Genomic DNA, 72089 nt, shown 5'->3' on the forward strand with positions numbered 1-72089 from the left:
TGATGCACCTATCATGTCCATGCATCATTTTCCCAGTTTTGTTTGATAGCATGTCCTGTCATAATAAATATTGTGTTTAATACCTGTCTCAAACTGTCATAAAACTTTGATATTTATCATGATGCCGGATTCAGTTTTCAAGAATTTTAATATCAATAAATGCGTGATTTATGACATAAACCACAAAGCTTGTCAATATGTTTCAACAATATCCCTTGATGATTTATTGACAATTACACGAAAATTATAGTTGACATGGATAATCTTGGCGTTACAGTGTTATCGAACAATGAACTAACGATTTCACGAGTTACCGCCAGCTTCTTGAACAATGCTAGCCAGTCGAAACACCACACAATAATAAATATTCGGAATATACTCATAAAACAAACAAAACTCGAAAATGCACATCCCACTGTGTTTTCACAAATAGCCATTGTTGTATGAAGTCCTTACATAGTGCCAGACAACAGATTATTACATCTGTTACCGAAATGTTTTGTAAGCTGTTTCGTGACCCTTTAAACATGGCTGGCCTTCCTTATAATGTCTCTCGTCTAATCTCTCCGGTTTTTTTTATAATATGTCATGTTTTATGCCACAAAAACAAATACATAGACTTTTTATTATCTATTCGTGGCTCTTATCGACACCTGTCCCATTTTTAAACGTGTTATATCACTTTTTTAAATTAGAAATACCAATAATCTTTTAGCAAAAAATATTTTGCAATCAATTAATTTTCCCTATTTCCTTCGTGAATACAATATTTAAAGTAGTAAATAGATGTATGCTGTATATTCGCCGAAATTACAAATATGAAATAATGTTCAGTATAGTGAACACATCCTACTGTGTATCAATGGTGTTTTACTACCGCCGATTAACTGAGCATATTATTCTATTTACTTAACACATCGTCCTTTTGTGCGCTGTGTCCTTGGGATAAATTGAACCTTTATCAAATCTATCGATGAAACTAATTAGACTTGAATTTGTGTAGAAAGACCGCTATCATTCCATCAGCTGTTCGCAGCAAGGACGATAAAGATGTCGGTAGCTGCCCTCAAACAGCGCAAACCAATCAGCACTCAGTCAGAGCCTGCATCGCCCAATTAACTTTAAGTAGGCGTGGCTTTAGCAGTGGGGCGGAAATGTCGTTTCTAAGCGATCCATGCTTGAAACAAACAAATGATTCCACAGCATTTATTTAAACATGTTCAAACGTGGATGATACGCGCAGAATCTTGATTTTAATTGATACCGAAATCTTATTGATAATCACAAAAGCGAAAATCAAAATGATTGAAAAGTAAATTTAAATTATTATATATTGAATTCGTTAAAAAAAAAAATCAAATAAGACTCTGTTCAAGCAATCATTTAAATTTCAAAGTAATTGGGAAAGTATTTAGAAAGGGGATGTCAATTACTTTTAAATCACGTCCTAACACTCCTGAAGCTAGCAGCAACCTGTCGAAGCATCGTTTGATAACCCTGCCAGGCAATTACCTGAGTTGATGGTACAATAATTGCACAGGTATAATTACGTCAGTCGGGTATATATACTCCCTTGGTTAGCCTGTCGATATCAGTCGGGAACACGGGCTCCTTGCGTTAACATGGATCTTGGGGTAAGTAATACGCTACACCATCGAGACGGGTGTTCCATCTAACAGTCTATACTGTTCATTCCATTCTCTTCATGATATGAATTGCAATGCATCCACACATGCAGTATTGGACTCAGTGGAAACCCATGTTGTACAGTTATGGAGACACCAGAAGCCTGTTTTTCAGACTGTTTTATGTTGTGTTGATACACTTAGCTATAACGTCAAACAAAAAATACCCTGTATTGTTGATGCCTATGTTTTGGCTGATCTAACGTTGTATACAAAATATACAATCTTGCTGCATGTTTCACATACATGACTAAGTGCTCTTATGTTTATACATGACAGGGTACAATGAACATGTAAACGATATCAAACATCAATTATATTTAGTTTTATTATATTTAGTGAATACATTATGATTCAAAATAGTTTCGGTGTTTACCAGTTAATGCGGTAAAACATTGCGTAATATTTAAAACTGAACAGACAAGTTACAGTATTTAACTAAAAGTACAATCTCATTAACGGGAAACCTATTAACCAAATTAGAACCTAAATATAGCTCATTAATTTGTTAACGATAGATTTCAATATACTTTTGTATTACTAGGCAAACTAAAATCTATGGTATCAGTTTTTGGTTGAATTTATATAACTCAATGACTGATTTGATAACAGTCTTAATTAAGTTTAATTTACTTATTTCAATACTATCAACTTTGATATTGTTAGTAAAAAAGTATTTTTATCGACCCCGAAAACTGTTTTCAGGGGAAAATTGTCTCCCTTTCCTTGTGTAACATGTGTATCCTTCTGATCAGGGTTGGGTGATTCTTCACGAAATTAGCTCAATCAGAACTTTAAAATAAACCTCAGCCGACCTTATAAGAAACACATTTCCCTTCTTCAAAGTTTTTATCAAGAGATCCTACCTCCTACGTGAGTGTCAAACCTTATCTCTCCAAGTGTCAAGGCTTACCAGCCAATTTCGTTATTCTCCACCAAATACAAATTACAAGTGCACTAAATGAGTGACTATGGCGGCCTAACGGAGAACACCACATGGGCGAGCGATTTACAGTGTTGGATGTCCCCTACCTCGCTAAGATGGTTCATATTTCATGTTTTCAATGGGAGTTTTGATACTGTGTAGTGATAGAGAAATAACGTCAGGACGGGGTTGTGAGTGGTGCTGCCTTGTGAGTAGGGCGGGGACGCTGTGGGGTGGCGGGTGAGATGGTGACTGGTGTTATCATTATGTAACGTTAGGTTGTATGTATTCGAGTAATGTTACAGGTTCATATTGCACGCTCGTAGCGTTGCCTACCCTCACTGTGTTGGTTATAGTATCACCGCGATGACATGCTTTATGGAGCTGCGCTGAAAACCCAAGTAGATTAGTTTTCTTTGATATTTTCCGAGGAATATGCTTGATGTCAAATCACAGGTTCTGACAGCGTTAAAGTCTCGGGGTAAGTTACCGGAAATCTTTTGATCCGTTTCATATACTAGCTCAGGTTGAATTGAGTCAAAACTACATATATTATTTATTCCAGAATCATTATGATGGAACACTGTCTGATTCTGATTGTTTTTCACAATCACATTTCATCTGTATATCTATATGAGTATATTTTCTGTTGAACCAAATAGTTTATTCAATTCTTTTGGACCCATCAAATGTTAGATGTCAACAAAATGTATTTCACCGTCAACATGAACCGTACAATATGCCCTGTTTATGTCGATTTAGATAAAATATAAACTTGGGAATAAGTGATATTCCCATCTGAAACAATGAGTTATTCAAGTAGTGTTTGCCTCGCTTGGGATACGCCCACACTGACTCGTATCAATGGCGCCTGCAAGATTGTCTGTTTGGGGCGCTTGCTATCGTCTTTACGGAGTTTGCCTGGATAAGTGGGAGATGGAAAGTTGTCTTTCAAACCAATGTAAAAGAGTTTTGACAAGCACACAAGACGCTATGAGCTATCAGCTATTCTTTGAATGCGCCACAAAATCTTCACTAAATTACCCCATGTAGTATTGAGAATTATATTCGCTTCGAATCGACCCTTGAATGCTTCGCCGGTGCCCCTCGGTTCAACACAAAGATTGAGATTTGAATTGCCACAAAAGACAGCTTGGGAACTTGTTGAATACTTGATGTCTTCTCTGCTTCGGCAATACCAATCTATACACCCCATAAAGACATGTTGATATATGCTCCAACAGGCGACGGCTAAATATAATGTATTAAAATTATGCATTGGTGCATCACGTAATTATTCGGCGCTAATGAAATTCTCATCTCTGATTGGTGGATTTATGTATCCCGATCCGGGGTATGGCAGAGCGACTATTTCCAAGCAACACTGAATCCATGGGCGCAAGTCTCCGCCACATTGTACTGAACCACTGGAATGTAAGCATTCGTTAGACATTTGCAATTATCTTTCAGTAATTTCCCACTAAGCGGTCAAAGCCGTACGTTTCTGTTAACAGAGTACTGGCTGTGCTCTTATGAAATTGACATAAATTATTCTATCTAAACGCGGTGTTACGTAAACGTATTGAGCTTTGTAGCAAGTAGGAATATACGTCAGTTCATTCAATTACACATTGTGCAGTTGTGTGGAGAATGCATGAAAGATCTGAACATATCTTAGAGAGTGTTATGTAAAATTCGACCAAACGATCATTCGTCTGTTAGCGTCATTTCCCGCGCAGTCACATATTCCACATATCTTCTTTTATATATGCAATCTATTCATGCACAGTTCACCTGTAATCAATGGCATTGTCGGTAAGATCAAAGGAGACAGGTGACAGGTTAAAGGTAAAGGTCATCAGAGGTCGATTCCACCCACATGAGCCATTTGTACAAAACGAACCCGCCTACAAGATGGTGTAAAGCTCCCTCACATATGCGGTGAGATGGATATTTTATCTCCCGCAATCCGGAGTTTATGTGCCGACGAGTGCTCGCTTTATACTTGTGGTAATTAATGAGCGACATAAAAGAGAGATCGCCGAGGACACAATACACCATTGCCTGGTAGTTGACACACGTGTGGCACAGTAGGTACAGTCTGTCTCAGTATCGCCTGAAGTCCCAGTTCTGTGTTCCCCGACACCACAGTACCCCAGCTCAGTCTTTAATGCTGTGTACCCACCCTTATACACATCGAATGGTGACTTCGGGGTGGGGAGGGGGTGAATCAGGGGGAACCTGGTGACCTTAGGACACGATACGGTGTCAAATGTCTTGTAGCTCCATTGTTATGGTGTGTTGAATCTTAGATCACGGTGTAAAGGATTTCTTGAACTAGTAATGTGTGTATGAATCGCAGTAATAAGGAGGTTATTGTGATATATCTTAGTCCAGGAGATAATGTGAGCTCAACTTGTCAGCTAGTTTCTGAAATGTCAAAACCTATTCATACATCGGGTATGTAATGGCTTGTGGCAGAATGCAGACATCAATATTTTGTTTATGGCCTGTTATAAGACCTTACCGTGCTGTGATTACAAGACTTCAACTCTCACATTACAAAATACATACAGTGCTGGCATCATGACTAAGCGTTAGGAGCTTGTTAAATAAACATATATTCTACGTTTATGTTTGGAAGTACAAGTAACCATTGCTTTTAATATGTGTATAAAATGTGTTCAAAACGCGTGTTACATTAAACGATCATTACATGGAATAGTGACATAAGCATCGAAGGTTGTATTTTGTCAAGAGATAATTATTGGTTCTTGTCCAGAGTACATGAAGGAAAAACAATGTTGTCTTCGGTGTATAGAGACGGGAGGGGTCGGGGAGATATGGCTCGAGGCTCGGGGGATTTAACAGTTGTTCACCAAAAGACATAATATCCCATCGGTGGATCGCCTGGGGCTAGTTGCGGTACAATTTGGACTAAAAGCTTTAGGAGGAGTATTGTCATAAATTAATAAAATAGTGCTCCAGTAAAAGAATGATGTAATTACAGAAGTATTAATAGCGAAGCTTCTGTCGTTGACAGTGGGTGTTCATGGCAATAACTGCTATTGTTAAAGTAGCTGGATCGGTTACGAAGGGGGATCGAGGAGCGGTTGAGAGTGGCTGGGAGTGGTCCTTCTTTCGTTACATACTGGTTGCATCAGATCTGTCACGCGTGTTAAGTACAGATGACACCTATGTGTTACGTGGAACCTGTGAACCACTACTTACACCGAGCTTAAATCTAGTGGTAATATGCAGTGGTTTGGTTACTGATAGTATAGTATTTTGTAAGCCAAACATATATATGCTTAAGTAATTGAGTGTGTGCATATAATTGTATGCGGCTTTACAAATAATTTAACAATATCAAGGAAAGAGACACCAAAATATTGTTTCTCATTTTGTATCCATGTATGGAATCGATCGAACGCTTAAATCGCAAGGTTACTCCACTTCCATGACTAAAATATGTAACAATTACTGAATAAATGTACTGCATACAAGAGACACCATATATAATGTTACCTGTTTATAATGGTTCTTCCTGGAAAGTAATAATGGGAATGTATTTCCTTCAGTTTAAAATTATTATTGGTTGAATGTATAAGCTGGAATGAGTAGCGATACAATATTTGAAAGTGCTTCCTCGTGATGTATGTGTTCCAGGATCACAATGTTACATGGCCTTCAGATGTTTCCACTGATGATCCTACTAACATATGCAGACTGCTAATTCACTTCCAATGCACTGTACATGCGCTAAACCCTTTTAAAGACCCAGAAGCTGGTATATAGGCCAGTGCTACGGCAATGGTTGAAACACGTTTGTTATGATAGGTTGGAGCCCCTGGATGCCTCATGGAGGATGTGAGATGTGTTAAAGCGCCCCAGGAATGTCTGCGTCTTTATCCTATGATCCCTAGCAAAGGTGCAGTCAGTGCCCCTTCCACTAAAGACAGTCTTAAATAATGACTGCCAGTTACCGTGGGGTGATGCTACAGAGAAGGACGAGATGGGGAAGCAACAACGCTGATCCCCCTTCTCCTCTCTCACGTGCACCACATCTGCACACACCCAGTTGACACATGCACATGCAATCTATGGTGCAGCATCGTGCACACAACTCCATTACTGTCAGAGCTATCAAAATACCGGAGTGTTCTTATGACTGAATTAATGCTCAATCTGTTCTCAAGTCTCCCGTCCAACTCGTCTCATGTCAGTTCAAAGCTGATGAGGGTCGAGGAACAGCAATGCCTTTGGACATTAAGACGGTGTAAATCATATTCTCATGGTCGCCAGTCTCTGTTATACTGCTTCAGATTGACCGTGTAAAGATGCTATCAGCTAATGCATCTGCTAGCATCATTTTCATATTGTAAATTTAATTTCAAACGTTAATTGGCATCGCAAAGTAACATAACTTCTGAATCGATGGTGTTACCACAGAGGTAATTATGATATTGGTGAAATATTAGTGGCTATTTGCCAAAATATTTAATTGATTGATGGCATGTGAAAATACTCCAAAATGTTAAGGGATAGAATTCGGCACTGGATATTATCTAATGAAGAATGTTATTTAAGACAATATTTTCTGATCATCTGTCAGCACAGTAGACAACTACACCCGCCTATAGAGGCAACCTGGCAACATCTGGGATCTGGAGTTCTCCATTTAGAACTATTTTATTAAGCTGCAACAGCTACAGTTGTAATTTTGTATGAACCTGACAGTTGACAACCGGCGTGAGGTAAAGCACAGCTGTGTGACCCTACCGGACATGTTTGCCTACCTTCACACTGCGCATGCCAATTTGTATGTCTGTTGCTTGCAGTCCCGCTGAGCAATTGAAACCGCGAGATTTGTACTTTATAACATGGCTTCCGCGAGGTCGTACGAGATTTCAAGTCGACCAAAACTCTCGATGTTATTTGTTGTACGCAGATTTGTAGCGACCTAAGTAGTTTATTAGCTGACAGACGGGGCTGTGCCGTGCATGGTTGTCATGTGGTAGGAGCTTCCGGAGATATGTACTGAACGAGAAGGTCGAACTTCCCATGGAAATAAAAGATTACCGTTCTATTGGTGCTTGCTTATTTGGTGCAAGTTAAGTCTGGTAACATCAGTGATTTTGACAGTTCTTCCTTGTTAATGGTATGCAATCAGACAAGAATTTTCCTGGATTGTAACTCTAAATGTGGTTTTGTAACTTGATACCTGGGCTGTAGCTCTGTACATACGCATATGCTTATTATATGGGCAATTTGCCACTCAATAAGTGTGAAAAAAACTGAGTTATTACGACGGATCGTAAACAGTTGTTTAGGAAAAGGGTTATCAAATAATCTTTCATTAATTTTACACGATATTAAAAGGTCATTTGGTAAGGCTAGTGTACGGCTCCTCTTTATTGGCCGTAATTCTAAACGATATCAGTTCGTACGAGGGTTATAAAGTTCACATGAAAAGCCCGTTATCCTGCGATATTGAATGCATAGCTGTTCGAGCACTGAAACATTCCTGCAAATTATCATAGACTTGGTGCATAACCTTACGCAGAAGGTTCAGCTGGTGATGTTTCACCTTCGGTAACTATCGACTTCCAGTACTTGCTATAGACGCGCACTGGACCTACGGCACTAAATATCTAGATATGCACAATTATATCAACACTGCCGTCATCTCCTTGAAGGGTGTGGATATTTATAATTACTCCTGGGGGTTAGAGAGCGCTCAAGTAAATGACCTTTAAATAGGGCATGAAAATTAATATTTAAAAAACATTTGGACTCCTTACGAAAACATGCAAGTTCTCAATGGGTGATTGTAAAATTCATGACTATATCGTTGAATGAAATGTTTGTGTTTTGGATAATGAACTATCATCGTTTCGTGTTATTTCGACCATGCATCCCTCAATGAAATCCAGTCGGAACAATGCTAGCATCGATGTTTCATCTTCTTTGTTCTTGAGTTAAACTACAACCACTGATATAATTGGCTCATATTGATAATGTTCTAAATTACCAGCCAATCAAACAGGTCGTAACAAAATGCTTGTGTCAGAAAATGACATTTGCTCCACGTGGTATTTGCCGAGCGAGTCAGTGTCACGAACTCTGTCTATGTCATAAGTCAATTCCCTCCTTCCTATGTCGGCTAGCCTTTTCACCTCCATCTATATATATCTCGTTAGTTGACAATCGGCCGTTCAAAACACTTTCAATGGTGGTTTTCTCGGGATTGTTCAGCCACATTGCTATGTGTCATATGAAAAGTGTCCATACAATGGTCGGGCAATATTGTCGAACAACCCTTGACACAATTCGCTTTCATCCAGTTCCTTGTCGAAAGGATTTGAATTACCTTCAGCTGTATTATTTTGGGACAGTGTCCAGATTAGTATCACTGATTGACAGTACTCGTGGGTATATATTATAGCAGTGATTGACAGTACTCGTGGGTATATATTGTAGCAGTAATTGACATACACGTGTCCAGACATTGATGGTAGCTGAGCACCCCAAACATTCCATGCTTGTAGATACACACTGCCGGAATAGGTGTATTAGTTTGTCCTTGTGCAACCAGGACAGGTTGTACAGATGTTATTAAGAAAACCACCGACCTTCAATCACTGTACAACATTGCTGCCATTCATGTACAGATTGTAGTGGCTGTCTAATTCTATAGGCCTTAAACATGCTTGTACGGCGTGAGGTTACCAAGTGTGCTTGTGGAACTGTCTGAGTGTTCACAATTGAATAAAACATACAGTCGAACACTGTTGTGTCGAACTCTGATAACTCGATATCTTGGTTTGTATTTGAATTGAGTGAACAAAGAAATCATAATAAGTAAGTATTCTTAGTTAAGACATTAAAAAATCATAGGTCGCCGTTCGGCGGTGTTTGATAAATTAAGAAACAAAATATTATAATATGAGTAGCTTTTCATAATTAGGTGCAATTTAGTGATTAGGGATCGTCTTTCGGGGATTTTTTGTGGATTAAGATACACGCATCCATTCTGTTCTTTACAGTAGCACTATTCCATGGTCCTTCTTAATTTGATCAGTGAAGTTCACAGGACTCCTTTTATAGAAGGTCCATAGAAAGTGGTGAATGAAATCGCCAGGTCGTGGTTCCGTCCGGTCATTCATCTGCTTGGGTAGGGGAGGAGGGGGGTTAGTGGGGCAAATCTTTTCCCTACAGCTCCTCAAAATATGTTTCATGTCTGCTGCTTCTATTACTGAGTATGTTCCCACATGTCCCCGACGCGGTAACGTATCCCAGCGGCTACAGAAGATGCCGTCTCCTGCCTCCTCCGTCCTGCTTGGAATACAGGGAGTGGTAGGAGATGAATCGGCAACGGTGTGATAGAGAGGATTATGTCATCATCATTACTAATACTTAGTCATTCATTGGGACAAGACAGGTCCCGAAATTAAAGGCCATGTTTTATATAAACAAGAACATAGTCAATGTACTTTCAGTATACTGAAATGCGATTATCACTTATTAGGGATGAGAACAGAATATCGACGTGCCAGTTTTTGTCAGTTTATTTTTTATCTATTTCCTGCTCAGATTTAGTTGAAGGATTGTACTCAGTGCAAGACGATCCACGTCCCTGTGAAGTCCCTTTACATTTCAACGCAAATGATGTGTTCACCCATGCGCCACCCTTGCCTTCGCCTACGTACATTTCCCATATGCTTTTGAAAACTCCGTTTTATTCATTTGCAAAAGCTGAGGCTTCCCCGTATTAGCGCTTGGCTATGGGATGTGTAGGGACGAGCGAACGGGTGCTACCCCGTGTGTAGGGTCGGGCCGCCTGGCCCAGGTCTGGGGGATCTATCAAGTGTGGATAGGAAGGCGATAGCTTTCATTTGCGTTAATTCATGAAACACGTGCGTGCAAGATCAACACCGCAACATATTAAGGCTCAGATTCAAACCGGGTTTCCTTTTTCTCATTGAAAATATGACTGCCGAGTCCATACCGTGACAATGAAAAGGACTATTAGAGTCGATGAAACTGTTGATCGTGAGATACTTGGACGATCTCTGGCGGGAATGTCATTTCACTCTACCCATCTTGAAGCAAGTTTGCCGCGCCCGTACTCTCGTCAAGCGTTGCTGACGGGAGAGAGTGAAGCGCTTGTCGATATGAAAGCTTGTTCACTCTTGCGTGGCTTGTGTTAATATTTAGGTCATCGGTCTTAGATGCGAATCGTCCGACATATTGGCAGGCGAAGAGCTGATTCGCTCCGTCAGTCCGCCGGCCTGAGAGCACCAGGCAGCATGGGAGACCGCACTAGAACACAGACGGAACTCGCCGGGACTGGACGTGCCCTGTCCACTTCTGGTCACCGTTAGGTACTGTACAGTCTTGGGATGGTGTTTAATTAACTTACCCGACAGAGCCGGCGCGTTTCGTCACCCGCTGGTATTGGATAGCATATCACGGCAGAAATAATTTGATCAAGCTGACTACGTATGGTAAGAGGCAGACGGCCGTCGATGTTGTATGCCGTGTTAGGGCTGTTGGTGTTGGTACAGACTGAGACGGTAGATAGGCTCTGTCTTGGTCAGTTCTGTCTTTCAGATACAGGTGAGGCATTTTATTAATTCTCTTCATTATTATTTCAGGTGGATGCTGGGCGGACAGGAAAATGAGATGGGGCGAGAACGAGACCAGGATGATGGACGTCAGCAATATCGTCAAGGCATGAGGTGCAATTCGTCCGGACATACCGACTGTCCTCCAGTTACCAAGGCAACTAACTCAACAAATCTAAATTTCTCATAAACTGGTGGGGCTTTTTTCTGTGTTGAGACTGTTAGAAGTGAGCGGAGAGGTGAACAGCGGGCGAGAACATTAAGTCCTGAGTCCATTGTCTCCTCCCAACTGGACAACATTGGTTGTGGGCCGGGATATCTCAACACACCACACATAATGCTGGACCTACTTGGATTATTGCTCGCGGTGTTTTTGTCCTCATGTGATTTCACCTGTGATGCGAAAACACTCGCCAGATAACACCCTGCATTTGGTCATAGTGGAGTTTACCGTGCTGCCCCCCGGAACATGGCCCAACCCTCAGGGACCTGCCTCCCACTCACGGGCACCTGCTTTATCACTTCGACGGATGTCCAGTTCCTGGAAACTGTGGTCAAGACGAAGGCTCTGTTTATGTCTTTGGTTATCTAGCTGTATGATTGTTGTTGAAATATCATAAAGCTAGGTTACCAAAGGCAAAAATGGTAGCCATATTCAGCAACAGATTACGGAGGAACAGGTGTGTTTATTTAAATCATTTTTCATTTCCATAGAATATTTAAAATATGTATATATTCGAGTGCTTTTCTAAATATTCTGAATTAATTCAAAACAATTTAGGCAAAAATATTTTATTTGGCTTTACTTAATTGATTCACAATTAATTTTATCGAAATTCAGAAAATGTAAGTTTTTTGTCCGTGTTTTTATACGAGAAGATTTAAGAAATGATAACGATAAATTACATTTTAAATTAGTTTTTGTTTTACATAAATTTTACGTATTTCTGTATTATCGTTTTGATAACAAATTATAATGAATAAATTTCTTATTGACTATATGTACACTTTCTTTGTCTTTCTCCCATCTCGGGAACGGATCTTACTGTTGGATATATAGGTTATAACACAGTATATACCTATGAATCTTGTTCATATGCAAATGAGTGAATTGCATTTTCAATACCGTGCTATTACCCTTTATGAATTATTTATGTCGAGCAAACATTTACATACCTAGTTTGAGAGGATTCATTTGAAATAAATTCGAACCGTTGTTGCGATATGTGTTGGCATTGTGTTCATAGAATACTCCACGCAACTACTTTGTTAAATGTTTTCTGTGCAGGACGTGTCGTCGTGAACCCATGTACTACAACAGGCTACTTGAACAGAATTATTGTTAGTTCGTGGATTATTCCGTCTATGTGTCGCTTTCAAATTCATTCGTTTGTTTTAACGATTCAAAATGAAAATGTATTTGAACCTTGTAGTTTTCTACAATCAGTGTGTGTACATTTTGTTCATCAAGTGTTTATCATTAATTATTACAAGAAATCCTTCTGATTCAAGCAGTTCTAATGTTTGTGGAATGTCAGAAAATGTACTTAAATTGACGGCTCCTTCAACCAATGTATAGAAAATTTCCACCGTCTGAAAATTGCAAAATGTTTTCTGTATAGATGGCTGTGCCTCTGAGTACAATCGAGTGTGGCTGTTTAGTGTTGAGGGTCTCTTCACGTACAGAAAACTCACCCCTGCTGAGAGGGGAGCTTGCGTCCCCTTCCCTCCCACAACACTACCCTCAACACTCTATCAAAACTTTGTCAATTTCATCTCATGCTGCTCCGGGCTGCTGAAACCGACTGAACATCTGTGCTGTGTCAAGTTATTGATATGTGTCTCAAGCTATTCAGCAACGATGAAAAAAATATATAAAATCTTCAAAGAGTGACTACGGTCCCACACTTTATAACTTCCTGTTCTGCGCATCTGAACCGCGCAGGAGCGGCAACATCAAAGGGAATTTGGATCATAAGCCACATGTTATGTATGATATAGCCCTGCCGTTGGCGTTCTCTTATTGGCTGAGAGGACGTCACGTGGTCATGTCGATTGCATCAAGCCCTTTTCATCCATCATAAGTGTATCTATATATAACATTTTCGACTGGCAATTAACCTCTCCTCTTCAGTACATAGCTAGTCTACTTTGACATTCACTTAGTGAGCAGATGACTCCGCTGTGAAATGGTGTGTTATGTTAACTAATCACACAGGGAATGTGCCACAATATTTGGGCTGTATCTGTTACGCTGTTTTGTATCAGAAAGCTAACATTTACAACTTTTTGCACTCCAACAAAACGAAAAGTATACAATTGTTAAATATTGTGAGACTTCTAAACGTTTTGGAATTTGAGAAAACGCAGCTTTGTCATGATGTTATCACAACTGATAAGAAGTGTTAAAATGATAGATTAGTAATATGATTGCAATAATGAAGTTGAAACTGATTATAAGGCAGGCAGGGCAAACTTTGCTTGTACCTTTAGGAATTCTGTTTTATTGAATTATCACAGAGGAGCATGGTGGAATTTTAAAGTTCCTTGCATTTTACATATCTTCAGTTTGTAGAACGTATGATATTTATATATTATTTATTTTTATTTTTTTATTATTTATTTATTTGTATTGAACAATTTTTTTAGATTTTCTAAATTGAAATTCACGACATGAACAATTTGTGCACAAACACTAAACACTTCTCAAAAGGTAGCCAATTTCGTGCATAGTCTAACTTAATAATGATTTACTCACAATACTTAACATGTGTACAATACTAAATACACGAAGTACACACTACTCCATTCCAAGGCAGTGTCACTGAGTGCATAACTATCTATTGATTCCCGTCTTTCATTCACCAATTTCAGTCTCAAAATACTTCATTGTTAAATTATTTCAAACCATTCACCATTAAATTTCTCTGTGTTTGAGAGACCCGCACGTGGCTCATCAGGCGGACCCCACCCTCCCCCACCCTACCTTACGGTTCACTCCCCCTTCTTCTATGTGATAATTCAATTTTACATCGAATTTAACATAATTGAGGCGGTTGAGGAGAAACTCATGCATTTAAATTGGGGGATATTTCTCGAGCTTTTGGGGGAGGCGGAGGACAGAGGGGTGATAGGGGCCTTCGGTGATATTTTACTGATTAAATTCGAGTCGACTTTGATGTCGTAATGGGTAGAAGTGAGTCAGTGAGATCGCTATTCACGGTCTCGATCTCCGTGTGTGTCGCTGTAACGAGCATCCACACTCCGTCTTCTCCCATAAAGAAACGTGTTGAGGGCTGCTGTTGCTTACAGTATTTTCCATTTGCAGAATTATCAATTGACGGAAAGGCGTGTATTACAAACACAAAGAAACATAAACCAGACTACAAACATAATCAGACTTGCATAATATGATAACGCGTCTTGTCAGAAATGACACATCATATATTCCTACATTTCGTTTAACTGTAAAATAGATGACCTGATTTGAGCCATTATTATGTATTTCCATATTTAAGTTTAAACATAACATATACGTAAATGTAGGTAAAATGTGATAAATCATGTTTTATGTTGAGCGTTACCGGTGGAACAAATGGAATACATTGTAAAGAGTCTGGAATTTGAAACATTTTCCTGACAGCAAAACACTTGCTGATAATTAAGATGATGATGTGGAAGCTAATGTAACTAATGAGCAACAGTAAAATTACACGCAGGACAGAGTGACATGGGCAGGGTTCGATAGCACCATTACATAGATGTACACTACAAACCAGTCACACGCTAGGCCAAAACCTCAAAATATAGATATTCACAATTTTATTAAGTAACAGCAATATTTATTTAACAATATGTTCAAACTCTTAAAATACCGAGAACGTATGATATTGATATCCACTAATTTATCAGATTGGTCAGACTTCATGCTCCTCCACGTGCCAGAGCGCTATACACTCCTATAGTTAATCATTATACACAGGTAACAATGTAAAACATATTTATGGATCCTAATATGGTTGAATATTATTTTCCCTGACAAATAACGGTATAAATCTCTTTTTATGCGATCCAAGGTAAAGAATGTATAACAGGAGGGTACTAATTAAACAACACATGTTTTATCTTTTTCACACCTGTATCCTTGTCATAGGCGGATCGAATTCAGTGAAGGAAGCGTGATATATATTTACTATATTTAGTTTCACAACATGAATTATCTTCTTTCTCCAAAACGACATGTTTTCAATCCATATTTGTTAAAAGACCCCCAGGTTTTAAAATATTTTTTATTTTATTTTCTGACCACTAGATTCAATATATGGTTTAATAATTCTTCTGAGTTTGTATGTTCACCACATACCGTGCACGATGACGTGTAGGTGAGTATGTACTGTGACGTACACTGAACCAGTCACATACCGTGCACGATGACGTGTAGGTGAATATGTACTGTGACGTACGCTGAACCACTCACATACATTCACGACTATTTTGCATTTTACGCATAGTGGAATAAGTTTCTGCAGGTAATCGAGACTTGGTATTCTCTTACTTCTACGTTTTATGCTACATACGATAATACCTCAATTGCATAAGATGTCAAAAAGTAGTTGGTTTTTATGGTGATGTGATGGCGCGATGCAATTCCGTCTACCCCTCCAGGATATAATTCAGAACATATGGAGATAATACACAATAGCTGATGTAAAGATAACATTGATAAACAGTTATAAGTAATGAGGTGCATGCTACAAACCTACCTCTGAGTCTGCTGGTGTAGTTGCTGTTATTGCTGTAACAGGCAAGGTTTGAGGGGTCGGACATTAGGGTCATAAACAAATATGTCCATGTTAGAAATATGTATGTGACTGGTCTTATCCAGAAAGTCAACCGGGCAATTACGATACATGCAATCCAACCTTGACATATACAACGGTATATAAATGACCATTCACAGACACATCCAAAGAATACATACCACGTGTTCGATGTGTTTTAGTTTTTGTGATTACAATTACCGTCAGCATCATAGCAGCACAAACAAGATGTTTTGGAATTCCCTCCACATATAAATTTTGTAGAATAAAATGGAAAATTTGGTACCATTTGGCGGTACCTTATTTATTTTGCTTATGGCTCATCAAGCTTAAACTAATGATAACGCGTTTCATTTATCATGCTATTTTAGGGGAATCCGTTATGTCTGGTGTAATAATATTTAGCCAATATCAATACGGATAATAAACTGAAAGTACATGTAATTTTAAGGGCATTATAATAAAATGGCTTGATGATACTTCAGAGCACCTGTGTGAAAGTGGCTAAAATGAAACGAACAAGAAAATGTTTTTGGATTGCGATGTATGAGAATGGTTGTCTCTGGACTCTTAAGTTTGCATTGTTTCTGGGACAGTTTTCATCCTAGCAACGTTTCCACAACGTTCATGATATTTTGGTCGAATCAAATTTTCAAGTGTATACTTTCATTTGCTGTTTGCAGTTTAAATTAGATTATATATTATTTATATAAAAATCATCCCAACATTGCTTTTGTGTTTGATGTGGAAGTAAATTCTTCAAGGGAAATAAATAGTATATAGATGTCAAGATGTTTCTCTCGAGATATATACTCACGTGCATAATATTTGTTGTTTCATTGGATATGCATTTTGGAAAAATATCAAAAGCCTACTTTAGGTAGTTTTAACATGAGTTGGATGGCGTGCTGTTTGGAAGCTGTACATCTAGGACTGGTTTACAGTGACTACATGTTAGATCCAGTATTAAGTAAAACACTACGACGTGTATTTTATACACACTGGTAATTTTAAACATAGAATCTGGGCTGAGAGGAAAACATTCATAAAATATACACGCCTATTTTTTTGTGAAGGAGCGGGATTCAGTGCAACATGTGTTAAGTGCATTTCACTAATAACACATAACATTAAAATACAAGCCAACATACTAAAAAAAACACATTTTGAATCCATAAAAGTAGCCTTGATATTCTCAAATAGAGGCAGTTCTAAATAATGTTCTCCAAGTGTTAAGCAATCTCTAAAAAAAATATTTTTCATATCCATTTTGTGTGTGCCCATTTATGTAAATATGAATTTAAATTTACCATGCATGTGTACAGTAAAGGGCTTTTATATATCCACCTGTTTGGGTACTCTGTAGCGGAGAGTATGGTGTTTATATTTGTGTCTACTCACGAATATGTAATGTTAATGTTTGTTTCAATCGTGTAACATTGCTTTCAGAATATTGTATTTCGTCATCATTTGTTATTTGGTACTTACACTTTGACAATAGTTACAGTTATCGTAAAATCCTGTTGAACTAGTGGCACACAAATTCAAATATACGTGCACATGGCACCTCGGCAGAGGGTAATTATTGCATCATACAGTCGTAGTTACGAGCACTCTCTTCAACAAATGGAACAATGAATAGCCATGTTCATTAGTGGTCGACAGTTATTGAAATCGCCCATGCGTAAAATTAATGCTAAAATGATCATTCATTGTGAATTTTCAAAACTAATGTTTTCCAAGGCTGTCGTCGTTTTTATTGATTAGCTCATTGTGAATAAAGCATAAGAGACTGCGCATGCGCGACGGGCTGAGGGAGGCGCAATGTGATTAAATGATCAATAAATCAGTTTCTATGGCAACTGGTTGTTACTGAACGCATTAACTTAAGGACTGTCAATCAGCGGCTATTTAAATGGAACTGGAAATTGCTTACTCATGCTACGGCGATCAAAGTGACAGTGAAGGGATTCCAAAAACTTTTATTTTAAAATTTCTTATGGCTGAGACATAGATACACTTACAAGGGGAAAGCGTTGATCGTATTGTGTGCAGTTAATACAATAGATCTCCCTTAAATCCTATATATGTATAGAAATTGAGCTACATATTATCAAATAAATTTAAATGACAAAACTTTTTAAATGTTACCATAAATTAATGTTTAATGAGAATATGTTTAATCAGTGGATTAGTTTACTTCATTATGATATAGAGTAAAGTATTTATAACAAGTACAGCGGATGTGATATAAGACAACATATTTGTAACATATAGCGGACAAGCGAGTAAAATAGCCATGACATGTACATTTAGCTGAAACGATATATAGTAAAATATCTCAAATAAGTAGCATATAAACATAAACAGAACTAGTTATAACTGTGGCATCAGGATTTAAAGCAAAATAGTTATAGCATAGAAATAACAGGCATGATGATATAATACAATAATTATAACATGTAGTTGATTTGACAGAGAGTAAGAATAGCCATGAAGCTGACGTTATATGGAAGAGAAATGTAACAGCGTATAATTGATACGTTTAACGATGTAGAATGGAATGTTTATAATATGAGGTATATTGACCGAAAGAAATTATTGATAACATATACTCATGCCAATAATGGTTGTCACCCCCTTCAAATTTTTTATTGGAGAGGGGTGTAGGGTGGGATGTGGTTGGGGTGGGGAGGGGGTGACAACCATTATTGGCATGAGGTATATATCTAACATGCATGATAAGAGAACAATATACTTTTAACATGTAGCCGTTTGGAGTAAAAAATAGTTGTAACTTGTTATAACTCACTTGGGTTGTGTAACATTGATTACACTTGTTGAAATTTAAATAATTTACATATATTTCACAGGTATGAAAATGTGATAAAGTAGATAAAACATGTGGATGACATAGTATAATGAAACATTAGTTATGATATATATCTGACATGATATAGAGTAAAATAGTTAAAACGGGTTATAACTCACTTGGGTTGTGTAACATTGATTACACTTGTTGAAATTTAAATAATTTACATATATTTCACAGGTATGAAAATGTGATAAAGTAGATATAACATGTGGATGACATAGTGTAATGAAACATTAGTTATGATATATATCTGACATGATATAGAGTAAAATAGTTATAACGCTTTATAACTCACTTGGGTTGTTTAACATTGATTACACTTGTTGAAATTTAAATAATTTACATATATTTCACAGGTATGAAAATGTGATAAAGTAGATAAAACATGTGGATGACATAGTGTAATGATACATTAGTTATGATATATATCTGACATTATATAGAGTAAAATAGTTATAACGTGTTATAACTCATTTGGGTTGTGTAACATTGATTATACTTGTTGATATTTAAATAATTTACATATATTTCACAGGTATGAAAATGTGATAAAGTAGATATAACATGTGGATGACATAGTGTAATGAAACATTAGTTATGATATATATCTGACATGATATAGAGTAAAATAGTTATAACATGTAACTGACTGGCGTCATAACAGAGTAGAATAGTTACAACGTGTAGTCGATATGGCATAGAGTGGGGTCTATTAGGTCCAGCAGATATGATACGGAATATAATATCTATAGTATGTACCTTCCGCGGAATAATCATGAAATAGCTAAGAGATATAATTCTCAAGTTGGAAAACCAAGTGCTATGGATAGTCAACTTCTTTATTGCAATGGGTGCGACGTTTCGGTGTAGGTACTAACACCGTTATCAAGCAAGTGATACATAGAGTTGTAACATGGAGAATATATACATAGCTGCATAGTGTGTAATGCCTGTCAAAGAAGAAATTCTCAAGTTGTTATGATTATAAAAAATATTCTACTACACCTAATATATAATCGTGTGTTGAAAGAGAATCACACAAAATACCGGCTGGTGATGGTAAATATTACCAGCTGATATGCTGCTAATTTCTACGGTATCAACATGCCTGTGTGTTGGCCATGTTACATGAAAGGTTCGGCGATCAACGTGGAACTAAAGAAGCATGTCTAGTCTACTGGTAGTAGCATCATACAGAGAACGACATGTCAGTCTGTAAAACCCTTCATAAAGAACTCGTGCCGCTGCTGTGTGTGGAGTAAGCTGCAGTATAATGTATAGCACAAGTGGAGCGGAACAAGGAAATGCAACTAATACCAGTTTATAGGCTGCACTGATCTGTACAGTTCTAGCTATCGTGTAATTAGGCAAGACAATGTCTGTATGGCGAAAGTATCGCAGATTTGTGGCGTCACTTGATGGCCCCAGTTGGATACATTGGATGATTCCCAACCGAGGGCTGGTACCATAGGCTTGGTTATATAGAGGAAAACTAAACAGCGGAGACTATGTTTGTCCTAATTAAGAGATGAACCCTTAAACGAATCTGACGACATGACGTCGTGACTGGCAGGGTTTTTAATACTGATCAATTTCGGGTTTGAGAAACGACAAATACTTAGTCCTAACGCACCTAAAATTCGTTGTTCAAAAAGCGTTTAAACACTATCAAAATGAGATCCAGGGCTTGGCAACAAGTCGTTCTTTCATTTAATGTCACACATACATATAAACCCTGCAGTGTTCCCCACTGTCTGCTGTTCTACCTGAGCAGACTCAAATGTTGATGAAATGTAAAGCTTTACAATAATATATATTTTCAGTTTGAATTACCTGGCAATATTATATATGCTTAAGTAAATATAATGCCTCGCACATAATTGTTATAAATTATCGTGTCAATTTTTAATTTAACGATTATCATACCTGTGCACAAACTACATAATATTTAATTGCATGTCTTATGCGTTCGTTGTATAACACTACATAAGCTTGAGCTATCCTAGTTTTATTTCAGTTCTTACATTGAAATATACATCGAATAATACTTAATACATTTATAATTTCAAATATGTTGAATGGGGTTAGCATGTTCCACACAACCTGTCCCACTCGTATATATGGTGAAGACATTAAGGCAATGTCATTCTCATCAATTAATTAACGAATATGTGTGAGTGCGTTATTGCAGAATTTGTATCAATAATATAAACAAACTGTACAATTTTATTTTATATACTCAGGTAGTTTTTAACAAATGCCAATATCAAAGCAAAAACAAAACGAAACACGCTCATTCATTGATGAAATACAGGCATACAATATATAGTATACCCGGTAAAGCGTCAAACCAGGTTCTGTCGGGTATTGCCGGGAAAGCGTCAAAGAACATAGTTGCAAAGAAAACATCAGATTGCCGTAAATGAGTTGAGCGTCCATGTGTTTGGTATGTTGATCAAACATGTGAATCAAACAAGTAAAGTAAAGATTTTAAAACAAATAGTTTGAATGTTGAGTTGTGTATGATTTGCATATGTTATGAATGTAAGTTGTGTGTCCTGCGTATGTTCTATGTGTTGTGTATGTATGTACTCTGTACTGAGTTTAAGATACAGTATTTTATAAATGTTTGTTTGCTTCTGTTTATTTGTCATCACAAATCATATCATATCATATCATATCATATCATATCATAAGGGTATCCCGGCACCACATCCCTGCAACATTCATCAATTCTAAACAAGGAAATACATGGTCATTTTATCAAATGTAAAGGAGCACTATGCGTTCTGATAGTCTACTTTAGAGGCTGCTTATCCAGTTATTTATCAATTGTAAACCATATGTAAACGAATTTTACCTAGTTATTTAGAACATTTTGAGGAATCATTTCCCTCTAGCAGAATACATGTATTTCTATTCTCCCATGGGAAGAAAAGGTTAAAGTTAAAATACAGAAATTATTAACAATTTCTTTGAAACCCTTTTTAAATGTCCACTTGCGTAATGTTCAACATTGTCTGAAAATATCATAACAGGTTAATGACCATGTTAATAGTATTTGTTCATTTGATTTACGACATCACAGTCCTCTCGAAACCCCATTGCAACTTCCTGGATCCCCTTATGGAATATATTGTACGTATTATGTGCAGACCTATATGTCGTATACTGGTGAGTATATGTGTACAATCAGTAGAGGTAGGTAAATCGGACGTGGTGATAATTTTCTACACTTGATTTTAGAAACAGATCTTTGTACATACTTCAGTCACGTACATATACGATGAAATCTGTACATAACATTGATCATATTCCATAGAAATGTTTAAAATTACTGCATCACATCAGGTACACATTCGTGGTTGCAAAAATAGTTTTCTATATTCAAGGTGCCTGATGTTCTGCTTTTATTCGAAAATTGTTCATAAAGACGTGTTCAGTATATAATTGAATTTATTATGAGTATTGAAATAGATCTGTCGCTTTGTTGGTCTGGTTTCTGAAAAGAAACACTAAAAGAGTGATTCGGTAAAGAGATTACCTTTTCAGACCCCTGATCAGATATTTCTTGTTTAAAACCGTGTCTAGGTTTATTTTGATGAATAGGGTTAATTTTCAGGCATACATATGAACATATAATATTTGTCTGACAATCAATCTAGAGAGAAACAATAGAGTCAGTTTGCGACTGAATCTGAATCAAGAAATTGTCTATCCATCATAATTAAACTTCGTAAATAAAAGCGACAACATGCTTTGTCTGTTCACAGGAAATCTCAGCTAAAAGCAGAGTCGAATGTAAGATTCCGCCCTATACCTTGGGCATGAACTTTTTATATGTATTTGTTTGAATTTATTCAAGTGTCTCACCTATATATGCTGTACTTCTACGTTAATTAATCTGTAACCAAATATCTTCATTATGAACAATTCCTTTACATTCACATATCATTATCACATGCAATTTCTGTAGACTCACATGTATCATTATTACATACAATTCCTTTACACTTACACATCATTCTTACATACAATTACTTTACACTCACACATCATTATTACATACAATCCCTTTACACTCACACATCATTATTACATACAATTCCTTTACACTTACACATCATTCTTACATACAATTACTTTAGACTCACACATCATTATTACATACAATCCCTTTACACTCACACGTCATTATTACATACAATTCCATTACACTCACACATCATTATTACATACAATCCCTTTACACTTACACATCATTATTACATTCAATTCCTTTACACTCACACATCATTATTACATAAAATCCCTTTACACTCATATCTCATTATTACATTCAATTCCTTTACACTCACATATTCTTATGACATCATATACTGACTGACTGACTGAGTTTGGTTTTACGCCGCTTTTAGCAATATTCCAGCAATATCACGGCGGGGGACACCAGAAATGGGCTTCACTCATTGTACCCATGTGGGGATTCGAACCCGGGTCTTCGGCGTGACGAGCCAACGCTTTAACCACTAGATTACCCCACCGCCCCTGACATCATATACAGTTCAACCCCACTAACACATATGTATTACTTACAATACATAACCGGAGGTTCTCAGTATAAGTCAAAGATTTTCGAATAAATGATAACAAGGAAACTAAAATTGGACTTCGTAAGTATAATGAGGGTAAGTTAGATGTCTATGGGAATCACAAACATTTTGCTTTCCCTGTGTAATTATGTGAACGTACAATATTCGATAACTACCCTTACTATATAATACAATAAACGTGTCATGGCTGTTTTGGGATGAATATGATTTTTCCTTTTTCTTTCTCAAAATCGTCAACGCCAGTCTCGGTTATTTGTCAAAACACAGGCACCAGGAAGCGTAAAAAGCGAAAAAGGCGATGAAACTATCCGATACATTGGACAAAGTGATGAAACCACCCGATGCATTGGAAAGTGTGATGAAACTATCATTTACACTGGAAAATGTGATGAAACTATCTAATACACTGGTAAATGTGATGAACCTATCCGATACAATAGAAAAACTGATGAAACTATCTGATTCACTGGAAAATGTGATGAAACTATCCGATGCACTGGTAAATGTGATGAACCTATCATATACACTAGAAAAACTTATGAAACTATCTGATTCACTGGAAAATGTGATGAAACTATCATATACACTGTAAAATGTGATGAAACTATCTAATACACTGGAAAATGTGATGAAACTATCTGATTCACTGATAGAAAAACTTGATGAAACTATCTGATACACTGGAAAAAGCTATTCTGCCTTTTACGCCCATGATAGAATGTGTTTCGGCAGATTATCCAGACAGGCTATTCTATGGTTTTGACGTTATATGTATACTCAGTGTGGGTGATAGATAGATGTGCTTGATTTTACTATAGTATATACTGTGTCTGTCATCAACATGTGTTAACCGAATTGACGAGGCTTCCTTGTATATGTATATTGTATATAAACCATGAACTCGATGACTTCCTAAACGCGAGAAACAATTATATTATGCTATATTGATTTCTAAATATATTTTAGCATCACATAATTAGATCATTCACGAGACAGAAAGCCGTTTAATGTTGGAATTTGAAAAATACCATTTATAATTGTAACTATACACATTTCTTATATGTCTTAGATTTATACATGATAGACATCTACACAATGAATGGGAAAATTTGCATTGGAGTTTATTTCAAAACATTTATACGAAAGTAATGTTACATGTGTTATGTATTTGTTTTGTAGATACATTTTTGACAGAATATTAAATTGTACCAAATTATTTTTTCACATGAAAGTGAACAAAATAATGATTATACTCAAGTAGTGATACGTACTTGTAAACATAGAAATTAGACTGAAATTAATAAATCCGTTTTCTAGATAATGTACATATTTAAACTTTGATTAATATAACATTGAAAATAATGTTTTTGTGCATCAAATGACTCCTTGAATTTTTGTGTTTTCGCAGCTGGTGATTTGTCAAAACTGGCAATGATCAAACTGTATTAAGCAATTATATTCATTCTTCAAATAGCTCATGGAAGTGGAGAAACGACTTTCATGCATGTGAACTTGCCTGTGTTGTATGACATCAAAGTGAGCTACTGTGATGTTTCATGGACCTTACCAAATGGTATAGTTCAATCGTGTTAATAAACCTGACATATCATTTAACAGTTGCTAAGTTAAACATATGTACTCATAATTAATATGTAAATGTGGATATGAAATGTATCATAATCTTTATAACTATGTATTAGAACTGAAATAATAATAATAATAAACATAAACTGTAACAATTATTGTTAATAAACATGAATAATCGATAACAATTAATTATATTATATAAATACAAATCATATGTCGTTGTTTTGAAAGATATAACCTACAATGCTAGTTGTTTTTACATTAAGACTAAAAATCCCATGTTTTGAATTTCAGCTTTGTAAATTAAATGCTATGTCCGATACTTTATGTTAGATTTTCATGTAGTGGTAATAGAAAAACTGTGCTATATGCTAGTTGAGGATGTTTTTCAGCCGTTTACAGCATTAATAAATTTGGAGCCTAATCTAACCAATGTATGATACTGTCTGGAATGCATGCTGGGTATCTGGCACATTACTTTGTACATGCAGCCAACTGGAACAGCCAGGATCTTCGGTAACCTGGGATCAATGTTATAGTGATTGTTCTCCTGTTATAATCATATCTATACTGCTATATCATAGTGGGTTTTATCACTTTGTCTTGATGAACTCTCTGCCCTCCCTTAATGGTTGTAGCAATGATAGTTGTACTTCGTTGTCATCACTGAAGTTGTCCACGCACTTGCTGCAGTCTCTGGTCACATGACTCCCTCGACTGTGACTATGGCGTAGGGGCAAAGAAGACAGACAGACAGACACACACACACACACAAAGCAGATGTTTGATGCAATTTTCAAATTAATCAGAACATATGCGTTACTTTTAAGTTAGCAATTAAGATGAATTGCTAACTCACCCTAAACTCTAGAATTGCCTTTTTCTTCGGAGATATGTGGGCTAAAAATTGTGTTTATGTGAGATATGTGGTCGATATTGGTTGGATGCGTTGTAACTGATCTGTACGGATTAGACAGCATCCTCGGCTCTCAGGTCAGTGCACTCTGAATAACCTTGACGGCTATCTATGTGTGTTAGATATATATACCTGAGATAAGTTGCCATGGTTACATTCACTGGAAGAATTAAAGAACAGGTGAATGCACCGACATTACCAAACCTTCATATTCAAGAAATGAAAGGATATCACTCAAGCACAACATGCTATGCTTCAACCTATCATGAAGACTAACAAGAAAGCTAGAACCTTCCCACACATAATACAGAACTCCATTAAGTGTGGCTCTTTGGCTTTATTCACTGATGCACTGAGTTGCCCTTGTCGCAGTCATCAATAAACAATGTACGGCAGCATGTTGTTGATGCCACCAAGTATACGCTGAAACTGTCACGGAATGTTAACACCGAGGACGCCCAGCATGTTGTACATCGTGCACATATTCAAACCATCGCCACAAATGGTAACGAGACAACAATTAATATCAAAACATTGAATAAAATGACCATTAAAATATTAACAAATGAATGATGAATAATGCATGCAATAATACAAGTAAATAAACGATACTTGTTTATAGATCGTTTATTTGTTAAACGTTTGTAAATATTCCAAGTTACAATTAAGAGCGAACTGAGTGGAAACACAACATCAACGCTTTTTATCGACCATCCATTACAAACTGATACACTTCCGTTAACATAATTTGGATGCACATGTCAACTGAGCTGGCGTTTTGCCAACTCAGCACCTTACTGCACACACGTGATGCAGAGCGGAATCGGTGTGCTTCAATGCAGCTATGTGACATTATGTATTGCCATTTATATACCAACACATGCAGTGGGGATGGTACATTAGGGGGCTGTGTATTGATAATGACGAGTAAAGTTTTGTGGGGATCAGAATCAGGTCGAGGAGGAATGTGTACACACATGAGAATGTCGGCCGGAATAACCAATGATTTTATAGAACTGCAAGGGACTTCAAAATATTATCAAGTCTTTCTCTTATGTTGACACCCCATTCCGTAATGTAAGTAAGAGAATGGAAACATGTATCACGGTGTGGCGTGGTCTCATGGAATCTGGGTCTGTTGGAATCTACCCAGCTTCATTTCACCATAGAAGACGTTACTTTGTCACATTTCACTGTCTGTTGGGATCTACCCAACTTCATTTCCCCATAGAAGACGTTACTTTGTCACATTTCACTGTCTGTTGGGATCTACCCAACTTCATTTCCCCATAGAAGACGTTACTTTGTCACATTTCACTGTCTGTTGGGATCTACCCAACTTCATTTCACCATAGAAGACGTTACTTTGTCACATTTCACTGTCTGTTGGGATCTACCCAACTTCATTTCCCCATAGAAGACGTTACTTTGTCACATTTCACTGTCTGTTAGGATCTACCCAACTTCATTTCCCCATAGAAGACGTTACTTTGTCACATTTCACTGTCTGTTAGGATCTACCCAACTTCATTTCCCCATAGAAGACGTTACTTTGTCACATTTCACTGTCTGTTAGGATCGACCCAACTTCATTTCCCCATAGAAGACGTTACTTTGTCACATTTCACTGTCTGTTAGGATCTACCCAACTTCACTGCATGTTTAGGGGGGAATCTAATCACGTATTTGAGTTTATCATGAAAGGAAGAACCTTGTTACAGACTCAGCCCTCTATACAGGGGCACTACCCAGACTCAGCCCTCTATACAGGGGCACTACCCAGACTCAGCCCTCTATACATGGGCACTACCCAGACTCAGCCCTCTATACATGGGCACTACCCTGACTCAGCCCTCTATACAGGGGCACTACCCTGAAACAGCCCTTTATACAGGGGCACTACCCTGAAACAGCCCTTTATACAGGGGCACTACCCTGAAACAGCCCTTTACACAGGGGCACTACCCTGTCTCAGCCCTCTATGCTTCACCTCAGAGTACTGGTTCATAATCTGATTTATATCAACATACAGGGACATGCCCCTGCCACCTCCTTGTCTCATCTTACTACACATGGTAACAACCTGCCCCATCCCACTAATCTGTCTCACCAAACAGCCTCACCTCCCCATACAAGCGTACTAGTTTCCTTCATTGCACTCTACAGTGACACTCCGATCCCTGTCAAATCCAATCCAACCATACAGGAGCACAACCTTTCTCATCTCACACGGCACAACCTTCTTCACCTTAACGGGCACAACCTGCTTCACCTCACTATACAGCGGAAAGCTCTCCGTCCCTGTTAACTATACTGTGGGATCTATATTCTGTCGTACAGACCCTGAAGCAAATATATCCAAGAAAGCCCACGCTTTAAAGTCTAGAAAATATGGCAAGTCTAGATTTCCACAGCTTCTGAAAATGAAGAAAGTCCCGGGCTGCTTTTTATATATTTACAATTTTAATTTAAAAACTTTTATTTTCTGTAAATTATGTTCATTTCAGAGACTAGCTGTTAGCCTAGGGAATCTGCGTCGAAGAAAGAGACGGGCATGGGTGAGTGCTGCGAGTGCTGGCGGATACAGTTTCTGTTGTGAAATTCGAACCTATAGTTTGGGGGTGTTTAGTCCGCACTTTTCATTATATAGCAATTTGTGCTCATTCGAGATTATCACTTGACACGGCGACACTGAGTGCAGTAACGAAGGCTAGGGTGCTGACGTGTGGTGTGTAGGGAATGCTGCTCTGGTAGATCTCGGGGTACACCGCACCTCTCAAACGGCCACAGCTATGAAGACTGACATCTGGATAAAGATGATCCTAGTTCATTCAAGCGTCGCCGTAATTAGGATTAAACTGTTTACATTAGTTCGTGTATTTGGAGCACGTCACAAAACACACACGCACGCACGAACGCACGCACGTACGCACTCACTGCCTTACAAACCTAATTGTTGATGGTTCATACCAAAATATTGGGAACAGTATGACACGTACGACTGACAATATTTGGGGACAGGTAGACAAATATGTGTAGTTCATTAAAAGATAATGGGGACAGGTAGACACATATGCATAGTTCATTAAAAGATAATGGGGACAGGTAGACACATATGTATAGTTCGTTAAAAGATAATTGAGAACAGGTAGAAACATATGCATAGTTCATACCAAGATAGTGGGAACAGGGTGACACATATGCATGATTGATAGCGAGAGCACTAGGTACGCATTATCATGTAGCGCGTATGGTTCATACCAAACTCAAAAGATACAGGCTGCCACAATAGATCGTGGTTCATACCAGCAGCAACACGCAGACACATACTTTGAATGGTTTAAACCAATACCATGTTATACTTGGCGCCAAATGCATGAGATGGTTCATATCTAGCACGAGGAACCCGGTACCACATACATTAAATGTTAGTGCCCAATGAGTGTATGATCCCCACGACGTTGAGATTGATAATACGATGTGCCGTTTGAGTTTGACATCCAATGATCGAGGGATAATCAAAGCGCCTTTGAGTAGCTGAGCTGGACATTGGCGCTATACAAATGTTAGTATAATAATGATATATATTAGGACAGGTTTATGACTATAAAGGAGGTGATTTTTATGGATGTCAACTTCTGTGATATGAGGAAGAGGACGTTTCCGAGTAATTTAATCAGCTAGTACAAGGAATTATGTACATATATGTCCGTCAGTATCTTTCTGAAAATGTCCGATACATAATGCGACATGTATGGCTAGAAAGACAGAATACTGCAAGCTAGATACAGTCTGGTGTTGGTGGGAGACAGACCGACAACCCTTACAGAAACCACTTCATCTCGTTGTGACATTCGAGATTAAGTAATTAAGTTCAGTTCTTTCAACCAGATTTCACAACCTCACATAAACATCTCACTGCCTCTTTAATCATCTCCTGAGATCTTAGGTGTGTGTGATTCAGAGAAGTTCCACCTCTAAAGCCATGGACAACAGGTAGAGACGAAAACGTCAGCTATACATTTTCTTTCTAAAGTGAATACCGGTATAGATATGGAGTATGACGGTATACGTGAAGTATTTGTCTGCGGGCCACGTGACTGTTGAGACACCGTCTCCCCCTGCCCGGGGCTCTCGGTATGGGGTGCAGTGGGGTGGAAGGGAGATGGCCCCTAGGGCTCAGGTGCGGCTTATTGTAAAGACGCGTCCTGGCCCGAAGACGTCACATTACCTTCATGACAGCAATAAAGCACTTCAAAGGCGCCGTCACAGTTAATACGGATATCACATACGTATTGAACTGTTCATGAAGTAAAGAGAATCACGAAGAATGTGGATTGTAATGATACTGATCGGTTAACGAACTGCTCTGTTCGTTATCCACAAAATATAAGTCCATCTACAATATGTAGTCCGAAGTCCATTACAACACGAACGTGATGTTGGATGTCCTGATTCTATTTCAGTGGTAGTAACACAGCAATACGTTTCATACATGTACCTGTTTTACAACATTATAAAACAGCATGATCTGATGTTCAGGGAATGACGCAAGAGTCAGCAGAACTGTGGCGATAACCTAGTTGAGTGTATGACATGCAGATTATCAAACATGGCTCGCACGGGTTGACTAATGACTGCTCTGGTCTACAAACAAACCACATCCTCTTGTAACAGGACGGATAGCACGGAAAGAAATAGAAACAATTGCCAGGAATATTTAATACGAGAGTGTTTCTTCAATGTAATCCACCTATAATTATCTGTAGATTAATGCACACATATAATACATAGTCCCTCTGGGGAAGGTTCTGAGTTGGTCTACAACGCCAACATAAACATGGCGGGAGTGTGTCGGAATCAACATAACACGTGTACTCGTGTCCATACATACTTTTATTGTGTCCATACACATTGGTATTTACAGCCACATTCATCATTCTGACAGGTAGAAATGTACAATTATTCGAAGATATACAATGCATGTAAACGTACTCCCGAAACCTGGCGTCGTTCCCGGCCTGTCTATTGCCACAGAGTCGGCATGTTTGATGCTTGTTACAACTCACCACCCCCTCACAGCTCTCTGACCTCCGGAGTCGCGCTGTGCGTCGCAGAGGGTGTGAACACTGCCACGTTAGCCTAGTTTATGACGATATTTATGCATAGTAGTTCATGCATGCGGAAACTACACCTAGACGTATCAATGGATGGGTGACAAAACCGCACTTAAGTCTATTGCTCGTCTCCTTTTATCCATTTCTCTGCTCAGAGTTGTAAAAATGTGTCATTGAAAAGGGATTCGTTAATTTGTCATTCAAACCTTTCAGTACTGATTTTATCACCCCTTTCAGCATTTAGATAATGTAATGTTCATACAGAGGGAAATCCTTTACTTACACTACAGAGACTGTAGATAGCATGGTGGATAAAGCGCTGGCTTGTCACTCCGAAAAGTTGGGTTCGATTCTTCACATGGGAATATCTAGTTCGTTAAAACGCTTCTGATATTTCTCCGCCACTGGAATTGTGCTATAGGCATAAAAACATTTCTTACATATTTAGAAACGGAAACGCTGACGATGCACGAAATAATGCAAATATATCCGTGATCAAGTTATTGTCAGAATGTAATGTGAAGTCAAATGAAGACCACTGGCCTATCTTACATTTCTATTGGCTCTCTGGTTCAGACAAACATAGTGTCCAGGGCATGTTCCTTGTAATATACCGTTATAAAATATGCCTATCTTAACTGATGATGTTGTGGGGTGGTCTAGTGGTTCCACCGTCACGTCGAAGACCGGGGTTCGAGTCTCCACCGTTTGCAGCCCATTCATCACTTCCATTAACGTATATGAAAAGTTGTAGCGGCATCAAACAATATTCAAGCAGTGACATCCGCAATGTAAGAAAGTATGTTACATCCCATGTCTGTGTTCTCAAGGTTAATCTATAAAACATCAGACGGCGCGACCCTGTAGGCTCTGAATGAAATGAAAATGTGAAATGTGAAAAGAATTCACCGTGAGGTGTCATTTGCTTCCCCATCTGTCGGAGTCAACAGTGGGGTGATTTATCAACTGATGATAACAAGCTGAATATTTTGCTTAATCTACAGAAATGTATTGTTTATTAAGGTTAGGAAGTTTGTTTTGTTATCTACAAACATCGACCTGTGAAGCGCGGCCATGACAATGTTTGTTTGGATGGGTGTACAATTCAGGTTCGTTGAAAAGAGATTCTTAACCCTGTTTAGTGTTTTGAATACCTGTTAAGGTAGAATTATTATTCATAATGTTTACATACACCTTCCTAGCACATTCAAAATGAAAAGAGTATCAAATGAGATTTTCAAATCTAAGCATATGCACTTGAATGATATCAATATACCCATGGTATATTTCAACCGAAGTATGTTTGGCAAGAAAATACATGAGGAATATGTCCTACCCGTATTCAAATAGCTATGCAATAACTGGCTCTGTCCCATTGGGGTTGCCATAAAGAGGAGTTCCCGCGGTCCCTCTTTCGTGAGCGCTTATGCAAGAGAAACGAAAAACGATTTGCTTCAGCAATATAGATATGAAAACTGCCACTCTTAACATACACTGATATAGTAAGGGGAATGAATAGAAAAAACTTGACACAGTTTGTGTCTAGTGGAGGTTGCATGATTCACCTTGAAACACATATTACATGAAACGTAAACATGTACCACGTGCATACATGTCCCCTCTCCACTGTAACACAGATCGGTAGTGTTAAATGTAGAACGTCTTGACTATACTCAGAAACATATTAGGTATACTATTATGAATGAATAACTGAAAATCAGTGACGACAACAGGTGTTCGCGATAAGAGTAGGCATGTCTTGTTATACAACACTTGCATGAATGTTCTTTTCTTCACCTTCATACATCTTACAAACAATATATCCAATCAACACGAGTGTGCATGCCCCCCCCCCCCACACACACACACACACATTAACACATATATTGTATACAACATATACTGAGGTATATGTGCAAGCATGCTTTCCTTCACCCATAAACACATAAAATCTTTGAAACATGAATAACATACAACGCATACATACAATATGTGCATGTATCTTTCCACCTCCACTTTAACTCATGTATTCAAAACGTATAGGAGTATTGTGTACATATCAAGGTCAATATTCGGCCCAGGTCATCTCATTAAATCTGTATAGATTCATTTTGGAATTAAGAGGCCCATGGGACCAGGTACTAGGGGCCGGCCGTACACCGTTCACGATACAGAGAACTCGGCCTCTCATCAAACTGGTCGGCGGTATCCCGATTGATTGAATATAAAGGCTGCCTGTAAACGTGCCATCATAAAACGTCTTCTATTTTCTACTTTATCCGGGCAACATTTATTTCAGCAATTTGGCAGTTATAAAACCACCGACTGGAACATGGCCTTCTGTAAAAGAGGAATTTGTTAGGCAGGGGAGAAACCAGGGTGGACTTAATAGATAACCTTGTCTCACTCCAGTGCGCTGTTTTACCTTCGTTGTCATTTGAATGATTCAAGGACTTCTCTTGTAGTAGTTTGAAATGAAAGGATAATTGTTAATAATTGTCTGTATTCAAACCTTACTGTCATCTGGTGCATCGTCAAAGCCATCTGTTTACTCAGGTTATTTAGACAAGTCGTACAGTTTGGGTGTAGATGTTTCAACATTCATTCGCATGCAGGTATACCCAGTGATGTAAAACATATACATTGTTCATCAACACACGATCAAGATAGCTTTCTTGATATTGATGTGTGGGTACAATGTGTGAAGCCCATTTCTGGTGTCCCCCGCCGTGATGTTGCTGGAATATTGCTAAAAGCGGCGTAAAACCAAACTCAGTCAGTCAGTCAGTGATATTGGTGTGAATTTACTTGCCCGATACGTAATGCCTCACTAACATCCGACGTTTAGGAAAGTTAGCAAGACATATTGCTAGTATAAGTACAATTTTGTCTCAACAAAGTCAACTGTAGTGGAAGAGGCTAGCACCACACATGATATGATGGAGGTGATATTACGTTTTTTCCAGTTATATGCCATAAAACACAGTTTGTATAATATCTCTGCAACTGACCTCAAGTATGCTGCCAACTAATAATGTCACTTAGTTTCAATAACCGTATCTATGCAAAACCAGACAAAACTTAAGATTCTCAGATCTCGTTGCAATATTGCATATAGCATTAAAAAACGTTTACGTCAGTCAGTGGTCAGAGTTGTCTTTTTTACCTCTTAACAACATGCGTTGTCTCATGACGGATCATCATATCTAGTAAAGACAAGATATCAAGGAAATATTAGAATCTGTAGTATCAATGGAGACAGAGTGAAAGATATAATTGTAAGAAAGAACGCATTTCTAGTGTAACGACTGAATTGAGGGTGAACACTATGCTCACTTTCCTTCATACACAGATGAAGAAATCTGTCTGTTACACAAAAGGTAATAATTTTAAGCGTGTTTAGTTTTACCCCGTGATTTTAAGATAACCTCCGAAAGTTTAACTGATAATAAAAGTGGTACAGTTTATTTTATATCGTCTTGCAACAGCTAAACCCTGCTTTTATTTGCTGCGAAATGAAATGTAAATTATGTACAATGTTGTATAATATAGAGAGGTCATGTTTCAATAATTAATAATGTTTCTTTGTGCCTCCCATGCATGTATTTTATTGACAACTGTCTCCCATAATTCCACGTGGAATAGCTTACTTGTAAGCTTATTTGTGTATGATTTATGTTTGTCGAGATATGACTCATAAATTGTATGTCTGTCTATGTGCTTCCGGTACTATATTCTTCACATGCATGTACATATGCTTATATTCCTTCAATAGGACGTGTATGTACATATGCTTGTATTCCTTCAATAGGACGTGTATGTACATATGCTTGTATTCCTTCAATAGGACGTGTATGTACATATGCTTGTATTCCTTCAATAGGACGTGTATGTACATATGCTTGTATTCCTTCAACAGGACGTGTATGAACAAATGCTTGTATTCCTTCAACAGGACGTGTATGTACATATGCTTGTATTCCTTCAAAGGACGTGTATATTACTTCAATAGGACGTGTATGTACATATGCTTATATTCCTTCAATAGGACGTGTATGTACATATGCTTGTATTCCTTCAATAGGACGTGTATGTACATATGCTTGTATTCCTTCAATAGGACGTGTATGTACATATGCTTGTATTCCTTCAATAGGACGTGTATGTACATATGCTTGTATTCCTTCAATAGGACGTGTATGTACATATGCTTGTATTCCTTCAATAGGACGTGTATGTACACATGCTTGTATTCTTCCAGTAGGACACCCGTGGCTTGGGTTAGAATGAACCTTCAGTAACATTGTCGTAAGAAGCGACTAACGGGATGCTCGTGCTGTTGACACATGTCATCGATGCTCGTGCTGTTGATCTCTTGATTGTCTGGTCCAGACTCGATTATTTACAGACGGCCGCCATATAGCTGGAATATTGCTGAGTGTGGCGTAAAACTAAACTCACTCACTCACTCACTCACTTCAGTAGGACGTGTATGCGCATATGCTTGTATTCCTCCAGTAGGACATGCATGTACATATGCTTGTATTCCTTCAATAGGACGTGTATGTACATATGCTTGTATTCCTTCAATAGGACGTATATGTACCTATGCTTGTATTCCTTCAATAGGACGTATATGCACATATGCTTGTATTCCTTCAATAGGACGTATATGCACATATGCTTGTATTCCTTCAATAGGACGCATATGTACATATGCTTGTATTCCTTTCATAGGGTGATAACGACGTCGCGGTGGATGCAGGTAGTTCTATCAAGCGATTAACAGTTACGGACAGGGAACTCGTTCAATTTATAAGGTAAACTTCTGTCGACAGTCAAAATTATGAACACATCGAAACCAATTCATTGTCTTTGCATCCGATGTCATATGTTTAAATGTCAACTATAAAACTACAGAAAGACAATTATAATCATAAAATCCTACATGCATATGATTTGGGAGGTACTTTCTACGCAAACAAGAAAGGTTTGCTGTTGTATTTTTATTATGGCTATAATAGGTGCTAAAGAGAGCTAATGTGCTGCTGCAATATTTGCAAAAGGCACGATTTGGTGCGATCAAAGCAATATTTCCGCACTGCTGAGTAAAGCTGTCATAGACCTGCGCGAGGAACAGATGACCATTATTTACAGCTCTCGTTAAGGGTTTGCATGGATAGAAGTACCAAGGGGCAGTTCACCGCTGGCACATTTATGGCTGACCAGGCAACGATGGCGGAATCCACGTAAATTGCTTTTACCTGGCAAATTAAGGCTGCGTCAGCACAACTAGATTAATTATTTATCGATAGAGTTAATAACGGACAGGTAGAAATCTTTGTCTACTTGTCATTGTCTTCAGCGTCTGTCAGTACCCCCTGCGCTACACGATGGGCAAGACAAATACCACACATTTGTCACGACAAATATTTGACTGTGCTTTCAATGCTGCACTGTGTTCGTTTGAAAGATATTGGCAAAACAAAAGATGAATGCCAAGGCAGGAAAAGAGGCTGAGATATTCATCTTTAATTTAATAGATTTTGAAATATTTCCCTGAAGATATGTTCTTGCCGTATTATCAGGTCTGTAACGTATAAACTCGTAATCTTACCAGGTTGTATTTTTGGTATGTTTTCTTGTAACAAAACAAAACGAAGCAGATCGTTTCCAGTTCAGTAAATTGTCATGGTGTGACTGGAAATATGCATGCAGTCTGGTCCACTGTAACCGGACGTAGGGTAATGTCCGAGTAACTCTCCATACCTTAAACATTATGGTGCCGAGTCCCAGTATCTTTAAGGAATGGAGAGTTACTCGGATATTACCCAACTTAAATTACATTCAAAGTATTGGTAATTTTAAAAGACAAATGTAATGCACAGAGTACGAACTATCAAAGTCTTACATTTGAAACCGGTACACATTGGTCCAATCCTGAAACATAATGCAGCGAGCAGACAATGGAATGACATCACAAATGTGATGGTAATGTCTGGTCAGGAGTTGGTATTGTATGACGAGGATTGCTCTGAGGTGACAACCATCACAGATAGACTTTTAAGCGCACATTGTATGCATCCGGTGTCATCACTGACTTTTACAGTCTTTTACTGACTTTTACTGACTTTTACTGACTTTTACTGACTTTTTGACTGTCAGTGATCCAGGATATACCTTTTACCACAATGTTACCTTTTACCACAATGTTGCCTTTTACCACAATGCTGCCTTTTGCCACAATGTTACCTTTTACCACAATGTTACCTTTTACCACAATGTTGCCTTTTGCCACAATGTTACCTTTTACCACAATGTTACCTTTTACCACAATGTTACCTTTTACCACAATGTTGCCTTTTGCCACAATGTTACCTTTTACCACAATGTTACCTTTAACCACAATGTTGCCTTTTACCACAATGTTACCTTTTACCACAATGTTGCCTTTTACCACAATGTTACCTTTTACCACAATGTTACCTTTTACCACAATGTTGCCTTTTGCCACAATGTTACCTTTTGCCACAATGTTACCTTTTACCACAATATTGCCTTTTACCATAATGTTGCCTTTTAACACAATGTTGCCTTTTAACACAATGTTGCCTTTTGCCCATTTCATGCCATTTTGGCAGATTATAGATTGATCATCATTCAACGTGGGCCTCTTATGTTCACAACTGTATACAAAAAGATTTGAATATAACAGTTTATAGCTCTAATGTCAGCAACCAAACCGAATTTCTTGACTGAATGGACAGAATCTACTCGGCTGCCAACTATCATATCTCAGTATTGAAGGTAGATTAGTATGTGTTGTAAAACCGCCCCAGGCACATTCAAGTCTATCTTTCCTTCGACATTACAACACCTCGGGCTCTGTAACAATCACCTAGGTCCGATTAACCGACGGCCACCTTCAATTGACGCCTGCCCTAGGTATACCTGCCTTGAAGGTGTTTGGGATTGATCCACACTAAGATTACCTGACCAGTGGCCACTTAATAGCCTACCTGTGTTCACCTGGGACTGACCGGGACGTAGGGTCAAGCCAGGTGCGCCCATTCATCTGGAACTTGTCATCAATTATCAAGTTGACCATTGAATGAGTCCGGCTCGTGGAAGGACACTCGGCAGTTTGAACACAAGCTTAATGAAAAGTAATGGTTTTATTGTGGAGAAAATCTGGATTATAAACTCATTAGTTTGCAATCGATTTTTGTTATCTTTTATCAAAAGAGGCTAATATATTAACAATTTGAAATATGCATTTAATCAGATATACGTGTATTAATGAAACGCGATTATCTTTCTACAGGCAAGCTGATTGTTCACAACATGTTAAAGATTTCAGAGATCTGCCAGTCTATCGTACATGACTATGAGACCCAGCGCGTGTGTACGGGTAGGTTAATAAGGAAAGAAAGGTGGTTTGTAGAGTGTGCCCGGTAATCCTTGATTTAATGTGTGAGCTTTTAAACTATATATGCTGATTGAAAGACTCCTCGTATTTGTGATTGCCTGTGATGAGGCTATGAGAAAACGTATTTGACATACGACAGGAGAATACACTGATTCAAAGAAGGCCATTGGAATTTGAATGAATATATGTAGCGGACGAAAAAAGTTACAAACGATGCTTTTATTGTTATTTTAACATTAAGAACTCTCGTTCACTCAAAGATAGAATAAATCGTTATCACGCCGCTTGTCATCTCTTGGAGGGTTGTGCTAGGTATACCAAGACCTTTATTTCCACGGCTATTGAATAACGGATACAGTGTGATCAATGCCCGACTTCAATCCATTCTATCTAACATTTCTTTGAACCGTACCTATGATTCGAATATTGACAATCGTGCAATTTGTTATTTTAGCTAAAAGGCTGCACTTGTTCTCCAGGGTACTCGACAGTACAGCATGGCTGGCACAATTTGATTGACAGTTAAACTAGTAACGCTTGAATTCCTTCGTAAGAGAAATGTTGTACATTGTTCTGGGCGGCCCCACCACCTGTACGAGACAGACCACACTGGAACTCGCATCATCAGCAGTATTCGTGTATTGAACAACATCCATTTCCAGGAACCTTCTCCTGAGATACATCTCCCGTTCCAACAGTCTCATCGACGGTGGTTGCTCGTGGACGTCTTTGACCGTCACGCGCATATGCACGCCGAACCCGCTCGTCGTTGCCAATGGTTACGCGTGTTGTTACCCAAGATAATTTCAGCACCGCATGCTATGTAAGCGACTGACCCTAGTACGATTTATTTTATTAATGGATACCGGTAGAAACGCAAGCCAATCAATAGATTTGGGCGTTCTGCTCTCACGCCAGTCGAAGTGGGTCTTGGCAGCCATGGGACGCCGAGATGGTGCTTTCCTGATATAACCACCACTCACGTTTTAGCAGTTTATGTCCGGAATTAGAACATCCCATTTCTTTTGTATCATTGTTATCCCCATTACCTAAATATACTGTCAATTCGACCTTCCATATAAAAAACATGAACTAAATAAAATACAGTATGTAATTAATGATTGACGTGCTTTCTGATGTGCAGGGCTCGCTCGCTAGTTCATGTTGTTAAGCAATGCTTCAGCCATAACAAAAACGGTATGTCATCAGCATACGAGTGGTTGATAGAGAGAGAGAGAGAGAGAGAGAGAGAGAGAGAGAGAGAGAGAGAGAGAGAGAGAGAGAGAGAGAGAGAGAGAGAGAGAGAGAGAGAGAGAGAGAGAGAGAGAGAGAGAGAGAGAGAGAGAGAAGCAGCAGACTGTACTTTAGGTTGGTTCTATGCTAGTAATGCAATGGTGATGGAAGGTATGATGTACGTCTTGCTGAACAAACCAATGGAGCACAATACTCTTCATGGTACAGGGATATACTCCTAATATTTTGTAATTGGCCATGGATTTGATTCCGCATTTATGATAGGATATTGTTGGCATGAGTGATGAGTGATGTTGGGGAGTGATGAATGACGAAATAGTTACGCTGTCACTTTTTGCATCTTGTACTTGGGTCATATTCTTTACCATTCCCAGGTGGTTCGTGATTATACCATATGACTATAGTACATGCATGTTCTGAATATGTGCTTGTCTTGGGTTTTTGGTTTAACGCCATACTCAGCAATGTTCCAGCTATATCACTGCGGTCTGTCAGTAGTTGAATCTTGACGAGACATCATGATTATCATCAACTCAACAGGGACACGATGACATGCATCAACCAAGTCATCGAGCCTGACCCTCCGATCCTCTCATTTTTCTTGACATACGAGGCTGAAGAGTAGGGTATTTCTGGAATAATCCTGATTGCCTGTATCATGGTGTTATATATTTAATTGTCATATTTTCTAACTGGCATTTATTTCTTGTGACTAAATAAACACATGAAATAACTTTCGTCTAATGTGATATACAATAAACAAGAAGTTGCCATCCATATACTCGTCTTATATATTCACCAACTTCTAAATGCCTGTCAAGAATCTCAAATAACTTATCGTTTGGATTTTATATACGTTTGTTGCATAATTCTTCCAGTTGAAGCTGTCGTAAGATGGGAATTAATTCACATTTTGTGTCGTATATTTGTCTATGAGTCCCGGTTTGCCTTTTGCCCATGATTCCCGTCTTCGTCAGTTGGACGAAAGACTGATTTGAAATATGTTGTTATACACCCGACACATAGGAGTCCGAGCAGCACAATGATCGCCATACTATACCACCAATGAAGACCATGTTTAGAAGTGATCTTCACTATCCCATGCTTGTAAGACGCGACTAACGGGATCGGGTGGGAATGCACTTGGTTGACACATGTCACCGTACACCAATTGCGTAGATCTATGCTCATGCTGTTGATCGCTGGGTTGTCTGTTTGAGACTCCCTTGTTTACAGACCGCCGTAATAGGGCTGTAATAGTTCTGATTGCGGTGTTACACATCAGACAAACAAAGTCATACGAGGATACTCCAGTCCCTTAACATTAGCGTGGGAGGGCTCTTCAACCATATTCACACTACTTTTATTTCTTTTTACACTGACTGACTGAGTTTGGTTTTACGCCGCTTTTAGCAATATTCCAGCAACATCACGGCGGGGGACACCTGAAATGGGCTTCACACATTGTGCCCATGTGGGGATTTGAACCCAGGTCTTCGGCGTGACGAGCCAACGCTTTAACCATTAGGCTACCCCCACCGCCCCACTTCTTTTTACACTGTTTGTCTATTGGATAATATCTATAACAAATGTTATGGGCGCTGGCATTCCTTGCCTCCTTGACACATGACCAAAATGTCTTTTAGACCGCAGCCTTTGAGACTTTAGTACGTAACCCTGTGAGCACGACACTATCCCGTCCTTAACATCATACAAATGTTTTGCAATTACCTATCAACAGATGCTTGTCGTAAGAGGCGACCAACGGGATCGGGTGGTCAGGATCGCTGGCTTGGCTGACACATGTTCCCAATTGCGTAGATCTATGCTCATGCTGTTGACCACTGGAGTGTCTGGTCCAGACTCGATTATTTACAGACCGCCGCCATATAACTGGAATATTGCTGAAAACGGCGTAAAACTAAACTCACTCGCTCACTCACCTTTCAACAGACCACGGATTAACCTTATCGTTCAGAACAAGTCTACTCTGCTTGTGACATTTCGCAATACCTTATTGGCTTAGATGGTTCAGTGTTACATTTGCTGATAAAGGCAACTTTCAGTTTGGGACAAACTGCACATCATAAATGTATATGACAGAAGGAAATACCTGTGCTGTTGACCTTTCACCGAGTACGCATGATATAGGTAATGTGTGGTAGTCATGTGAGTTCACAGGGCCAGCTGTTTACACACAACAGATGCTTTCAGCAATACTGAATAACCTTAACGTCCTTGCGCCAAACCGTAAAAAACAAAACAATTCAGGATCGAATCTGTATGACAACATATGCATATATGAACAGATACAATCCAGGTAACTTGAATGTGTTTCTCCATCAATCCAAACTACTAAATAAAAACATATTTCATTATGCTGTTAAAGTGAACGTCATATTCTCAAATTGCTTTCGTATCATATTATTTTCTTTTACTTTACGTCCACATACTAGAAAGCTCGAGTAACGTTCCATAATGATATGGTCCCATTCCATTGCTTTAAAGTGGGCATAAATGACTGGCTATGAATAGAACTTATTTTGGTAGTCTCCATTCCAGTAGGTGAAAGTTTTTACGTTAATGAAAAATTGTAAATGGCCGTCTAGGGTGCTGTTTCAAATTGAAGATGGGAGTTTAAATATTCAGGCTTTGTTGTGAGAAAATTTGAACCAAAAACAAAGATGCACCCTCTAGTGATTTCTATACATGAGATGCGAAAGGCTGCTCTTGTCATTGCATTCATTTGCTGGAAGTTCAACACAGTGTCAGCGAGAACCAATCGATAAAGTGTACTGTGTAACCCTCTTCGGATCATCACTCGCATAGACAGATAGTTTGGTCACGCCTCGCTGGTAGAGCCAATCAAATTAGTGTATTCAGATCTGCTGTCATTAACGACCAATCAACTTAGAGCTAGTTTACCCATCCACTCCTCTTGAGTTGTTCCCCAGCATGTGTGTGGAACCATCAGGGACATTTCGTAGTGCTATCAAATATAGATAAAAACTTTCTCAAGCAGCAAAACCGTTGGGTTCGTGTTTTGGTAAATCTCCATGGAAACAAGGTGGTGATTTTGGTGCAGGATTATCGACTGTCAATTAAAGTTGTCAATTATGTTTGTGATTTGTCCTTACTGTCCCGGAGATAATGGGTGCGGGTCCATCCAGTCTCAGTCGGCGAGCGGAGTTAACCACCAACACGGTAAAATACAAGTCCAAGAAAGCAAACAAAACAACCATATCACATAAATTTGATTACATATTACAACTGATCATTTGTTGTTTTACAGTCAAGTAAAATATATCTACAAATACATTTCATCCATTTGTGAATAGACCTCTCCGGCTTCCCACCGAGTCTTGGGAGACACCCCGATAGGGTTAACAGACCCTGTCGAAGCAGGCATTGTATTCTTTTCATGAAAATTAGTGTTCGGGAATGTATGATTATACAAATGAAATCTACAAATAGTGTTAATGGCAATTCTGCTGACGCAGGTGGATATTAAGGTTACACGCTCTGTTGGTGAAGACAATGCTGAGAGGAGCAGGTGGGTTCATGCAGTTTATGTGAAAGTCTTGACTTGCCAAGTGTTTGGCGTTCCGAGTACACTGACAAATATTTACTTTTATATTGTCACAACACAGTTCAGTAATGTTACAGGCAATACACATTTGTTGTGATAATATTTAAATCAACACAAATGAATAAAATGGAAAATGTAGTGTGTGATTTTATTCTACAGAAGAACGTGAAGAACATTGCCGATTCTTAGGACACTTAGGATGAAGAACACCTGGACTGACGAATGATATTATTAGTATAAGGAACATCTCTGTTCGCGCATACATGGTATCATGAACATCTTGACCAATGGTCTCTGAAACAACACATAATTGTCAAAATAACACTTAAGTAGGTAAATTTGTAATTCTGCTTCCGTTATCACACCTGTAAATTTTACACGTGACTTTCGTTTGTTGTCTGTGTGTTAATTAATTTAATATATTCATGTCATATTTTTGTCTTGTAAAATGTCCTGCGATGTTCTCTTGATTGTCATTTTTGCGGTATTTGCTAGCTTTGAAAAGTGCCAAAGCAACTATATATAGATTATGTAAAATTATAAATAAAAAAACTTTTTTTCATTTAAATAAGAAATGAAAACATTTTTTTCAGATTTTCTAACAATCAAACAGATGTTAATTTGGTTTATGGCGAGTCGTAAAATAGGCAGATATATATTTGCGCCATGCGTTTGTTATGTGTCCTTTCCGTAATGTGTACATGGTCCAACCAGAGACAGTCAGTGAGAGCCGTTAACAACAAACATAATCAAATAGAAGTCTAATAATTATGTAACATCCCAGCAACAGAATACCTGTTTTGACTGTCCTCCGAAATAGATTCCATCTGGTGTAAAGGGAAAAACAGGTATGGTACTCATATGAATGGACCAAAGAAAATCAGTAGTGACCGCGACAGAAAGCCGGTAATACAATACTCTGCCAATAACATATTATAACTTTGTTGTTTTTACAGTAAAATAAGAATAATAGATAGAGTTAGCAATATATTCACATTCGTGAATATATTGCTGACTGCGGCGTAAATCAAGTTCTGTTTATCTTTTTTTTCACGAAGAAAGCAGCGTGACTTAAAAACTACTAGTACATTTTTATATCAACATTTGCTCACAAATATATGACAATCAGAACATTTGTCCTCAACGATCCGCACTGGTGGCGTATCCAGAAGGACAGCTGGTCTATTAACAGCAGTTTGAAATTAGTTGGAGCTCTTTTTTGTATGTTGTTTAATTTAGTTGATATCGCAAACAATTATGATTTGCATAAGGGATGTATCTATGTTGGTCAGGAATGGGCTCATTAAAATAATGTTTTCGTATAACTAAAAAAGCATGTTTGAAAAAAAGTTTATTATATATTGTCACAGGCGAGAACGTGTTATTGTTGAAGATAGGGAGGGAATAAGCTACAAAAAACTGACGAAGCATGTCAGCTAGCGACATCTGTGTACGGACATATATTTTAATAATACGCAGATATATATTTGTAACGAATAGCAATTATAAACGACCCGTGAGGGTCCGGGTTAGAATGAGCCTTCAGTAACCCATGCTTGTCGTAAGAGGCGACTAACGGGATCACACACATAAACAGACAGAGATGCTCGTACAAAAGTACTTTATCAAACTAAAAACATAATTGGTTTGAATATCTCACGAACAGAGGGAGTAAAATATAATGTTTAGGAGTTAATCATGTTAAATAGATCCACCTGTCGTGGGTATAAGCAGAATACACGAGAGACACGTCTAGTTACAACTCCAGCATTTCGTACAAAATTAGAAGTGTTTCATCATTGATCCGCCATGACTGATCCAGAAAAGAACTACAATTACGTATTAGTTTTGAACACATCTTAATATTTCCAATGAAGGATGGTTTGATATTACGAGGGGAGAAGAACTCCCTCGCCAGTCCTACCATCGCACCAGTGAATGAAGATGCCCTGAACAGCGGTACAACGCAGGTAGATGTGTCCCACTTCAGAGTTACCACTTCACTTTAGCAATGATGGACATGTGTTTGGGTTAGGCAGTACAACACACGTAGATGTGCCCCACCTCAGACTTACCACTCCACTTTAGCAATGATGGACATGTGTTTGGGTTAGGCAGTAGAACGCACGTAGATGTGCCCCACTTCACACTCCACTTTAGCAATGATGGACATGTGTTTGGGTTAGGCAGTAGAACGCACGTAGATGTGCCCCACTTCACACTCCACTTTAGCAATGATGGACATGTGTTTGGGTTAGGCAGTACAACGCACGTAGATGTGCCCCACTTCACGCTCCACTTTAGCAATGATGGACATGTGTTTGTGTTAGGCAGTAGAACGCACGTAGATGTGCCCCACTTCAGACTTACCACTCCACTTTAGCAATGATGGACATGTGTTTGGGTTAGGCAGTACAACGCACGTAGATGTGCCCCACTTCACTCCACTTTAGCAATGATGGACATGTGTTTGGGTTAGGCAGTAGAACGCACGTAGATGTGCCCCACACTTCACACTCCACTTTAGCAATGATGGACATGTGTTTGTGTTAGGCAGTACAACGCACGTAGATGTGCCCCACTTCACACTCCACTTTAGCAATGATGGACATGTGTTTGTGTTAGGCAGTACAACGCACGTAGATGTGCCCCACTTCACACTCCACTTTAGCAATGATGGACATGTGTTTGTGTTAGGCAGTACAACGCACGTAGATGTGCCCCACTTCAGACTTACCACTCCACTTTAGCAATGATGGACATGTGTTTGGGTTAGGCAGTAGAACGCACGTAGAGGTGTTTGTAGGCAGTAGAGACGCACGTAGATGTGCCCCCACTTCACACTCCACTTTAGCAATGATGGACATGTGTTTGTGTTAGGCAGTACAACGCACGTAGATGTGCCCCACTTCAGACTTACCACTCCACTTTAGCAATGATGGACATGTGTTTGGGTTAGGCAGTAGAACGCACGTAGATGTGCCCCACTTCACACTCCACTTTAGCAATGATGGACATGTGTTTGTGTTAGGCAGTACAACGCACGTAGATGTGCCCCACTTCACACTCCACTTTAGCAATGATGGACATGTGTTTGTGTTAGGCAGTACAACGCACGTAGATGTGCCCCACTTCAGACTTACCCTCCACTTTAGCAATGATGGACATGTGTTTGGGTTAGGCAGTAGAACGCACGTAGATGTGACCTCCACTTTAGCAATGATGGACATGTGTTTGTATTAGGCAGTACAACGCACGTAGATGTGCCCCACTTTCAGACTTACCACTCCACTTTAGCAATGATGGACATGTGTTTGGGTTAGGCAGTAGAACGCACGTAGATGTGCCCCACTTCAGACTTACTACTCCCACTTTAGCAATGATGGACATGTGTTTGGGCTAGGCAGTAGAACGCACGTAGATGTGCCCCACTTCACACTCCACTTTAGCAATGATGGACATGTGTTTGTGTTAGGCAGTACAGCGCACGTAGATGTGCCCTACTTCACACTCCACTTTAGCAATGATGGACATGTGTTTGGGTTAGGCAGTACAACGCACGTAGATGTGCCCCACTTCAGATTTACCACTCCACTTTAGCAATGGTGGACATGTGTTTGTGTTAGGCAGTAGAACGCACGTAGATGTGCCCCACTTCACACTCCACTTTAGCAATGATGGACATGTGTTTGTGTTGTTAGGCAGTAGAACGCACGTAGATGTGCCCCACTTCAGACTTACCACTCCACTTTAGCAATGGTGGACATGTGTTTGGGTTAGGCAGTACAACGCACGTAGATGTGCCCCACTTCACACTCCACTTTAGCAATGATGGACATGTGTTTGTGTTAGGCAGTACAACGCACGTAGATGTGCCCCACTTCACACTCAACTTTAGCAATGATGGACATGTGTTTGTGTTAGGCAGTAGAACGCACGTAGATGTGCCCCACTTCACACTCCACTTTAGCAATGATGGACATGTGTTTGTGTTAGGCAGTAGAACGCACGTAGATGTGCCCCACTTCAGACTTACCACTCCACTTTAGCAATGATGGACATGTGTTTGTGTTAGGCAGTAGAACGCACGTAGATGTGCCCCACTTCGCACTCCACTTTAGCAATGATGGACATGTGTTTGGGTTAGGCAGTACAACGCACGTAGATGTGCCCCACTTCACACTCAACTTTAGCAATGATGGACATGTGTTTGTGTTAGGCAGTAGAACGCACGTAGATGTGCCCCACTTCACACTCCACTTTAGCAATGATGGACATGTGTTTGGGTTAGGCAGTAGAACGCACGTAGATGTGCCCCACTTCACACTCCACTTTAGCAATGATGGACATGTGTTTGTGTTAGGCAGTAGAACGCACGTAGATGTGCCCCACTTCAGACTTACCACTCCACTTTAGCAATGATGGACATGTGTTTGTGTTAGGCAGTACAACGCACGTAGATGTGCCCCACTTCAGACTTACCACTCCACTTTAGCAATGATGGACATGTGTTTGGGTTAGGCAGTAGAACGCACGTAGATGTGCCCCACTTCACACTCCACTTTAGCAATGATGGACATGTGTTTGTGTTAGGCAGTACAACGCACGTAGATGTGCCCCACTTCACACTCCACTTTAGCAATGATGGACATGTGTTTGTGTTAGGCAGTACAACGCACGTAGATGTGCCCCACTTCAGACTTACCACTCCACTTTAGCAATGATGGACATGTGTTTGGGTTAGGCAGTAGAACGCACGTAGATGTGCCCCACTTCACACTCCACTTTAGCAATGATGGACATGTGTTTGGGTTAGGCAGTACAACGCACGTAGATGTGCCCCACTTCAGACTTACCACTCCACTTTAGCAATGATGGACATGTGTTTGGGTTAGGCAGTACAACGCACGTAGATGTGCCCCACTTCAGACTTACTACTCCACTTTAGCAATGATGGACATGTGTTTGGGCTAGGCAGTAGAACGCACGTAGATGTGCCCCACTTCACACTCCACTTTAGCAATGATGGACATGTGTTTGTGTTAGGCAGTACAACGCACGTAGATGTGCCCTACTTCACACTCCACTTTAGCAATGATGGACATGTGTTTGGGTTAGGCAGTACAACGCACGTAGATGTGCCCCACTTCAGATTTACCACTCCACTTTAGCAATGGTGGACATGTGTTTGTGTTAGGCAGTAGAACGCACGTAGATGTGCCCCACTTCACACTCCACTTTAGCAATGATGGACATGTGTTTGTGTTAGGCAGTAGAACGCACGTAGATGTGCCCCACTTCAGACTTACCACTCCACTTTAGCAATGGTGGACATGTGTTTGGGTTAGGCAGTACAACGCACGTAGATGTGCCCCACTTCACACTCCACTTTAGCAATGATGGACATGTGTTTGTGTTAGGCAGTACAACGCACGTAGATGTGCCCCACTTCACACTCCACTTTAGCAATGATGGACATGTGTTTGTGTTAGGCAGTAGAACGCACGTAGATGTGCCCCACTTCACACTCCACTTTAGCAATGATGGACATGTGTTTGTGTTAGGCAGTAGAACGCACGTAGATGTGCCCCACTTCAGACTTACCACTCCACTTTAGCAATGATGGACATGTGTTTGTGTTAGGCAGTAGAACGCACGTAGATGTGCCCCACTTCACACTCCACTTTAGCAATGATGGACATGTGTTTGGGTTAGGCAGTAGAACGCACGTAGATGTGCCCCACTTCACACTCCACTTTAGCAATGATGGACATGTGTTTGGGTTAGGCAGTAGAACGCACGTAGATGTGCCCCACTTCACACTCCACTTTAGCAATGATGGACATGTGTTTGTGTTAGGCAGTACAACGCACGTAGATGTGCCCCACTTCAGACTTACCACTCCACTTTAGCAATGATGGACATGTGTTTGTGTTAGGCAGTACAACGCACGTAGATGTGCCCCACTTCAGACTTACCACTCCACTTTAGCAATGATGGACATGTGTTTGGGTTAGGCAGTAGAACGCACGTAGATGTGCCCCACTTCACACTCCACTTTAGCAATGATGGGCATGTGTTTGTGTTAGGCAGTACAGCGCACGTAGATGTGCCCCACTTCACACTCCACTTTAGCAATGATGGACATGTGTTTGTGTTAGGCAGTAGAACGCACGTAGATGTGCCCCACTTCAGATTTACCACTCCACTTTAGCAGTGATGAACATGTGTTTGGGCTTGGCAGTAGAACGCACGTAGATGTGCCCCACTTCACACTCCACTTTAGCAATGATGGACATGTGTTTGTGTTAGGCAGTAGAACGCACGTAGATGTGCCCCACTTCAGACTTACCACTCCACTTTAGCAATGATGGACATGTGTTTGTGTTAGGCAGTACAACGCACGTAGATGTGCCCCACTTCAGACTTACCACTCCACTTTAGCAATGATGGACATGTGTTTGGGTTAGGCAGTAGAACGCACGTAGATGTGCCCCACTTCACACTCCACTTTAGCAATGATGGGCATGTGTTTGTGTTAGGCAGTACAGCGCACGTAGATGTGCCCCACTTCACACTCCACTTTAGCAATGATGGACATGTGTTTGTGTTAGGCAGTACAACGCACGTAGATGTGCCCCACTTCAGATTTACCACTCCACTTTAGCAATGATGGACATGTGTTTGGGCTAGGCAGTAGAACGCACGTAGATGTGCCCCACTTCACACTCCACTTTAGCAATGATGGACATGTGTTTGTGTTAGGCAGTACAACGCATGTAGATGTGCCCCACTTCACACTTACCACTTCACTTTAGCAATGATGGACATGTGTTTGTGTTAGGCAGTACAACGCAGGTAGATGTGCCCCACTTCAGACTTACCACTGCACTTTAGTAATGATGGACTTGTTTTGGGGTTAGGCAGTACAACGCATGTAGATGTGCCCCACTTTAGCATGGATACCAAGGACGGGCAGGTGTTTCGAAAGGGCATGTGCCACTACTTCAGAATTATCATTTCAGCAGGGCTGGTGTCCAAGCAGGCGGTATATGGAGTTGCTACTAGCCAAAACACAATTAAGCCATCATCAGACCATGAATCTATCTGATAAGGGCTTATAAGAAGACAAAGCCTTAATTACAGCTTGCATGTGGGATCAATGAGCCAACCAGCTCACCAACCTGAATCTTCCACGAGCACATGACACAGGAGCAGACAACTCGGTGTATCAGCGCCCAGCCTGTTCAGTGATTACAAAAACAATGGCCACTTCGTGTCACGGTAGTGCACGACTAGTGCACGGCACCATGGCAACAATAGAACTACTTTAATATGATGACTGGTATGCAATATTTATTCGGATAGGTTGACGTCACTGATGCATGTATATTGTGGCAACATCTTGCTGAGTAAATTATGTGTATGAATTTAAACGTATGTATATGCAGCGACTTGGATATATAGCATTCATCTATTGTCTGCGCCATGTTTTCAAATATCCAATAGAGATACAAACGGCCATTCAGGTCGAAATTCCTTTTCGAAAAAAAAGAAAAGATGAGGTGGTTCATATCTATGTATATATGCCATGGGTATGTACAAGCAGAGGCTATAGCAACTGTACCAGGTTTCGGAATTTCAGAATTAAGTTGAGAGATGGAGTGTAGTACAATCCCATGATTTACATCTAAAGCTGTTGCTAATGATTTTGACAACAAATATAAGTGTCATCACACAACAGTATTTTATCACATTCTTTACATCAACGACAATTACAACGTTATATAAAATCATGTTTCGTTTCTTATACATTACACACAGAACACGTACATAATGTAACAGTATTTACACACTGACTTAATGTCGACGGGTATACAACAGGAAGTGATATTCACGTTTCTTCCATAAAGATGAAGTACTTGTTCAAAATAAAAGCAAACATATAGCAGACATCTTGTCGGAGGGTTAGGTACATATATGTTAAAATATATTGATACATTCATTAAAATGCTACCACAATTTTATTTTGCTCATAGCTGTATGTGAAATATCTTGAACATACTCCAAAATGAAATGTCTCGTGGACTGGCATCATAAGCTGGTAGTGTCTGGTTGCAGTTAGAAACGCAGTATCCAAAAGTCGCAGATGGAAAAATGACTTTCAGAGCATTGATAGACTGTGTCACAAGATAAAAGATGCAGCTGGATGGCTATACTGAAAAAAACAACACGTTAAGCCAAAATGGTAGTCTCTAATCCTTGTCCTACGAGTGAGATCAGACCCAGTAGTCCAACCTTTATCACCATTCTGGACAACACTGCCATGACACAGTGAGCCATGCAGTAACAGTGACTGGTCGTCTCTGTACAAAGAACACGTTGTTTGAATGAACGACTGGCATGTAATCAGCCAGCTCTCATCTCCATGGTCCGCTACTCGCCTTTAACCTACATATCAATAATTACCTTCGGTCACCGAGTGTATTCACGTCAGAGAAAAACGCTCGAAAGGGGATCACTAAAATCGTCCAGGTTAAATGGTGTAAAAGACTCTTAGGGTCAACAAATGACGGTGATATCAATGGAGAAGTCAGAAATCTTTTAACTCTATTGACACTTCACAATGTGGTTTTTTTCACATCTAAAATGAGGTTTTCTTAGAGGAAACGACGAAAGGAGAGCAATCCCGCCCAAATCAAATCGACTTTTGATAGTAGAATATGCAGAGATGTTTTGCTTTTAGCCCAGGGTTATACCAACAGTTACAGAGTTTCAGTTTGAAATTATTCGTCTTGATTGAGCTTATGCGTTGCACAGATGCACTTGTTTTAATTGTTATTATTTAATACTCACTTCATATAAAACAGTAAATGTCAATTCCGGAAAAGTTGATATCACCGATTCGTCCATTAAATATAATCAATGGGAACGAATCACAAAAATCATCTTGTTGCCTGATCTGTAGAAGACCATATTGAAACCCAGAAGCCTCTTATATTGTATCGCTTTTGTAGAAATACCACGGTGGTGCTTATGTAACATGTGGAATAATCGGCTTGCGCTGAAATAAACGTTCACTCATGACGTCAGGAGAGGGGTTCGATTGTCTAAATAGCTTCAAGTTGAGGAGGTATTTCCTGGTGTTGAATATTGTTTTATTCTGGAGTAAATGCATGCTCACATATCTGCTGTCATATATTGAAATCAGGAAGCTTTACAAAGAAAGATGGATTTATTGTTTGGATGGAGGTACTCCCAACTTAAATGGACGTCTTCCCCCAGTTGGATGTAGGTATTCCCTATTTAAACAAAGGCAGTCTCTACTCAGGCAGAGTATTCCCTACTTGGATAGAGATATTCCAAACTTGACTAAAGACAGTATCTACTTGGATGTAGGTATTCCCCAATAGGATGTAGGTATTCCCTACTTGGATAGAGATATTCCAAACTTGACTAAAGACAGTATCTACTTGGATGTAGGTATTCCCTACTTGGATGGAAGTATTCCCTACTTGGATGGAAGTATTCCCTACAAGGATGGAAATATTCCCAACTTAGATAGAGGTTTTCCCTACTTGGGAAGATGTTTTTTCTACTTGGATAGAGGTATTCCTTAATTGGATGGAAGTATTCCTTATATGGAAGGAAGAATTTCCTACTTGGACAGAGGTATATCCTACCTGGATGGAAGCATTCCGTATTTTGAAGGAAGTATTCCCTGCTTGGATAGAGGTATTCCCTACTGAAATAGAGGTATTCCCAACTTGGATAGAGGCATATCCTACTTGGATGGAGGAATTCCTTATTTGGAAAGAAGTATTTCCTATTTGGATAGAGGTATTCCCAACTTAGATAGAGGTATTCCCTACTTGGAAAGAGGTATTTCCTACTTGGATAGAGGTATTCCCTACTTGGAAAGAGGTATTCCCTGCTTGGATAGAGGTATTCCCTACTTGGAAAGAGGTATTCCCAACTTAGATAGAGGTATTAGGAAAGAGGTATTTCCTACTTGGAAAGAGGTATTCCCTACTTGGATAGAGGTATTCCCAACTTAGATAGAGGTATTCCCTACTTGGAAAGAGGTATTCCCTACTTGGATAAAAGTATTCCTTACTTGGATAGAGGTATTCCCTACTTGGATAGAGGTATATTCTAATTACAAGGAAGTATTCCTTATTTGGAGGGAAATATTCACTCGTTGGATGGTGGTCAATGCTAACACGAAGTTACTGAAATATAGTCAAGTGTTTACAGATCGTCAACTCGACAGTTCATGTTGTAAACTCTACCACCTGTTGATGTTACGATTGTCAACCTGTTAGTCACATGATAACAAAGGCCGTCAGTTTTTCAAATGTGACCCAAAACAGCGTGGACAGCCTGTTGTAATGATGACTTATAAATCATTATGGACGCTCCAAACCGAAAAGGTAGATGTTGAATGGCAACAGTGCTTGAAGCAGTATACACAAACAAAAAAGAGGAAACAGAATGGGAACGAACCCATGTTGACCCAGCTAGTTGCCATCCTCAGTGTGGCTGCTACAGTAGAAAATTTGTTAGTTGTACCACTCACAAGGTTAGGTCAATTGAAGAAACAATCCGCCCAAAGCATGTATCAGTTCTATTACCTTTTGGTTTGGGTGAGTGAGCGAGTGAGTATGACTTTACGCCTCTTTTAGCAATATTCCAGCAATATCACGATGGGAACACCAGAAATTGGGCTTCACACATTGCACCCATGTGGGGAATCGAACTCGGGGTTCGGCGTGACGAGCCAACGCTTTAACCACCAGGCTACCCCACCGCCGCTTTTGGTTTGGATTTCCATTCTAAGTTGGTACTGGATTTCAAAAACCAATAAATATCCACGCAGAGAAAGATATATTGAAGGGTCAGCTAAATATTCCACCGAATTTCTGTCCCAACGATTAACCACAATCCATAATGCCAACAAGAAAGAATTTCTTCACATAAATGGAAAGCGTAATTGATAACAGATGGATTTAAAAAATCCAAAATATTTGCATAACAATCTCAGAAAGGAATCAGGCTCAGTCATAGAAAAACATGATCATACTTTTCAAGTTTGTACACCATTATTTCATTCCACACACTTCAGAAACAACTTCAATACCTAATCCAGGGGATGGTTGTCAACAGACGTGGTTACCATGGATAAAGTTGCATCGTTATTTTCAAAGGTTCAGGAAAATTTGATTTGTCAAACATCATCTAAAGTGTGTTCGCTTTCTTGCAGATCTGGTTCTCTGTATCTGTATAAGAATTATTTCTGGGACTGGCAAACCGATGACTTGATACCATTCAGTAATTGCCGAATAGGGAAATCAATTCACTGATTTACCCAACTGATCTGCAATACAAAGAGGTCAGTGAGACCGCATGATCTGTATTTGGATCTAAGATGCGGACTGACAAGTATCTTCAAGACTCTATAGCAGGAGGGGCGACTATAGAGCAATATTCCAGCATCCTTGCCCCTTGGTGTCCATTTCACAAGGTTTGAGGTACGTACAATTGAGCATGTTCTTTCTCCGAGCTCCAAGATTTCAAAACTACCCTTGTTCAAAGGTTGTATGATCAGTGTTGCAACATGAAAGGCCTTAGTAATGTTTGTAACATGTGGCGAACATTAATTTCAGATTACTTGCATCAATAACCTAAGTGATGTCTGATGCAGTTCCTGATTTTTTGTTTCAGGGACGCGATTGACTTGACTTAGTATGTGTTTTCGACGTGTGCCAGAAGTGGAGCAGGATACGCTCGCCTTTTCGCTAACAACTGTGTCATCTGTATTTGATAGTGATTAATTTTTTTTTTTTTAAATCGGTATAATAGGAATTTGCTTTTAGGAATGATTCATAGTTATTTAAGTATTGTCTTTTAATCGCTTCTTTTAACGCCATATTCAGCAACATTCCAGCTATATGACGGTGGCTTGTAAATGAACATGACTGGACCAGACAAGACAGTGACTGATAGTATGAGTAACATATTAGATTAAAATGTTTTTGTCAAATGTTTTTGTGGATATTTGTGATGAAAGCCATTCTCTACATGGATGGACGTGTTCTTCACTTTGATGCATACACTCTTTACTCAGTGAGGTGAATCTCTTACTATAATTGAGTGCTTGAACTGAGGCATTCCCTACTTACACGGATATATTCCTTGCTTCGGTAGAATATTCCTATCGTTGACGGAAATTGCTCATACTACGATGAATGTACACCTCACTTGGATTCAGATATGTCTTAGATAATATTGGGCGGCGGGGTAGCCTAATGGTTAAAGCGTTGGCTCGTCACGCCGAAGACCCGGGTTCGATTCCCCACATGGGTACAATGTGTGAAGCCCATTTCTGGTGTCCCCGCCGTGATATTGCTGGAATATTGCTAAAAGCGGCGTAAAACCATACTCACTCACCCACTTACTCACTCAGATAATATATATTTAAAATTGAAGCGAAAGAACTTAAGGTTCGGTGAAGCAAGCATAAAATGTAAGATAATACCGATAAAGACTGTAATCAGTATTGGGGAAATCACTGCGCAATACCAATGTATGGGAGTGAGGCAGTGTGTTGTCTTAAAATAACGACAAAGGCTGGGGTGGGTGATTAATTTCCTCTGCTTGTGTTAATAATTGATTATGATGATTCAGGTGAAACCCGACCGTAATTGGCCACAGGCAATCTAAGCAAGAGAAGCGACTAAAACAGTATCTGTTCAGTCTTCTGTTAGGGGTCAAAAGCAATATTGTAGGTGAACAAGATGAATCTTACCCGGCACGTAAATGTTAACTGTATTCTGTCACCCGAGTCTGTAAACTGTATCTTACTGTTTGATCCTGTATCTCATTCTGACCTTATTCTGTGTATCATCTTGCGATTTTGCCAACTATATTCTACTGTCGGATTCTGTCGTGTAGATTCTGCCATCTGTCACCAGCATTCTACATCCTGTATCCCACCATTTGATTCTGTCACCAGTATTCTACCATCTGTCAATGGCAGCTGTATCCCACCATCTGATTGTCACCAGTATTCTACCATCTGTCACTGGCAGCTGTATCCCACCATTTGATTGTCGCCAGTATTCTACCATCTGTCACTGGCAGCTGTATCCCTCCATCTGATTCTGTCACCAGTATTCTACCATCTGTCACTGGCAGCTGTATCCCACAATCAGATTCTGTCCCCAGTATTCTACCATCTGTCAATGGCAGCTGTATCCCACCATCTGATTCTGTCACCAGTATTCTACCATCTGTCACTGGCAGCTGTATCCCACCATCTGATTTGTCACCAGTATTCTACCATCTGTCAATGGCTGTGATGTCACCTGTATTCCACCATCTGTCACTGGCAGCTGTATCCACCATCTGATTCTGTCACCAGTATTCTACCATCTGTCACTGGCAGCTGTCCACCATCCCACCATCTGATTCTGTCACCAGTATTCTACCATCTGTCACTGGCAGCTGTATCCCACCATCTGATTCTGTCACCAGTATTCTACCATCTGTCACTGGCAGCTGTATCCCACCATCTGATTCTGTCACCAGTATTCTACCATCTGTCACTGGCAGCTGTATCCACCCACCATCTGCTTCTGTCATGGCAGTATTCTATCCACCGATCTATCCCCAGTATTCAACCATCACTGGCAGCTGTTACTCCATCATTCTGTCACCGGTATTCTACTATTTGTCACTCAGCTGTATCCCACCATCTGATTCTGTCACCAGTATTCTACCATCTGTCAATGGCAGCTGTATCCCACCATCTGATTCTGTCACCAGTATTCTACCATCTGTCAATGGCAGCTGTATCCCACCATCTGATTGTCACCAGTATTCTACCACCCCATCTGTCATTTCTGTATCCCACCATCTGATTCTGTCCCCAGTATTCTATCATCTGTCACTGGCAGCTGTATCCCACCATCTGCTTCTGTCATCAGTATTCTGTCACCAGCTGTATCCCACTCCATATTCTGTTACTGTCACTGGCAGGTATCTGTCACTGGCGGCTGTATCCCACCATCTGATTGTCCATCTGATTCTGTCACCAGTATTCTACCATCTGTCAATGGCAGCTGTATCCCACCATCTGATTCTGTCACCAGTATTCAGTATTATCTGTCATCTGTATCCCTCCATGTCACTGTATTCATCGGTATTCTCTATTTGTTAATGACAGCGGTATCCCTCCATCTGGCTGTATCCACCCTCTGATTCTGTCCCCAGTATTCAACCATCTGTCACTGGCAGCTGTATCCGACCATCTGCTTCTGTCATCAGTATTCTACTATGTTGTTACAACCATCTGTCACTGGCGGTATCCCTCCATCTGATTCTGTCACCAGTATTCTACCATCTGTCAATGGCAGCTGTATCCCACCATCTGATTCTGTCACCAGTATTCAACCATCTGTCAATGGCAGCTGTATCCCACCATCTGATTGTCACCAGTATTCTTCCATCTGTCACTGGCATCTGTATCCCACCCTCTGATTCTGTCCCCAGTATTCAACCATCTGTCACTGGCAGCTGTATCCCACCATCTGCTTCTGTCATCAGTATTCTACTATTTGTTACTGACAGCGGTATCCCTCCATCTGATTCTGTCACCAGTATTCTACCATCTGTCAATGGCAGCTGTATCCCACCATCTGATTGTCACCAGTATTCTTCCATCTGTCACTGGCATCTGTATCCCACCCTCTGATTCTGTCACCAGTATTTTACAATCTGTCACTGGCAGCTTTATCCCTCCATCTGATTGTCACCAGTATTCTACCATCTGTCAATGGCAGCTTTATCCCTCCATCTGATTCTGTCACCAGTATTCTACCATCTGTCAATGGCAGCTTTATCCCACCATCTGATTGTCACCAGTATTCTTCCATCTGTCACTGGCATCTGTATCCCACCATCTGATTCTGTCCCCAGTATTCAACCATCTGTCACTGGCAGCTGTGTCCCACCATCTGATTCTGTCCTCAGTATTCTTCCATCTATCACTGGCAGCTGTATCCCAATATCTAATTCTGACCTAGTATTCTACCATCTATCACTGGCAGCTGTATCCCACAATCTCATTCTGTCCCAAGTAGTTCTACCATCTGTCATTGGCAGCTGTATCCCACCCTCTGATTCTGTCCCCAGTATTCTATCATCTGTCATTGGCAGCTGTATCCTCCATCTGATTCTGTCACCAGTATTCTATCATCTGTCACTGGCAGCTGTATCCCACCATCTGATTCTGTCACCAGTATTCTACCACCTGTCACTGGCAGCTGTATCCCACCATCTGATTCTGTCACCAGTATTCTATCATCTGTCATTGGCAGCTGTATCCCACCATCTGATTCTGTCACCAGTATTCTTCCATCTGTCACTGGCAGCTGTATCCCACCATCTGATTCTGTCACCAGCATCCTACCATCTGTCACTGGCAGCTGTATCCCACCATCTGATTCTGTCACCAGTATTCAACCATCTGTCACTGGCAGCTGTATCCCACTATCTGATTTTGTCATCAGAATATACTGAATTCTTTGATTGGAATTCTAGAAGCTCAGGAGATGAAGAATGAGGACAATCTTATGTCGTTGACAATGACATTAGGATCTATGTCGGAACGTCGCCTATACAGAATAAAGAAGTTGTATATCCATAAAAGTGTCCCCATTCTTCAAGAATATTCTGCTCTTTTCTAAAGTGGACAAATGTAATGCATGTTATATGTGGAATTACACGTTCTCAGTAAAGTACAGATAGTACTTTTTGGGATTGACTGCAATTCGGGCTTCGAAACTTAACCCTCAGAGCAGAGCTCCTAATCGCCTGCACACACAGTCCCAAATGGATCTCAACTAGAATCTGTACTTTACTGAGTAAGTGTAATCTCAAATATATGTTACATTTATCCTACCATCTGAATCTGTCAAATGTATTCAGTAATCCGATTCTGTCTGTCTGAGTCCCGAGAACCGAATTATATCAGCTGGGTACTTCATCTGCTCGGATGCCGGCGTGGTAGACACCTGTACCCAGACGGTGTCCGCCCTGTGTGCAGGTGCTCTTCATACAGGGACCGCATATTCATTCGTCATCGACTTTCAGCATGAGAAATGCAAGCTGTCGGTAAAGACAATACACGTCACAGTGGTAATAGCAGATATATCAGACAGATAAACAGACAAAGTGTTGCAACTCTGACACACACTGAAACAGGTGACGGGCACCTTAGCTGATAATACACGAATGCAAGATGCTAGACAAAAGACATGCGATAAAGATGTAGAATTTCTACTTTTGACAGGCAACGTCGCGATATCTCCATGGATGACAAAATCAGTCGCATGGTCCCCGTCAGTAATGACACATGTAACAAGAACGAAATAAATCTGGTACTGGTTGCCACGGTTACCTATGGCGCTTCGCTGCTATTCAGGAGTGATCCAGTAGCGTAACGGGTGGATGAGGCAGAGATCCTGTGCAGGTGGTATCTCGGAACATCTCGGGAAAACGTTAGGAGTATCACCACCAACATCAAGATACCACACATGGTACGTGGAGCTTTACTCCTATTCTCATAAGATACACCGTGTTGTACACATGCCACATCGGGTTGTACACATACCACATCGGGTTGTACACATGCCACATCGGGTTGTACACATGCCACATCGGGTTGTACACATGCCACATCGGGTTGTACACATGCCACATCGGGTTGTACCATCGGGTTGTACACATGCCACATCGGGTTGTACACATCGGGTTGTACACATGCCACATCGGGTTGTACACGAGATATACCGTGCTGTACACATGACAGACCATCGTAAAACACATGATACAAGGACAAGCACTGCCTAAAGCACTCAAAGCATAGAATACAACAATGCAAAAAATAATACAAATGTTAAGCAGAAAAAGTCCGAAATATTATATTCACACGAAAGCATAACCCGCAACCATATTAGATGGAGACATCGTTGTTCACGGCGATGTATTAACTGAGAATTACATATATTTCACACTGATGCAAGAGTGTACTGGCTTAAAATTTACTAATTGCTTTTGACCATTAAGCTCCTGAGTTTTGTCATGCCTAGAAGTGCGCAGGTGTCCTCAATATTCTAAGATACTCAAAACGGTTCTTTTGTGTGACTGCGTGTTCATGACGAATAAGGAATTATTGGCTTAGTGCTTCCAGAATATGTATTGGTCGCCCAGATATATAATTGACATTGGATAATGAACATTTACTATCCACAACTAGCGTCCGCAGGTGATATAAGTTGGATGTGATCAAGTGGAAATATAGCTACATGGAAATTGCAAAAGCGCTATCGGTAGCAAGACATCACAACTCTTTCTGTCCATCATGCTTGTTAGTTGTACTTTTCTTATATCTTATTCCTTCTGCTTACAAACTGAAAACGTTGGAACAATAAATTTAGATGCTGAAGCTTTAATCTTTTATCGACTTGTATTGTTGTGTTTGGTATTTAAAGTCGCAAGGGTGAGACTCTCTATTAATAGCCTACTACGTAACCTGTTTCATTAACAAGCCCTCGCCTCATCCCCTCGTTACACGGTATATCATGTATGTGAGGGTTCCAGCACATGCGGATCAGATTATAACTTGATGACATTTCATAAATTATTCATCTATTCTTCTGATAAACACCCCGTTATAAGGACGTTACTTGAACTGTGCAAAATTCCGCTAATCATATTAAGGAGTCAAGAACAGAATGCCGTGCCATGTTATTTCATTAAGGAATCATAACAACATGTGCACGTGCAAATCGTGCAAGTTTTTGTTTCCCGGTGTTGCTACTCGATGTGAAAAAGGGTCGCTCATGCATGCACGGTAACTCTCAATAATAACACAAGGTTCTTTACCAGTCAAGGGGCACAAGTGACTCTCATTTCAGCTTTTCTGGTGCTTAATTTCTGCTTTCCTGTCTGATTGTGCCGACATGAACGCTGGAAACCTTTGTCAGTTCTGCCCTTGATCAGAGAAAGTAATTACAAATGAAAGCATATAATGGGCCTTGCCATTGAATGTCATTGTTCCTGAATCGTCTATCGCTGAATGTACTGCAGCTTTCTGTTTTATAAGAATGTCTTACGTTTTAAAGGCAAAAATGGCTTCGTTTGTTCTGTCCGAGAGTTACAAACGACCGCAGCCAGGTGGAATGCCTCGTGAAAGCTACATGTAAGAGGGCGGGGGAACAGTGTTCCCTCCTTGCATGCTCCCGAGCTTGAGTCATATTGTCCCTTAGAGTTAGAAGAAGTCAACTGCCAACGTCTCCACACACCACAACACCTACTTTGATGACTGGCGATCACTGTATTTGGGGCTGCTGTGATCAGCCAAACGAGACCATCGCTTCAAAGCTGGGGTCAAGTCAAGGTACAGCGTCAGCCAATATATCAAGATCGGCCCCTGAAAACGCTGCACGTTTAATAGTTTTGATGGGTATTATGAAAATAACTTTCACACTCTCCTTGAATGGGTGTGTGTTTGTCTTGTGAGAGGAGCACTCAAGTAGACGGAGAATGTCACAGTTAAGGTATATTGGCTTTATATGCGTATTATATTAAGGAATGTCTTTTCACAAATTACGAATCAAGGAGTGAAACGGGAACTTTCATTCTAACGAAGCTTCACACCTGACAAGAACGGGATGCACCTAACTGCATCCTCGCACATGGAGGACACAATGTCGATGACCTTCATTACAGATGACCTTTGGTTCGTTCCAAGATGAACCCTAGATCGCCATCTCAGTGATATAGATGTATGATTCAGAGCTTGCGAACCTTTCATTCCGTCCGATAAAATTGTGAATTTTTCTTAAACCGTTATAAATGGTTTAATTGGACAAACTAGAAACAATACTGCACCGTGGTGTGTACATTGTAGGAGCATCCCGGGGCTGGATGTACCTGGAAACAACCATGGGAACATTGGGTTGTATGAAGCATAGGTTGTTGAACATACCCTACTGAAAACGATCAAAGATTAAATTGATTGAAGTCATCTATCCATCGTCATTAGCCCGATACGATTCAGTACAGGAGGAATATAACCATGCATTAGAACCATTCGGCTTTGTTGTTGTGCTCTCCTTTAAGTATACGTTTACTGTCATCAGTAATTACATCTTCCATTCAGATCTGGCATTTCATAATCATATACTACACCAATTAATGTATAGAGTGCATCCGGAGGACATAACATTTAAATTCAATGAATACAGTCATGGTTCGGTAATAGGAGTATGTTTAACGTCATGGGACTCAAATGCATTCGTCGCAAACTGATACATATAAACTTGAACAAACGAGCTGCTTGAGTCACCGGGTGTGAACTCGGGAGAGAACCATGCGACGGGTGACGGATGGCTAGGTCTGTATTGGGCGGAGGTTGTAGCTCCCTGCCGGGCTGAATCACGATTGCTGAACACATGGGAGAGATGGGGACAGCTCCGTCTCATTCATCCAACCGTGCGAGACATCTCTATCGACAACACTAATGTATCTTGACAGCTGCCATCATCCTCTGAACTGCACGCAGTTGTACCCCTGGGTCTATCTGTATTACACAGTGGGGATACGTAGGTAATTGTAGCTTACACTCTGTGAATAAAGGTGCCTCTTTGCAGCAGTTAGTGGAATTATAGGTATTGGCAGTGTACCATACGGGGGAATATAAACAGGTTTTCTGTATGTATAGAATTTATAAGGGATGAATGCGAGCATAAAATATTTCTACATAAGTTCTATTTGAGCAAAAGGATAATTTGAACGTTGACGTTGTTGATGAATGCAGTAAAGGTGTAATTGAAACTGTAGCCAATGTGTATTGACATGAAAGTCTAATGGTGAATGAATATAGGTTAAGTAAACTGTTATTATGTGTTGATTATTTATGGATCTATAACATGTCTCCATCTAGACGATCACTTCAAATTCATTTGAACGTTTAGTCCAATGTCCCGGGATGTTGAATGCTACTACCCATTACATGGTAAGGGTTACACCCTGTACCATTAGGTGGCAGTATACAGGTGTTACCTCCCCATCAGAGTGGAAATATACGTGCTGGATTCAGATTCTCGCAATCACAGAGGTACATACATGCTTCGCTCTCGATCAAGCCACAGTGATATACCGGTTCCTAATTGCGCAGATCGATGCTCATGCTGCTGATCACTGGATTGTCTGGTCCAGACTCGATTATGTACAGACCGCCGCCATATAGCTGGAATATTGCTGAGTGCCGCGTAAAATTAAATTATACACAGGTTTTCCCTCTACATATTGTGGATCTACAAATTTTCCCTTTCCACCACAGTGGTAATATAGGTGTTTACCCTTTCCACCACAGTGGTGATATACAGGTTTTCCCTCTCCACCACAGTGTGGAGGTACAGGTTTTCCCTCTCCACCACAGTGTGGAGGTACAGGTTTTCCCTCTCGACCACAGTGTGGAGGTACAGGTTTTCCCTCTCCACCACAGTGTGGAGGTACAGGTTTTCCCTTCTTCACCACAGTGTGGAGGTACAGGTTTTGTCTCTCCACCACAGTGTGGAGGTACAGGTTTTCCCTCTCCACCACAGTGTGGAGGTACAGATTTTCCCTCTTCACCACAGTGTGGAGGTACAGGTTTTGTCTCTTCACCACAGTGTGGAGGTACAGGTTTCCCCTCTTCAAGACAGCGGTGATATACAGGTTTTCCCTCTTCAAGACAGCGGTGATATACAGAGTTTCCGTCTCCACCATAGAGTGGAGGTACAGATTTTCCCTCTTCAAGACAGCGGTGATATACAGAGTTTCCGTCTCCACCATAGAGTGGAGGTACAGATTTTCCCTCTTCAAGACAGCGGTGATATACAGATTTTCCCTCTCCACCATAGAGTGGAGCTACAGATTTTCCCTCTTCACCATAGAGTGGAGGTACAGATTTTCCCTCTTCAAGACAGCAGTGATATACAGATTTTCCCTCTCCACACATAGAGTGGAGGTACAGATTTTCCCTCTTCACCAAATTAGTGATATACAGGTTTACTTTCTCACATTACAATGGGGATATACAAGTTACATCTGTGAAGCAATAACTGGAATATACTGTGATATATGTAAAGATATTGACCGACTCACCTGCTAATTACAGTCACTCTGCTGACAATTACTACACACCAGACTGACTTGTAGCAAGGTTGGCTCTCCCTAACACAGCTGACTAACGGGATGGGTCTCATACCCAAAACATCTGACAGGACCAAGTGGCATGGACCTGAATATCTTACAATAACAGAATATGTCCTTCACCAGGCAAACCTGACTTACAGTAGTGGAATAGACCTTAATCCCTCCCTATAGATCTGAAGTCTAACACTAACAGATTGGGTCCGATACTGAACACACCTGACTCTCAGCTGTACAACAGACTTAAATGTCTGACACTAACAAAATCATCCAACTCATCTGACTTACAGCAGTAGAACAGACCTAGATGTCTTACACTAACAGAATAGGTCCCATACTGAACACAGCTGACTTACAGCAGCAGAACAGACCTACATGTCTTACACTAACAGAATAGGTCCCATACTGAATACACCTGACTTACAGCAGTAGAACTGACCTAGATGTCTTACACTACCAGAATAGGTCCCATACTGAATACACCTGACTTACAGCAGTAGAACAGACCTAGATGTCTTACACTAACAGAATAGGTCCCATACTGAATACACCTGACTTACAGCAGTAGAACAGACCTAGATGTCTTACACTAACAGAATAGGTCCCATACTGAACACACCTGACTTACAGCAGCGGAACAGACCTAGATGTCTTACACTAACAGAATAGGTCCCATACTGAACACACCTGACTTACAGCAGTAGAACAGACCTAGATGTCTGACACTAACAGAATAGGTCCCATACTGAATACACCTGACTTACAGCAGCAGAACTGACCTAGATGTCTTACACTAACAGATTAGGTCCCATACTGAATACACCTGACTTACAGCAGTAGAACAGACCTAGATGTCTTACACTAACAGAATAGGTCCCATACTGAATACACCTGACTTACAGCAGCGGAACAGACCTAGATGTCTTACACTAACAGAATAGGTCCCATACTGAACACACCTGACTTACAGCAGCAGAACAGACCTAGATGTCTGACACTAACAGAATAGGTCCCATACATAACACACCTGACTTACAGCAGCAGAACTGACCAAGATGTCTTACACTAACAGAATAGGTCCCATACTGAACACACCTGACTTACAGCAGCAGAACTGACCTAGATGTCTTACACTAACAGAATAGGTCCCATACCGCTGACTTACAGCTGTACAACACCTGACTTACAGCTGTGACTTACAGCAACAGACCTAAATGTCTTACAATAACAGAAATCATCCAACTCCATCTAGAACAGACCTAAATGACTTACAGCAGTAGAACTAAAGACCTAAATGTCTTACACCTGACTTACAACAGAATAGGTCCCATACTGAACACACCTGACTTACAGCAGCAGAACTGACCTAAATGTCTTACACTATCAGAATCGTCCAACACCGCTGACTTACAGCAGTAGAAGAGACCTAAATGTCTGACACTAACAGAATCGTCCAAAACCGCTGACTTACAGCAGTAGAAGAGACCTAAATGTCTTACACTATCAGAATCGTCCAACACACGCTGACTTACAGCAGTAGAAGAGACCTAAATGTCTTACACTAACAGAATGTCTTACAGCAGTAGAAGAGACCTAAATGTCTAGCAACAGAATGGTCCAACAGCAGTAGAAGAGACCTAAATGTCTTACACTGACTTACAGCAGTAGAAGAGACCTAAATGTCTGACACTAACAGAATCGTCCAACACCGCTGACTCACAGTAGTAGAACAGACCTGACTGTCCTTCATAAGTAGACAGGCTATATTCCTAGGGTGCTAAAATAGACCTGAATGTCTTTCACGAACAGAATAGGACGTACACCCAACACAGCTGATTTACAGTATGACAGACCTAATATCTCACACTGTCAGTAAAGGCATTACACCACACTGAGAATGGTCTTAAGACTGTACCATAGTTTGCTTCCCTCTCCCCTAAATAGTCTTGATCAATTTTTGTAATACCCCCAAACATCCACCCCTCACCTTCATCAGTTTTCCCACCACACTCCACCTCCAGCCCTGAATACCACCGCCCATTATCCCATATAATAAATTTCCAACCCCTTTATGCACTAGCAGAACTGGCCCTTCACCCAGCACACCATACTGTTTCACAGAAGCGGAATCGGCCATCTCTCCAAACACCTGTCTATCTGTCTACTATTTTGGTCCCATTTAAATTCACATATGAAAAATACGACAAGGTGATTGTTGACGTCATGCTCTACACCATCCTCTGATGACAAGACCACGGAAGCCAAGTTCGCTAGGGAGGCACGAGTTATCTCCCTTCAAATGAAGCTTTTGGTTGTCTTGACGGAAGTGGCTCCACGCAAATGTCCATTAACATGCAATCTTGAAAAATTGTCCTTACTTCAGACTTTGAAATGCGAGTTAAATGTTTTCGAAAGAGAAAAAAAATGAGTTGTGTTTTAAGATGACACGTACACCACCTTTCCAGCTTTTCATGTAAAAGAATCAATTATATAAGATCCAAGACAACATATGATGAATTAAAATTAAATCCCCCTCATTTGAACCATTTGCCATTTATTTAATTGACACCTCAGAAAACTATGCACTTACTTCAAAGGAATTTATCAAACGTTGTTTAGATAACATTACTTTTCAGACCATATTGGCAGAGAAACATTCAATGGAAAGATTGATAGAAACCTCAGAGTGAGTGAGTGAGTTGAGTTTTACGCCGCACTCAGCAATATTCCAGCTATATGGCGGCGGTCTGTAAATAATCGAATCTGGACCAGACAATCCAGTGATCAACATCATAAGCATCGATCTGCGCAATAGGGAACCGATGACATGTGTCAAACAAGCCAGCGAGCCTGACCACCCAATCCCGTTAGTCGCCTCTTACGACAAGCATGGGTTACTGAAGGTACATTCTAACCCGGTCCTTCACGGGTGAGAAACCTCAGAACCAGCTTCGTATATTTGTTGAAACCCTAAGGAACACTGTTTTATGTGATGTGCAGATGTGACTCAGTTAGCAGACTTGATATTACTAAATACGTACCGGCCATAGTACATGTTATAACAATGCAGACTGGAGAATATACAGGTCATGTTACAAGTTCCATGCTTGCCATTTTACAGCTGGATATGCTTGTCTCCTTACTCCTGGAAAGCTGTTGCTGATACATGTCTGGAAAGTGCTAGCTGCCTTTTGCAACAATATGTTTGCTGACGTATTGCTAGAGTGCGAGGTGCCCACCACCTTATTTATGTTGTCGTCTTATTACTAGAAGGTACACACCACCATATTTCTGTTGTCGTCTTATTACCAGAAGGTGCCAACCACCTTATTTCTGTTGCCGTCTTATTTATAGAAGGTGCCCACCACCTTATTTCTGTTGTCGTCTTATTACTAGAAAGTGGTTGTCACCTTATTTCTGTTGTCGTCTTATTACTAGAAAGTGGTTGTCACCTTATTTCTGTTGTCGTCTTATTACTAGAAAGAGGTTGCCACCTTATTTCTGTTCTCGTCTTATTACTAGAAGGTGCCCACCACCTTATTTCTGTTGTCGTCTTATTACTAGAAGGTGCCCACCACCTTATTTCTGTTGTCGTCTTATTACTAGAAGATGCCCACCACCTTATTTCCGTTGTCGCCTTATTACTAGAAGATGCCCACCACCTTATTTCTGCTGTCGTCTTATTACTGGAAGGTGCCCACCACCTTATTTTTGTTGTCGTCTTAACACTAGAAGATGCCCACCACCTTATTTTTATTGTCGTCTTGTTACTGGAAGGTGTCCACCACCTTATTTCTGTTGTCGTCTTATTACTATGTCCCCACCACCTTATTTCTGTTGTCGTCTTACTACTAGAAGGTGCCCACCACCTTATTTCTGTTGCCGTGTTATTAGTAGAAGGTTCTCACCGCCTTATTTCTGGTATTTGCCTGCGGTCTTATTGTAAGATAAAAGTTATTGCTGGAATATGTTCGCTGTCATTGCTCTATTGTCTTCACCGTCTAAGTGCTAACGAAATGCTTGCCGTCCTATTGCTGCTATGTGCTTGACGTCCTATTGCTGTGTGTGCTTGACGTCTTATTGCTGGTATGTGCTTGACGTCTTATTGCTGGTATGTGCTTGACGGTATATTGTTGGTATGTGATTGCCGTCCTATTGCTGGTATGTGATTGATGTCTTATTGCTGGTATGTGCTTGACGTCCTATTGCTGGTATGTGCTTGACGTCCTATTGCTTGGATGTGCTTGACGTCCTTTTGCTGGTATGTGATTGATGTTTTATTGTTGGTATATGCTTGACGTCATATTGTTGGTATGTGATTGCCGTCCTATAGCCGGTATGTGACTGATGTCTTATTGGTGGTATGTGCTAGACGTCCTATATGTGGTTGCCGTCCTATTGCTGGTATGTGATTGCCGTCCTATTGCTGGTATGTGATTGCCGTCCTATTGCTGGTATGTGATTGACGTCCTTGTCCTATTATCTGGTTGACGTCATATTGTTGGTATGTGATTGCCGTCCTATTGCTGGTATGTGATTGATGTCCTTTTGCTGGTATGTGCTTGACGTCATATTGTTGGTATGTGATTGCCGTCCTATTGCTAGAATGTGCTTGACGTCATTTTGTTGGTATGTGATTGCCGTCCTATTGCTGGTATGTGATTAATGTCTTATTGCTGGTATGTGATTGACGTCTATTGCTAGAATGTGGTATGTGATTGCCGTCCTATTGCTGTGCTTGACGTCCTTTTGCTGGTGTGATTGCCGTCCTATTGCTGGTATGTGCTTGACGTCCTATTGCTGGTATGTGCTTGACGTCCTATTGCTGGTATGTGCTTGCCATGTCTTATTGCTGGTATGTGCTTGACGTCCTATTGCTGGTATGTGCTTGACGTCCTATTGCTGGTATGTGTTTCACGTGTTATTGCTGGTATGTGCTTGCCGTCCCTATTGACGTCCTATTGGTATGTGCTTGACGTCCTATTGCTGGTATGTGTATGACGATATTGCTGGTATGTGTTTCACGTTATTGGTATGTGCTTGACGTCCTATTGCTGGTATGTGATTGCCGTGTTATTGCTGGTATGTGCTTGACGTCCTATTGCTGGTATGTGCTGACGTGTTATTGCTGGTCCTATTTGACGGTATTGTGCTTGCCGTTTCATTGTTATTACTGGTATGTGCTTGACGTCCTATTGCTGGTATGTGTTTGCCGTGTTATTGCTGGTATGTGATTGACGTCCTATTGCTGGTATGTGATTGATTCACGTGTTATTGCTGGTATGTGCTTGACGTCCTATTGCTGGTATGTGATTCACGTGTTATTGCTGGTATGTGCTTGACGTCCTATTGCTGGTATGTGATTAACGTGTTATTGCTGGTATGTGATTGACGTCTTATTGCTGGTATGTGATTGACGTCTTATTGCTGGTATGTGATTGACGTCCTATTGCTGGTATGTGCTTGACGTGTTATTGCTGGTATGGTGACGTCCTATTGCTGGTATGTGTTGACGTCCTATTGCTGGTATGTGTTTCACGTGTTATTGCTGGTATGTGCTTGACGTCCTATAGCTGGTATGTGTTTCACATGTTATTGCTGGTATGTGCTTGACGTCCTATTGCTGGTATGTGCTTGACGTCCTATTGCTGGTATGTGTTTCACGTGTTATTGCTGGTATGTGCTTGACGTCCTATTGCTGGTATGTGTTTGACGTGTTATTGCTGGTATGTGCTTGACGTCCTATTGCTGGTATGTGTTTCACGTGTTATTGCTGGTATGTGCTTGACGTCCTATTGCTGGTATGTGTTTCACGTGTTATTGCTGGTATGTGCGTGACGTCCTATTGCTGGTATGTGTTTCACGTGTTATTGCTGGTATGTGCGTGACGTCCTATTGCTGGTATGTGTTTCACGTGTTATTGCTGGTATGTGCTTGACGTCCTATTGCTGGTATGTGCTTGACGTCCTATTGCTGGTATGTGTTTCACGTGTTATTGCTGGTATGTGCTTGCCATCCTATTGCTGGTCTGTGCTTAACGTCATACTGCTGGTATGTGCTTGGCGGCTTCTTGCTGTTAGGTGATTACCGTCTTATACCTGTAATATTGCTGGAATGCATTTGTTGACTTTATGTTAGATTAAATGATCACCAGGGGCATAGCTACCATTATAAAAAAAAGCCCGGGCTTACACATGATTGTTGCTTAAAAGGTTGGACAAGCCCTCAATACTATCTATAGATAAAGCTTTGCAACCTATCGGGCTTAAACGAAAAAATTGCCTTGCTACGCGCCTGATCACTTGGAATGTTTCAGTCGACCTATTGTTGAGAAAAGTCATAACTTTTGTATACATGTACTGGTGTGGAGGGATCAGCAAGTTTGTACAAAAAAATCTTTAAATATTATGCTTAAAAATTATTGGGGGGAGGGGGAAGGGGCGTTGATGTTTTACATGACATGCAGGGTGTGTGTCTCTCTGTGTGGGGGTGTGTGTGACTTACTTTGTACATAAACTTTAGGGGGGGCATTCACATTGTACATGCTTCTCCATAAAAATCATCATCACCCACTAGCCAGAAATGATGACCGGTCCCTTATGGCTGGAAGGTAAATCCGGTCTCATTGCTGGAACATGCTTGCCGCATTATTGATTGAATGTGTTTACTATCTTTCTCGTCTTATCATTAAAATCTATGTTATTTCTCGAATATGTTCGCAGTCTTAGTGTCTTAGCCAAGTATGCTTGTCTTATTGCAATGTGAAAGTGGATCTTGGTGGAAAGTGTTTGTCGTCTTATTGTTTGAATGTGGTTGCCGTCTTATTTCTGCATTATTATGTTCGCCATCGTCTTGCTGCTAGAAAGCACTTACAGTCCATGTGCTCGAACATGGTAGCCATGTTATTGCCAGAACATGTCTTATTGCTGGAATAAGCTTGCTGTCTTATTGCTGGAATGTCTTAGCATCTTTACGCTTGAATGTTCTTCTCATGTTCCAGCTTAAATGTCTCCCCATGTTTTCGATGGAAATATATATGCCGACCCTCTGACTGCTGGAACGTGTTCGCTGTGTTATTACTGTGATATGCTAGCGGTCTTAATGTTGGGATAGGCTTGCAACCGGATTGCTTGAATATTCTTGCCATGTTCTAGCTTAAAATTGCTATAGCTTCAAAATGTCAAATGTTATCTAATATCTCACTAATATCAATGATGTAGGTGCAGACAACGGGTGTGTTTACTGGATTACTCGGTGTCAGAGCGAGATGGAATGAATGATCTCCCACGTAGTCGACACTATTCCTGCCACATACAAGCTGTCTGTACACAATCTAGTCAACATCCTGTTCCACAAAATAGGCCTGGAGCTCAGATGATCGTAAA

At 40.1% G+C, this 72089-nt stretch overlaps 2 long non-coding RNA genes across 2 annotated transcripts; both read left to right on the forward strand.

The window, feature by feature from the left end:
* Nucleotides 1-1581: 1581 nt before the first annotated feature.
* LOC124253382 lies at nt 1582-55717 on the forward strand. Its single transcript, XR_006892197.1, has 3 exons — nt 1582-1634; nt 54704-54971; nt 55165-55717. It is a non-coding gene; the product is annotated as an uncharacterized LOC124253382 (long non-coding RNA).
* LOC124253381 lies at nt 10324-12241 on the forward strand. The gene is made up of 2 exons (XR_006892196.1): nt 10324-10997; nt 11271-12241. It is a non-coding gene; the product is annotated as an uncharacterized LOC124253381 (long non-coding RNA).
* Nucleotides 55718-72089: the final 16372 nt, after the last annotated feature.

The sequence above is a fragment of the Haliotis rubra genome, unplaced genomic scaffold (genome assembly GCF_003918875.1).
Source record: "Haliotis rubra isolate DU_JTF1 unplaced genomic scaffold, ASM391887v1 Scf54, whole genome shotgun sequence".
NCBI lineage: Eukaryota > Metazoa > Mollusca > Gastropoda > Lepetellida > Haliotidae > Haliotis > Haliotis rubra.